This window comes from Triticum aestivum, chromosome 6A, assembly GCF_018294505.1.
Source record: "Triticum aestivum cultivar Chinese Spring chromosome 6A, IWGSC CS RefSeq v2.1, whole genome shotgun sequence".
NCBI classification, from domain to species: domain Eukaryota; kingdom Viridiplantae; phylum Streptophyta; class Magnoliopsida; order Poales; family Poaceae; genus Triticum; species Triticum aestivum.
In genome coordinates, this window is record NC_057809.1 from 200,484,063 (window position 1) to 200,556,151 (window position 72,089).

The window sequence follows — 72,089 nt, forward strand, 5'->3', positions numbered from 1 at the left end:
ACTCAAAACAAGAGTTGCGGAATAAGCGGAGACTGGCGAAGAACGAGGTGACGATGCGCGTCGGGAATGGTTCCAAGGTCGATGTGATCGCCGTCGGCACACTACCTCTACATTTACCTACGGGATTAGTTTTAAACCTCAATAATTGTTATTTAGTGTCAGCTTTGAGCATGAACATTGTATCTGGATCTCGTTTAATACGAGATGGCTACTCATTTAAATCCGAGAATAATGGTTGTTCTATTTATATGAGAGATATGTTTTATGGTCATGCCCCGCTGGTCAATGGTTTATTCTTAATTAATCTCGAACATAATGTTACACATAATCATAGTGTGAATACCGAAAGATGTAAGATTGATAATGATAGTCCCACATATCTGTGGCACTGCCGCCTTGGTCAGATCGGTGTCAAACGCATGAAGAAGCTCCATACAGATGGACTTTTGGAGTCTCTTGATTTCGAATCATTTGACACATGCGAACCATGCCTCATGGGTAAAATGACCAAGACTCTGTTCTCCAGAACAATGGATCGAGCAACCAACTTATTGGAAATTATACATACTGATGTGTGCGGTCCAATGATCGTTGAGGCTCGTGGTGGCTATCATTATGTTCTCACTCTACTGATGACTTAAGTAGATATGGGTATGTCTATTTGATGAAACACAAGTCTGAGACCTTTGAAAAGTTCAAGGAATTTCAGAATGAGGTAGAGAATCAACGTGACCGAAAGATAAAATTCTTATGATCAGATCGTGGGGGAGAATATTTAAGTCACAAATTTGGTACGCACTTAAGGAAATGTGGAATCGTTTCACAACTCACGCCGCCTGGAACACCTCAGCGTAACGGTGTGTCCGAACGTCATAATCGCACTCTATTGGATATGGTGCGATCTATGATGTCACTCACTGATTTACCGCTATCATTTTGGGGATACGCTCTAGAGACAGCTACATTCACTTTAAATAGGGCACCGTATAAATCCGTTGAGACGACACCGTATGAATTATGGTTTGGGAAGAAACCTAAGCTGTCGTCTCTAAAAGTTTGGGGATGCGATGCTTATGTCAAGAAACTTCAACCTGAAAAGCTCGAACCCAAGTCGGAAAAATGCGTCTTCATAGGATACCCTAAGGAAACCATTGGGTATACCTTCTACCTCAGATCCGAAGGCAAGATCTTTGTTGCCAAGAACGGGTCCTTTCTGGAGAAAGAGTTTCTCTCGAGAGAAGAAAGTGGGAAGAAAGTAGAACTCGATGAAGTACTGCCTCTTGAACTGGAAAGTAGCGCAGCTCAGGAAGATGTTCCTGTGGTGCCTGCACCGACTAGAGAGGAAGTTAATGATGATGATCAAGGTACTTCGGATCAAGTTGCTACTGAACTTCGAAGGTCCACAAGGACACGTTCCACACCAGAATGGTATGGCAAACCTGTCCTAGAAATCATGTTGTTAGACAACGCTGAACCTTCGAGCTATGAAGAAGCAATGGCGGGCCCAGATTCCAACAAATGGCTTGAAGCCATGCAATCTGAGATAGGATCCATGTATGAAAACAAAGTATGGACTTTGACAGACTTGCCCGATGATTGGCGAGCGATAGAGAATAAATGGATCTTTAAGAAGAAGACGGACGTGGATGGTAATGTTACCATCTATAAGGCTCGACTTGTCGCTAAGGGTTATCGACAAGTTCAAGGGGTTGACTATGATGAGACCTTCTCACCCGTAGCGAAGCTGAAGTCCGTCCGAATCATGTTAGCAATTGCCGCATACTATGATTAGGAGATATGGCAAACGGACGTCAAAACGGCATTCCTTAACGGCTTTCTTAAGGAAGAATTGTATATGATGCAGCCGGAAGGTTTTGTCGATCCTAAGAATGCTAACAAGGTATGCAAGCTCCAGCGCTCCATCTATGGGCTGGTGCAAGCATCTCGGAGTTGGAACATTCGCTTTAATGAAATGATCAAAGCGTTTGGGTTTATGCAGACTTATGGAGAAGCATGCGTTTACAAGAAAGTGAGTGGGAGCTCTGTAGCATTTCTCATATTATATGTGGATGACATACTTTTGATGGGAAATGATATAGAACTTTTGGACAGTATTAAGGCCTACTAGAATAAGTGTTTTTCAATGAAGGACCTTGGAGAAGCTGCTTACATATTAGGCATCAAGATCTATAGAGATAGATCGAGACGCCTCATAGGTCTTTCACAAAGCACATACCTTGATAAGATATTGAAGAAGTTCAATATGGATCAGTCCAAGAAGGGGTTCTTGCCTGTGTTGCAAGGTGTGAAATTGAGCTTAGCTCAATGTCCGACCACGGCAGAAGATAGAGAAAAGATGAGTGTCATCCCCTATGCCTCAGCCATAGGGTCTATCATGTATGCCATGATGTGTACCAGACCTAATGTAAACCTTGCCGTAAGTTTGGTAGGAAGGTACCGAAGTAATCCCGGCATGGAACACTGGACAACGGTCAAGAACATCCTGAAGTACCTGAAAAGGACTAAGGATATGTTTCTCGTATATGGAGGTGATGAGGAGCTCGTCGTAAAGGGTTACGTCGATGCTAGCTTCGACACAGATCTGGATGACTCTAAGTCACAAACTGGATACGTGTATATTTTGAATGGTGGGGCAGTAAGCTGGTGCAGTTGCAAGCAAAGCGTCGTGGCGGGATCTACATGTGAAGCGGAGTACATGGCAGCCTCGGAGGCAGCGCATGAAGCAATCTGGATGAAGGAGTTCATCACCGACCTAGGAGTCATACCCAATGTGTCGGAGCCGATCACTCTCTTATGTGACAACACTGGAGCTATTGCCCTTGCCAAGGAGCCCAGGTTTCACAAGAAGACCAGGCACATCAAGCGTCGCTTCAACTCCATTCGTGAAAATGTTCAAGATGGAGACATAGATATTTGCAAAGTACATACGGATCTGAATGTCGCAGATCCGTTACTAAACCTCTTCCGCGAGCAAAACATGATCAACACTAGAACTCTATGGGTGTTCGATTCATCACAATGTAACAAGATTATTGACTCTAGTGCAAGTGGGAGACTGTTGGAAATATGCCCTAGAGGCAATAATAAAATGATTATTATTATATTTCCTTGTTCATGATAATTGTCTATTATTCATGCTATAATTGTGTTATCCGGAAATCATAATACATGTGTGAATACATAGACCATAACATGTCCCTAGTGAGCCTCTAGTTAACTAGCTCGTTGATCAATAGATAGTCATGGTTTCCTGACTATGGACATTGGATGTCATTGATAACGGGATCACATCATTAGGAGAATGATGTGATGGACAAGACCCAATCCTAAGCATAGCACAAGATCGTGTAGTTCGTTTGCTAGAGCTTTTCCAATGTCAAGTATCATTTCCTTAGACCATGAGATCGTGTAACTCCCGAATGCCGTAGGAGAGCTTTGGGTGTACCAAACGTCACAACGTAACTGGGTGACTATAAAGGTATACTACAGGTATCCCCAAAAGTATCTGTTGGGTTGACACGGATCGAGACTGGGATTTGTCACTCCGTGTGACAAAGAGGTATCTCTGGGCCCACTCGGTAATGCATCATCATAATGAGCTCAATGTGACCAAGTGTTTGGTCACGGGATCATGCATTACGGTACGAGTAAAGTGACTTGCCGGTAATGAGATTGAACGAGGTATTGGGATACCGACGATCGAATCTCGGGCAAGTAACGTACCGATTGACAAAGGGAATTGAATACGAGATTGATTGAATCCTCGACATCGTGGTTCATCCGATGAGATCATCGTGGAACATGTGGGAGCCAACATGGGTATCCAGATCCCGCTGTTGGTTATTGACCAGAGAGTCGTCTCGGTCATGTTTGCGTGTCTCCCAAACCCGTAGGGTCTACACACTTAAGGTTCGGTGACGCTAGGGTTGTAGAGATATTAGTATGCGGTAACCCGGAAGTAGTTCGGAGTCCCAGATGAGATCCCGGACACCACGAGGAGTTCCGGAATGGTCCGTAGGTGAAGATTTATATATAGGAAGTCCAGTTTCTGTCATCGGGAAAGTTTTGGGGGTAATCGGTATTGTACTGGGACCACCGGAAGGGTCCCAGGGGTCCACCGGGTGGGGCCACCTATCTCGGAGGGCCCCATGGGCTGAAGTGGGAGGGGAACCAGCCCCTGGTGGGCTGGTGCGCCCCCCATGGGCCTCCCCCTGCGCCTAGGGTTGAAAACCCTAGGGGTGGGGGCGCCCCACCTGACTTGGGGGGCAAGTCCCCCCCCCCTTGGCTGCCCCCCCCCCCTTGGAGATTGGATCTCCTAGGGCCGGAGCCCCCCCTAGGGGCCCTATATATAGTGGGGGGAAGGGAGGTCAGCCGCACCCAAGTCCCTGGTGCCTCCCTCTCCCCTCGTAACACCTCTCCCTCTCGTTGGAGCTTGGCGAAACCCTGCCGAGATCACCGCTGCTTCCACCACCACACCGTCGTGCTGCTGGATCTCCATCAACCTCTCCTTCCCCTTGCTGGATCAAGAAGGAGGAGACGTCTTCCCCAACCGTACGTGTGCTGAACGCGGAGGTGTCGTCCGTTCGGCGCTCGGTCATCAGTGATTTGGATCACGACGAGTACGACTCCATCAACCCCGTTCTCTTGAACGCTTCCGCTCGCGTTCTACAAGGGTATGTAGATGCACTCCCCTGTCCCTCGTTGCTAGATGACTCCATAGATTGATCTTGGTGATGCATAGAAAATTTTAAAATTCTGCTACGTTCCCCAACAAGGGGGCACCCCAATACACACAACTTGATTGTTCCAAGCCGTGTGCGGTGCCCCCCTCCACCATAATCCACCTCGATCATATCGTAGCGGTGCTTAGGTGAAGCCCTGGATCAGTAGCAACATCATCACCGCAATCACGTCGTCGTGCTGGCGGAACTCACCCGTGAAGCTCTGCTGGATCGGAGTTCGTGGGACGTCATCGAGCTGAACGTGTGCTGAACTCGGAGGTGCCATACGTTCGGTACTTGGATCAGTCGGATCGTGAAGACACACGACTACATCAACCGCTTTCTCATAACGCTTCCACTTACGGTCTACGAGGGTACATGGACGATACTCTTCCCTCTCGTTGCTATGCATCACCATGATCTTGCGTGTGCGTAGGAATTTTTTTGAAATTACTACGTTCTCCAACATTTATATCCATGAAAGTATTTGAGTTTCTTTGATCTCTTTTATGCATGATCTCTTATAGCCTCGTATTTCTTCTCCGATATCTCAGTTTTTTCTGGCCAACTCAATCTATTTATCTTGCAATGGGAAGAGGTGCCTGGTAGTGGGTTCGGTCTTATGGTTCTTGATCCAGTGGCAGAAAGGGAACCGACACATATATATCGTTTCTATTAAGGATAAAAAAGATGAGACCTATATCTACCGCCATATAGATAACGGATCTTGTCTACATCATGTCATCGTTCTTATTGCATTACTCCGTTTTCCATGAACTTAATACACTAGATGCATGCTGGATAGCGGTCAATGTGTGGAGTAATAGTAGTAGATGCTGGCGGGAGTCGGTCTACTAATCTTGGACGTGATGCCTATGTAATGATCATTGCCTGGATATCATCATAATTATTTGAAGTTCTATCAATTGCCCAACAGTAATTTGTTTACCCACCGTTTGCTATTTTTCTCGAGAGAAGCCACTAGTGAAACCTATGCCCCCTATGTCTTATTTCTCACATATTTGCCTTTGCGATCTAATTTTTCCTTGCTTTTATTTTCATATCTATTAAACCAAAAATACAAAAATAATACTTTGCTCCACTTTATTTTATTTGCGATCTATTTATCCAATCTATTACAACCTTTTGACCGTCACGCACCAATTTCTGGTGCCGTTACCCAAAAGGGATTGACAACCCCTTTAACACGTCGGGTTGCGAGGTGTTGTTATTTGTGTGCAGGGGGTGTTTACGTTATGTTGCTTGGTTATCCTACTGGTTCGATACCTTGGTTTCATAACTAAGGAAAATACTCTACCGTCGCTGTGCTACTGAAGGAAATATGCCCTAGAGGCAATAATAAAGTTGTTATTTATATTTCCTTATATCATGATAAATGTTTATTATTCATGCTAGAATTGTATTAACCGGAAACTTAGTACATGTGTGAATACATACACAAACAGAGTGTCCCTAGTATGCCTCTACTTGACTAGCTCGTTAATCAAAGATGGTTAAGTTTCCTAGCCATGGACACGTGTTGTCATTTGATGAACGGGATCACATCATTAGAGAATGATGTGATGGACAAGACCCATCCGTTAGCTTAGCATAATGATCATTCAGTTTTATTGCTACTGCTTTCTTCATGACTTATACATGTTCCTCTGACTATGAGATTATGCAACTCCCGAATACCGGAGGAACACCTTGTGTGCTATCAAACATCACAACGTAACTGGGTGACTATAAAGATGCTCTGCAGGTGTCTCCAATGGTGTTTGTTGAGTTGGCATAGATCGAGATTAGGATTTGTCACTCCGTCTATCGGAGAAGTATCTCTCGGCCCTCTCGGTAATGCACATCACTATAAGCCTTGCAAGCAATGTGACTAATGAGTTAGTCGCGGCATGATGCATTACCGAATGAGTAGAGAAACTTGCCTGTACCTAGATTGAAATAGGTATTGAGATACCGACGATCGAATCTTAGGCAAGTAACATACCGATGACAAAGGGAACAATGTATGTTGTTATGCGGTTTGACCGATAAAGATCTTCGTAGAATATGTAGGAACCAATATGAGCATCTAGGTTCCGCTATTGGTTATTGACCGGAGATAAGTCTCGGTCATGTCTACATAGTTCTCGAACCCGTAGGGTCCGCACGCTTAACATTCTGTGACAATTTGTATTATGAGTTATGTGATTTTATGACCGAAGTTTGTTCGGAGTCCCAGATGAGATCGGGGACATGACGAGGAGTCTCGAAATGGTCGAGACGTAAAGATCGATATATTGGAAAGCTATATTCGGACATCGGAAAGGTTCCGAGTGATTCGGGTATTTTCCGGAGTACCGGAGAGTTACGGGAATTCGTATTGGGCCTTAATGGGTCATACGGGAAAGGAGAAAAAGGCCTCAAGGGTGGCCGCGCCCCTTTCCCATGGACTGGTCTGAATTGTACTAGGGAAAGGGGGCGCCCCCTTCCTTCCTTCTCCCTCTCCCTTCCCTTTTTCCTATTCCATGTGGGAGGTGGAATCCTACTAGGACTAGGGAGTCCTAGTAGGACTCCACACTTCGGGCGCGCCCTATGAGGGTCAGCCTCCTCCTCCCTCCATCCTTTATATACGTGGCCAGGGGGCATGATACGTCTCCATCGTATCTACTTTTCCAAACACTTTTGCCCTTGTTTTGGACTCTAACTTGCATGATTTGAATGGAACTAACCCAGACTGACACTGTTTTCAGCAGAATTGTCATGGTGTTATTTTTGTGTAGAAATAGAAGTTCTCGGAATGACCTGAAAATCAACGGAGAATTATTTTGGAGTATATAAAAAATACTGGAAGAAGAAATCACGTCAGGAGGGCCTCCACCTGTCCACGAGGGTGGGGGCGCGCCTGCCCCCTGGGCGCGCCCCTGCCTCGTGGGCCCCCTGACGCTCCATCGACCTCAACCTTGACTCCATATATTCACTTTCGGAGAGAAAAAAAATCAGAGAGAAGGATTCATCATGTTTTACGATACGGAGCCGCCGCCAAGCCCTAAACTCTCTCGGGAGGGCTGATCTAGAGTCCGTTCGGGGCTTCGGAGAGGGGAATCCGCCGCCATCGTCATCATCAACCTTCCTCCATCACCAATTTGATGATGCTCACCATCGTGCGTGAGTAATTCCATCGTAGGCTTGCTGGACGGTGATGGGTTGGATGGGATTTATCATGTAATCGAGTTAGTTTTGTTAGGGTTTGATCCCTAGTATCCACTATGTTCTGAGATTGATGTTGCTATGACTTTGCTATGCTTAATGCTTGTCACTAGGGCCCGAGTGCCATGATTTCAGATCTGAACCTATTATGTTTTCATCAATATATGAGAGTTCTTGATCCTATCTTGCAAGTCTATAGTCACCTACTATGTGTTATGATCCGGCAACCCCGAAGTGACAATAGTCGGGACCACTCCCGGTGATGACCGTAGTTTGAGGAGTTCATGTATTCACTATGTGTTAATGATTTGGTCTGGTACTCTACTAAAAGAAGGCCTTAATATCCCTTAGTTTCCAATAGGACCCTGCTGCCACGGGAGGGTAGGACAAAAGATGGCATGCAAGTTCTTTTCCATAAGCACGTATGACTATATTCGGAACACATGCCTACATTACATTGATGAACTGGAGCTAGTTCTGTGTCACCCTAGGTTATGACTGTTACATGATCGACCGTATCCGGCATAATTCTCTATCACCAATCCATTGCCTACGAGCTTTCCATATATGGTTCTTCACTTATTTACTTTTCTGTTGCTATTTTTTTCATGACTATAAAACACCAAAAATATTACTTCTGCTACCGTTACCACTATTATCATATTATTTTGCTACTAAATACTTTGTTGCGGATATTAAGTTATCCAGGTGTGGTTGAGTTAACAACTCAACTGCTAATACTTTAGAATATTCTTTGGCTCCCCTTGTGTCAAATCAATAAATTTGGGTTGAATACTCTACCCTCGAAAACTGTTGCGATCCCCTATACTTGTGGGTTATCAAGACTATTTTCTGGCACCGTTGCCGGGGAAGCATAGCTCTATTCTTTGAATCACTTGGGATTTATATCTGCTTATCTATGAAGAACTTGAAAGATCCAAGAACCAAGATTTATCCCTCAACTACGAGGGGAGGTAAGGAACTGCCATCTAGCTCTGCACTTGATTCACCTTCTATTTTGAGTAAGCTTGCAACACCTAGACCTGCTTCTGCTATTAATTCTGATATGTCGCATGTTATTGATGATGCCACTTCTGCTATGCATGATACTTATGATGAAACTACTTCTATGCTTGATACTACTGTGCCACTTGGTGAATTTCTTGATGAACAACTTGCTAGGGTTAGAGAGAATGAAATTATTAAAACTGATAATATTGATGAAAGTGATGATGAAGATTCTCTCCTAGATATGAATTGCTTGTTGTTCCTGAGGGTTATGTTATGGATGAAGAAACTGCTAGAGACTTTCTTGCTTGCAATGATAGAAGTGATCTTAAGAAGCTTTTATCTAGGATGAAACAAAAAACTTTGGATGCTAGAATGAAATATGATCCTGCTTATGCTACTTCACCTATCTTTGTTACTGATAAGGATTATGATTTCTCTGTTGATCCTAAGATAATTACTTTAGTTGAATCCGATCCTATCTATGGCTATGAATCTGAAACTGTTGTGGCACATCTTACTAAATTAAATGATATAGCTACCCTGTTCACTAATGATGAGAAAACCCGCTATTATTATATCCTTAAATTATTTCCGTTCTCATTAAAGGGTGATGCTAGGATATGGTTTAATTCTCTTGATCCTGGTTATGTGCGTAGTCCCCAGGATATGATTTATTACTTCTTTGCTAAATATTTCCCCGCTCATAAGAAACAAGCTGCTTTAAGGGAAATATATAATTTTGTGCAAATTGAAGAAGAGAGTCTCCCACAAGCTTGGGGGAGGCTTCTCCAATTACTTAATGCTTTGCCCGATCATCCTCTCAAGAAAAATGAGATACTTGATATCTTTTATAATGGACTAACCGATGCTTCCACAGACCACCTGGATAGTTGTGCTAGTTGTGTTTTCAGGGAAAGAAAGGTTGATGAAGCTGAAATTCTATTGAATAATATGTTGATTGATGAAAATAATTGGACACTTCCTGATCCAATCCCTGATCCAATTCCTGAACCAACTCCTGAGCCAACTCCGAAGAAAAGGGGTATTCTATTTCTCAGTCTTGAAGATATGCAAGAGGCAAAGAAATCTATGAAAGAAAAAGGTATTAAAGCTGAAGATGTTAAGAATTTACCTCCTATTGAAGAAATACATGGACTTAATTTACCGCCTATTGAAGAACTACATGGCCTTTATAACCCGACACAGGTAGTAAAGGTAAATTCTCTCTATAGATATGATAAAGCTGAAATCCCTCCTACTAAGTTTGCTAGCCAATGCTTAGATGAGTTTGATAACTTTATGGTTAAGCAAGAAGATTTTTATGCTTATGTTGGTAGACAATTGAAACATAATGCTTATATGATTGAACACTTGAGTGATTATATGGCTAATTTTAAAGGTGAACTTAAACTTATTGGTAAACATGCTTCTATGGTTTACACTCAAGTAGAACAAGTACTTAAAGCTCAGAATGATTTGCTCAATGAATTGAATAATAAAAATAATAATGATGTTAGAGTTGTTACTAGAGGTGGTAAAATGACTCAGGAACCTTTGTATCCTGAAGGCATCCTAAGAGAATTGAGCAAGATTCTCAGAGAACTACTATAGATTTACCTAGTCCTTCTAAAAGGAAGAAAAAGAAAAATGATAGGACTTTGCATGCTTCTAGTGAACCTGTTATTGACACACCTGAGAATCCCAATGATATCTCTATTTCTGATGCTGAAACACAATCTGGTAATGAGCATGAACCTAGTGATAATGTTAATAATGATGTTCATGTTGATGGTCAACCTAGTAATGACAATGAAGTAGAGATTGAACCTGCTGTTGATCTTGATAACCCACAATCAAAGAATCAACGTTATGATAAGAGAGACTTTGTTTCTAGGAAGCACGGTAAAGAAAGAGAACCATGGGTTCAGAAACCCATGCCTTTTCCTCCTAAACCATCCAAGAAAAAGGATGATGAGGATTTTGAGCGCTTTGCTGAAATGATTAGACCTATCTTCTTGCGTATGCGTTTGAGTGATATGCTTAAAATAAATCCTTATGCTAAATATATGAAAGAAATAGTTACTAATAAAAGAAAGATACCAGAAGCTGGAATTTCCACCATGCTTGCTAATTATAGTTTTAAGGGTGGAATACCTAAGAAACTAGGAGATCCAGGAGTACCAACTATACCATGCTCCATTAAAATAAACTATGTTAAAACTGCTTTATGTGATCTTGGAGCCGGTGTTAGTGTTATGCCTCTCTCTTTATATCGTAGACTTGATTTGAATAAGTTGACACCTACTGAAATATCTTTGCAAATGGCTGATAAATCAACTACTATACCCGTCGGTATTTGTGAGGATGTGCCTATTGTGGTTGCAAACGATACTATTTTAACGGACTTTGTTATTCTTGATATTCCCGAGGACGATAGTATGTCTATTATTCTTGGAAGACCCCTTTTGAATACTGCAGGGGCTGTTATTGATTGCACCAAAGGCAATGTCACTTTTCATGTTAATGGTAATGAGCATACGGTACACTTTCCGAGGAAACAACCTCAAGTCCACAATATCAATTCTATTGGAAAAATTTCAACTATTACTATTGGAGGTTTTGAATTTCCTCTTCCTACTGTCAAGAAGAAATATGATATTCTTATTGTTGGGGGCATGCATATCCCCGTTGAGGTAACCTAGTGTTTTTTGAAAATTCTTCTGTTCCATGTTATTCGGAATGAGTTTGTTAACAAGACCTTATCAACCTTGTTAGTGGATTCCTTTTGATGAGCATGAGATGGATGAATTAAGAAAACACAAATCTCTGTACCCTCTTTTTACCTTCTGTTATTTATATTAAATAAAGCAAAAATAGCATTTTTCTGTCTGTTTTGTAAATTATCCATGCAATAAAAAATGCCCCGAAAATAAAAGTTCTCCAAATGCCCTGAAAAATAAATATGATTTTTTCTGGAATATTTGAGAATATCTGGCACTGAGAACACAGCAGGGGGAGCAAGCACCTGGCCATGAGGGTGGAGGGCGCGCCCTACCCCTAGGCGCGCCCCCTTGCCTCGTGGGCCCACGGTGGCTCGCCTCCACTTATTCCATCTACCACACACTCCTTATTCCTCCAATAAATATCACTAGCCAGCTCAAACCCGAGTCCAAGCTCATCTTGCTGCCATTTTCGATCTCCTTGCTCAAAGCTCCATTCACAAAAGTGCTTTGGAGGATTGTTCTTTGGTATGTGACTCCTCCAATGGTCCAATTAGTTTTTGTTCTAGTGCATTATTCATTGCAAATTTTTGCTGCTTAGGTGACCCTGTTCTTGAGCTGGCATGTCAAATTTATATGGTCAAAAGTAGTTTTTGCATGATATATCCTCTAGGAACTTGTGGGAGTAGTTGCTATAAATTTTGTTGAGTTTGGTTTACTTTTATTTTGAAGTTACTAAAAATTTCAGAAATTTTTCAGAGGAAGAAATATGTTTAGGAAAATGTACCATGGTGGTGCTTCAAGGAATCAAGGACCCAGGCTCGCAATACGCGATGCCGATGATGAACCACCGAAGGAAGCTCAGGTGCGGGCTTGTGAATGGCCGTCAGAGGACTTTATGGATCGAGCAGGAATCAAGGAAGAATTTAACGCGTATGTTCATAATGCCGATCTTGAGAGCTTCGAGGCAGATAAGTGCCGCCAATACCACTATCTCACTGATTCCTTTGTGAGAAGGTTTGAATTCTCATCATCACGCAATTCTCAAACTGTCCTATTTGATCTTTATGAAAATTCGTATACTATGGACTTAGAGGATTTTAATACTGCTTGCAAACTTCCACAATGGGGCAGCACTAGTGAGCCTCGCAAATCTGAGTTTAGAGATTTTCTTGCTAATATAACTATGGGGGAATCTAAAGATATAACACAAGCTACCATAGGGAGCATTCATTTTCCCACTATACATTATTTTGCTCTCTTCATAGGTAGTTGCATAAATGGTAAGGATGAAGCATGTCACATGTGTGTCCCTAACCTCAGTGTTCTCAGGAGTGCTGTATTAGGAGATAAACATTATAATTTGGGAGCCATTGTTGCACGTAGGTTGCATAATAATAGATTTAATGGAGATTTCTTTGGTGGAATTTATGCAACCTGTCTAGCTAATTTTCTTGATATACCCATACGTGGGTACGATATTGAGTTAACTCCTGTTTATTTAGATTATGAGACTATGGTTCGTCATCAGTTTGTTCAGGGGAACGATCGGTTTCTCCAGTACCGACTAATCTTTGACAGACGACGCACCTATCACGTCGCTCTTCCTACTCCTACTTTCTTTGACTTTCAGGCAAAAGAGAGATATGTCATAACCAGGGAAGAGGCGAACGAGTATGAGAGGAGGACTGAGACAGCTCGCCTCCACGCTGCAGCCCACGATGCAATAGCCGCTGCATCTTAGTACGACCCCAACTACAACTTTGGATATCCGCAAGGCCAGCCGTGGCCATAGACCAACTTAGGCCAAAAGCCTAAGATTGGGGGAGTACGTATTTCTCACCGACATTACATTCATGTTCACACACTCATTGCTAGTTGTCGGTGCTCATACGTTTTCATTGTATTATCCATGCTAGTTTATTTTCCTTTTTATGCTTTCTTCTTGTTTGTTTAATAAACCTTAAGAAAAACAAAAAAATAGTTGTAGCTTTTAGCTAGTTTACTTTCCATACCTGTAGTAGTAATTAAAAAGAAAACCCAAAAATATTTCTTGTTCTTCTTTTGCTTGTTGGGAGCTTTCCCATGTAAATAGTTTTATTTCTTTTCTTGTTATTTGGGGGTCGAGAGGAGAAGACCATAATGAAAATGTTGAGTGGCTCTTATATGCATTATTGTTGATCTAACAAAGAGCCCACAGTACCTCGTCCTCTCTCTTGAATTGAATGCTTGCAGATTCCAGCTTAGTCCAATGCATGTGCACTATTATTATTATCCACACTATTCGGTCATGCAAGTGAAAGGCAATAATGATGATATATGATGAACTTATTGAGATGAGAAAAGCTGGTATGAACTCGACCTCTCTTCTTTTGTAAATATGATTAGTTCATCGTTCCTGATTCAGCCTATTATGAAAAAAAACATATTAGCAATGACAATTAGAGATTATAGTTGCTTATGCCATGCTTAATTAGCTAGGAGCTTATAATGGTTTACCTTGCGTGCCAACATGCTATTAAAATGGTTGTGATGTGGTATGATAGGGTGGTATCCTCTTTTGAACGATTCAAGTGGCTTGACTTGGCACATGTTCACGCATGTAGTTGAAACAAAATCAACATAGCCTCTATGATATTTATGTTCATGGTGCATTATATCCTACTCATGCTTGCATTCGGTGTTGATTAATTTTAATGCATGTTCATGACTGTTGTCGCTCTCTACCTTGTCGCTTCCCAGTCTTTTCTAGCCTTCACCTGTACTAAGCGGGAATACTGCATGTGCATCCAATTCCGTAAACCCCAAAATTATTCCATATGAGTCCACCATACCTACCAATATACGGTATCTACCTGCCGTTCCAAGTAAATTTGTATGTGCCAAACTCTAAACCTTCAAATAAACATTCTGTTTTGTATGCTCAAATAGCTCATGTATCAACTAGGGTTTTCTGTATCTTCCATGCTAGGTGGGTTATTCTCAAGAGTGGACTCCGTTCCTCACTCATGAGAAAGTGGCTGGTCACCGGGATGCCCAGTCCCATGCTTTATGCAAATCAAATCAAAATAACTGCAAACAAAACTCCCCCGGGACTCTTGTTAGTTGGAGGCACTCGTTGTTTCGAGCAAGCCATGGATTGATGCTTGTTGGTGGAGGGGGGTATAAACTTTACCATTCTGTTTGGGAACCGCCTATAATGTGTGTAGCATGGAACATATCAAGATCTCTCAGTTGTTATGTTGACAATGTAAGTATACCGCTCAAAATATTATTCATATCTATTTCAAAACCGAACTCTGGCACCTCTACAAATCCCTGCTTCCCTCTGCGAAGGGCTTATCCATTTACTTTTATGTTGAGTCATCATCCTCTTATTAAAAAGCACCAGTTGAAGAGCATCGCTGTCATTTGCATCCATTACTGTTAGTTTACATTGAGTATGACTTGACTGGATCTCTTTTACCATGAATTACAATGTCTAGTACGTCCTTGATCTTTAAAGGTGCTCTGCATTTATGTTTTGCGGTCCGAGAAAGGGCTAGCGAGATACCATCTTGTTATATCATATCATGATTGTTTTGAGAAAGTGTTGTCATCCGAGATTTATTATTATTGCTCGCTAGTTGATTATGCCATTGATATGAGCAAACATGAGACCTAAATGTTATTGTGAATATGGTTAGTTCATAATCTTTGCTGAAAACTTGAATGCTGGATTTACATATTTACAACAACAAGAGCAAACAGAGTTTGTAAAAGTTTTTCTTTATCACTTTCAGTTTATCAACTGAATTGCTTGAGGACAAGCAAAGGTTTAAGCTTGGGGGAGTTGATACGTCTCCGTCGTATCTACTTTTCCAAACACTTTTGCCCTTGTTTTGGACTCTAACTTGCATGATTTGAATGGAAGTAACCCGGACTGACGATGTTTTCAGCAGAATTGCCATGGTGTTATTTTTGTACAGGAATAAAAGTTCTTGGAATGACCTGAAAATCAATGGAGAATTATTTTGGAATATATAAAAAATACTAGAAGAAGAATCCACATCAGGAGGGCCTCCACCTGTCCATGAGGGTGGGGGCGCGCCTGCCACCCCGGGCGCGCCCCCCTGCCTCATGGGCCCCCTGACGCTCCACCGACCTCAACCTTGACTCCATATATTCAAAGAAAAAAATCAGAGAGAAGGATTCATCATGTTTTACGATACGAAGCCGCCGCCAAGCCCTAATCTCTCTCAGGAGGGCTGATCTGGAGTCCGTTCGGGGCTCCGGAGAGGGGAATCCGTCGCCATCGTCATCATCAACCTTCCTCCATCACCAATTTCATGATGCTCACTTCCGTGCATGAGTAATTCCATCGTAGGCTTGTTGGACGGTGATGGTTTGGATGAGATTTATCATGTAATCGAGTTAGTTTTGTTAGGGTTTGATCCCTAGTATCCACTATGTTCTAAGATTGATATTGCTATGACTTTGCTATGCTTAATGCTTGTCACTAGGGCCCGAGTGCCATGATTTCAGATCTGAACCTATTATGTTTTGATCAATATATGAGAGTTATTGATCCTATGTTGCAAGTCTATAGTCACCTACTATGTGTTATGATGCGGCAACCCCGAAGTGACAATAGTCGGGATACTTACCGGTGATGGATCGGTCGATTGTGAAGACATACGACTACATCAACCACGTTGTCATAACGCTTCCGCTTACGGTCTACGAGGGTACGTAGACAACACTCTTCCCTTCTCGTTGCTATGCATCACCATGATTTTGCGTGTGCATAGGATTTTTTTTAAATTACTACCTTCTCCAACAGTGGAATTCGAGCCAGGTCTGTGCGTAGATGTAATATGCACAAGTAGAACACAAAGGAGTTGTGGGCGTGAGTATATACATATTGATTGCCGTTACTAGTTGATTCTTCATTCAGCGGTATTGTTGGATGAAGCGGCCCAGACCGACATTACGCGTACGCTTACGTGAGACTGGTTCTACCATCATGCTTCGCACACAGGTGGCTAGTGGGTGTCTGTTTCTCCAACTTTAGTTGAATCGGTTTCAATGAACATGGTTCTTTCTGAAGATCAAAAAGCAATCACCATACTACGTTGTGGTTTTTGATGCGTAGGTAAGAACGGTTCTTGCTCAGCCCGTAGCAGCCATGTAAAACTTGCAACAACAAAGTAGAGGATGTCTAACTTGTTTTTGCAAGGCTTGTTGTGATGTGATATGGTCAAGACGTGATGAGATATAAGTTGTTGTATGAGATGATCATGTTTTGTTGGAAGTTATCGGCAACTGGCAGAAGCCTTATTGTTGTCTTTGTATTGCATAAGATGCAAGCGCCAAATAATTGCTTTACTTTCTCGCTATGCGATAGCAATAGTTGAAAGAGCAATAGTTGGCGAGACCACCATTTGACGACACATTGATAGAGATCAAGATGATGGAGATCATGGTGTCATACCGGTGACGATAGAGATCATGGCGGTACTTTGGATATGGAGATCAAAGGCGCAAGATGATCATGGCCATATCATGTCACATATTTTAATTGCATGTGATGTTTATCCTTTATGCATCTTATTTTGCTTAGTTCGGCGGTAGCATTATAAGATGATCTCTCACTAAATTTCAAGGTATAAGTGTTCTCCCTGAGTATGCACCGTTGCGACAGTTCGTCGTGCCGAGACACCACGTGATGATCGGGTGTGATAAGCTCTACATTCACATACAACAGGTGCAAGCCATTTTTGCACACGTGGAATACTCGGGTTAAACTTGACGAGCCTAGCATATGAAGATATGGCCTCAGAACATTAGAGACCAAAACGTCGAGCGTGAATCATATAGTAGATATGATCAACATACTGATGTTCACCATTAAAAACTACTCCATCTCACGTGATGATCTGACATGGTTTAGTTGATATGGATCACGTGATCACTTGGATGATTAGAGGGATGTCTATCTAAGTGGGAGTTCTTAAGTAATATGATTAATTGAACTTTAATTTATCATGAACTTAGTCCTGATAGTATTTGCATAACTATGTTGTAGATCAATAGCTCACAATGTAGCTCCCCGTTTATTTTTGATATGTTAGTAGAGAAAAACTATGTTGAAAGATGATAGTAGCAATGATGCGGACTGGGTCTGTGATCCGAGGATTATCCTCATTGCTGCATAGAAGAATTATGTCCTTGATGCACCACAAAGTGACGGACCTATTGCAGGAGCAGATGCGGACATTATGAACCTTTGGCAAGTTTGGTATGATAACTACTTGATAGTTTAGTGCACCATGCTTTACGGCTTAGAACCGGGACTTCAAAAACGCTTTGAACGCCACAGAGCATATAAGATGTTCTAAGAGCTGAAATTGGTATTTAAGACTCATGCCCGAGTCGAGAGGTATGAGACCTCTGACAAGTACTTTGCCTACAAGATGGAGGAGAATAGCTCAACTAGTGAGCATGTACTCGGATTGTCTGAGTACTACAATCAGTTGAATCAATTGGGAGTTAATCTTCCAGATAAAATAGTGATTGACAGGGTTCTCTAGTCACTCTCACCAAGTTACTGGAACTTCGTGATGAACTATAATATGCAAGGGATGACGAAAACGATTCCCGAGCTCTTCGTGATGCTGAAATCGACGAATGTAGAAATCAATAAAAGCATCAAATGTTGATGGTTGACAAGACCACTAGTTTCAAGTAAAAGGGCAAGGGAAAGAAAGGGAACTTCAAGAAGAATGGCAAGAAAGTTGCCACTCCCATGAAGAAGCCCAAAGCTAGACCCAAGCCTGGAACTGAGTGCTTCTACTGTAAAGGAAATGGTCACTCGAAGTGGAACTGCCCTAGATACTTGGCGGATAAGAAGGATGGCAAAGTGAACAAAAGTATATTTGATATATATGTTATTGATGTGTTCTTTACTAGTGTTTATAGCAATCCCTTGGTATTTGATATTGGTTCAGTTGCTAAGAGTAGTAACTCGAAACGGGAGTTGCAAAATAAAGAGAAACTAGTTAAGGGCGAGGTGATGATGAGAGTTGGAAGTGATTCCAAGGTTGATAAGATCACCATCACACACTCCCTTTACCTTCGGGATTAGTGTTGAACCTAAAATGAATGTTATTTGGTGTTTGTGTTGAGCATAAATATGATTGGATCATGTTTATTGCAATATGGTTATTCATCTAAGTCAAAGAATAATTGTTGTTCTATTTACATGAATAAAACCTTCTATGGTCATACACTCAATATGAATGGTTTATTGAATCTCGATCGTAGTAATACACATATTCATAATATGAAGCCAAAAGATTCAAAGTTAATAATGATAGTGCAACTTATATGTGGCACTGTCGTTTAGGTCATATTGGTGTAAAGCGCATGAAGAAACTCCATGCTGATGGACTTTTGGAATCACTTGATTATGAATAACTTGATGCTTGCAAACCATGCCTCATGGGAAAGATGACAAAGACTCCGTTCTCCACAACAATGGAGCGAGGAACAGAGTTATTGGAAATCATACATACTGATGTATGTGGTCCAATGAACATTGAGGCTCGCGGCGGATATCATTATTTTCTCACCTTCACAGATGATTTGAGCAGATATGGGTATATCTACTTAATGAAACATAAGTCTGAAACATTTGAAAAGTTCAAAGAATTTCAGAGTGAAGTGGAAAATCATCATAACAAGAAAATCAAGTTTCTGCGATCTGATCGTGGAGGTGAATATTTGAGTTATGAGTTTGGTCTTCATTTGAAACAATGTGGAATAGTTTCGTAACTCATGCCACCTAGAACACCACAACATAATGGTGCGTCTAAACGTTGTAATCGTACTTTATTGGATATGGTGCGATCTATGATGTCTCTTACCGATTTACCACTATCGTTTTGGGGTTATGCGTTAGAGACAGCTGCATTCATGTTAAATAGGGCACCATCTAAATCCATTGAGATGACACCATATGAACTATGGTTTGGCAAGAAACCAAAGATGTCGTTTCTTAAAGTTTGGGGTTGCGATGCTTATGTGAAAAAGTTTCAAACTGATAAGATCGAACCCAAATCGGAGTAGTGCGTCTTCATAGGATACCCAAAAGAAATTGTTGGGTACACCTTCTATCACAGATCCGAAGGCAAGATATTTTGTTACTAAGAATGGATCCTTTCTAGAGAAGGAGTTTCTCTCGAAAGAAGTGAGTGGGGGAAAAGTAGAACTTGATGAGGTAATTGTAACTTCTCCCAAATTGGAAAGTAGTTCATCACAGAAATCAGTTCCAGTGATTCCTACACCAATTAGTGAGGAAGCTAATGATGATGATCATGAAACTTCAGATCAAGTTACTACCGAACCTCGTAGGTCAACCAGAGTACGGTCCGCACCAGAGTGGTACGGTAATCCTGTTCTGGAAGTCATGTTACTAGACCATGATGAACCTACGAACTATGAGGAAGCGATGATGAGCCCAGATTCCGCAAAATGGCTTGAGGCCATGAAATCTGAGATGGGATCCATGTACGAGAAAGAAGTATGGACTTTGATTGACTTGCCCGATGATCGGTGAGTCATTGAGAATAAATGGATCTTCAAGAGGAAGACGGACGCTGATAGTAGTGTTACTATCTACAAAGCTCGAATTGTGCAAAAATGTTTTCGACGAGTTCAAGGTGTTGACTACGATGAGATTTTCTCATTCGTATAGATGCTTAAAAGTCTGTCCGAATCATGTTAGCAGTTGCCGCATTTTATGATGTCAAAACTACATTCCTTAATGGATTTCTTAAAGAAGAGTTGTATATGATGCAACCAGAAGGTTTTGTCAATCCCAAAGGTGCTAACAAAGTGAGCAAGCTCTAGCAATCCATCTATGGACTGGTGCAAGCATCTCGGAGTTGGAATATATGCTTTGATAAAGTGATCAAAACATATGGCTTTATACAGACTTGCGGTTAAGCCTGTATTTACAAGAAAGTGAGTGGGAGAAATACAACATTTCTGATAAGTATATGTGAATGACATATTGTTGATCGGAAATAATGTAGAATTTTCTGCAAAGCATAAAGGAAAGTTTGAAAGGATTTTTTCAAAGAAAGACCTCAGTGAAGCTACTTACATATTGAGCATCAAGATCTATAGAGATAGATCAAGACGCTTAATATATTTTCAATGAGTACATACCTTGACAAGATTTTGAAGTAGTTCAAAATGGAACAGCCAAAGAAGGATTTCTTGCCTGTGTTGCAAGGTGTGAGGTTGAGTAAAGACTCAAAACCCGACCATGGCAGAAAATAGAAAGAGAATGAAAAGTCAGTCCCTATGCCTTAGTCATAGGTTCGACAAAGTATGCTATGCTGTGTACCAGACCTATTGTGTACCTCACCATAAGTTTGGCAAGAGAGTACAATGGTGATCCAGGAGTGGATCACCGGACAGCGGTCAAAAATATCCTTAGTGGAATAAGGAAATGTTTCTCGGTTATGGAGGTGACAAAGAGTTCATCGTAAAGAGCTACGTCGATGCAAGCTTTGAAACCGATCTGGATGACTCTAAGTCTCGATCTAGATACATATTGAAAGTGGGAGAAATTAGCTAGAGTAGCTCCGTTCAAAGCATTGTTGACATAGAAAATTTGCAAAATACATACGGCTCTGGATGTGGCAGACCCATTGACTAAATTTCTCTCACAAGCAAAACATGATCACTCTTTGGGTGTTAATCACATAGAGATGTGAACTAGATTATTGACTCTACTAAACCCTTTGGGTGTTAGTCACATGGAGATGTGAACTAATCACATAAAGATGTGAACTATTGGTGTTAAATCACATGACGATGTCAACTAGATTATTGACTCTAGTGCAAGTGGGAGACTAAAGGAAATATGCCCTAGAGGTAATAATAAAGTTGTTATTTATATTTCCTTATATCATGATAAATGTTTATTATTTATTCATTCTAGAATTGTATTAACCGGAAACTTAGTACATATGTGAATACATAGACAAACAGAGTGTCCCTAGTATGCCTCTACTTGACTAGCTCGTTAATCAAAGATGGTTAAGTTTCCTAGCCATGGACATGTGTTGTCATTTGATGAACGGGATCACATCATTAGAGAATGATGTGATGGACAAGACCCATCCATTAGCTTAGCATAATGGTCGTTTAGTTTTATTGCTACTGCTTTCTTCATGACTTATACATGTTCCTCTGACTATGAGATTATGCAACTCCCGAATACCGGAGGAACACCTTGTGTGCTATCAAACGTCACAACGTAACTGGGTGATTATAAAGATGCTCTGCAGGTGTCTCCAATGGTGCTTGTTGAGTTGGCATAGATCGAGATTAGGATTTGTCACTCCATCTATCGGAGAAGTATGTCTCGGCCCTCTCGGTAATGCACATCACTATAAGCCTTGCAAGCAATGTGACTAATGAGTTAGTCGCATGATGATGCATTACCGAATGAGTAAAGAAACTTGCCTGTACCTAGATTGAAATAGGTATTGAGATACCGACGATCGAATCTTGGGCACGTAACATACCGATGACAAAGGTAACAACGTATGTTGTTATTCGGTTTGACTGATAAAGATCTTCGTAGAATATGTAGGAACCAATATGAGCATCTAGGTTCCACTATTGGTTATTGACCGGAGATGAGTCTCGATCATGTCTACATAGTTCTCGAATCCGTAGGGTCCGAACTCTTAACGTTCTATGACAATTTGTATTATGAGTTATGTGATTTGATGACCGAAGTTTGTTCGGAGTCCCGGATGAGATCGGGGACATGACGAGGAGTCTCAAAATGGTAGAGACGTAAAGATCGATATATTGGAAGGCTATATTAAGACATCGGAAAGGCTGAGTGATTTGGGTATTTTTCGAAGTACCAGAGAGTTAGAGGAATTCGTATTGGGCCTTAATGGGCCATACGGGAAAGGAGAGAAAGGCCTTAAGGGTGGCCGTGCCCCTTCCCCATGGACTGGTCCGAATTGGACTAGAGAAAGGGGACGCCCCCTTCCTTCCTTCTCCTTCTTCCTTCCCTTTTTCCTATTTCATGTGGGAGGTGGAATCCTACTAGGACTAGGGAGTCCTAATAGGACTCCACACTTAGGGCGCGCCCTATGAGGGTCGGTCTCCTCCTCCCTCCATCCTTTATATACGTGGCCAGGGGGCACCTCATAGACACAAGTTGATCATTGATCCCTTAGCCGTGTGCGGTGCCCCCCTCCACCATAATCCACCTTGGTCATATCATTGTAGTGCTTACGCGAAGCCCTGCAACGGTAGCATCATCATCACCGTCATCACGCCATCGTGCTGATGAAGCTCTCCCTCGACACTCTGCTGGATCGTGAGTTCGTGGGACGTCACTAAGCCGAACAGATCACGGAGGTGTCGTACTTTCGGTACTAGGATCAGTCGATTGTGAAGACGTACGACTACATCAACCGCATTGTCATAACGCTTCCGCTTACGGTCTGCGAGGGTACGTGGACAACACTCTTCCCTTCTAGTTGCTATGCATCACCATGATCTTGTGTGTGGGTAGGAATTTTTTTGAAATTACTATGTTCCCCAACAGCTACATCATCCCTCCCTCTCCGGGGAAATACTGACATAGTTCCAGCTGCCATCAAGGAGAATTTTTGGTGCCGTTGCCGGGGAGGATCTTCAACATAACCAGGTTCCTAATCACAAATCTCATCCCCTTGCAATTTACATTATTCGCCATTTGCCTCTCCTTCTCCTCTCCCCCAGTTCACAAAAATTTGTCGTTTCATTCGCCTCTCTTTTTCTGTTCGTCGTTTTCTTGCTGGATCTGTTTTCGAGTGCAATCTTGTTGTGTGGTCATCATGACTCAAGAGAACACCAAGTTATGTGATTTCCCAAATACCAACAACAATGATTTTATTGGCACTCCGCTTGCTCCTCCCGCCACTAGTGCGGAGACTTGTGATATTAATACTGCTTTGTTGAATCTTGTTATGAAAGACCAATTTTCCGGTACTCCTAATGAGGATGCCACGTCCCATCTTAATACCTTCGTGGAATTATGCGTTATGCAAAAGAAAAAAGATGTGGACAATGATGTGGTCAAGATGAAATTATTTTGCGTTACTCTTGCGTGATTCTGCAAAAATTTGTTTATCTTCTTTGCCTCGTAATAGTATCGATTCTTGAAATAAGTGCAAAGATGCTTTTATCACTAAGTATTTTCCTCCTGCAAAAATTATTTCCCTTAGAACCCAGATCATGAATTTCAAGCAACTTGAACATGAGCATGTTGCACAATCTTTGGAAAGGATGAAAATGATGCTAAGGAATTGCCCAACTCATGGGTTAAATCTTTGGATGATCATACAAAAATTTTATGCGGGATTGAATTTTGCTTCTCGTAATCTTTTAGATTCCGCCGCGGGTGGTACTTTTATGGAAATTACTTTTGGTGAAGCTACCAAATTGCTTGATAATATCATGGCAAATTATTCTCAATGGCATACCGAAAGAGCTCCTACTAGTAAAAAAGTTAATTCGATTGAAGAAATTTCTTCTTTGAGTGAAAAAGTTGATGCGCGTGTTAAATTGGTTGCTAGTAGAAGTGCTCCTATTGATTTTAATGATATGCATTTGTCTACTTTGATTGAGCAAAATAGTGATGCCATTGATGTGAATTTTATCTCTAGAAATAATTTCAACAACAATACTTATAGAGGTAATTTTAATCCTAGGCCTTTTCCTAGTAATTCCTCTAATAATTATGGTAATTCCTATGGAAATCAATCTTATAATAATAGGAACATCTCTGATCTTGAGAATAATATTAATGAATTTATCAACACACAAAAACTTTTCAACAATTTCATAGAAGAAAAGTTGAACAAAATCGATGATTTGTCTAGAAGTGTTGATATAATTGCTCATGATGTGGAAAATCTCAAGATGAAAATTTTTGTGCCTAAAGTAGATGAATCAATTAAATCTCTTTATGTTTCTATGGATGAAAGTAAGAAAAGAACTGCTATGCTTAGAGCTAAAAGAGAATTTTTGGAAAAAGCTTCTTCTAGTGATTATTCTTGCAAAAGTGATGAAGATATTAAAACGATTGGTGTTTCTTCTATTGATTCATTGTTTAATAAAGTTAAGAATGATGTAAAAGGAACTAGAGAAGATTCAACTTTAGGTAGAAGGCGTCCCAATATTTCAGAGGGTGAAAATCTTGTCGAGAAAATTGATGAAAGTGGGTTTGGAGAGGTCAAAACTTTAGCTAGTGATGCACCCACTATTTTGGATTACAAAGACTTTAATTATGATAATTTCTCTTTGATTGATTGTATTTCTTTGTTGCAATCCATGATAAATTCACCCCATGCTTATGAGCAAAATAAAGCTTTTACTAAACATATTGTTGATGCTATGATGAAAGCTCTTGAAGAAAAATTGGAATTAGAAGTTTCAATTCCTAAAAAATTGTATGATGAATGAGAACCTACTATCAAAGTCAAGATTAAAAATTATGAGTGTTTTGCTTTGTGTGACTTGGGTTGTAGTGTTTCCATAATTCCGAAATCTTTATGTGATGTGCTTGGTCTTACCAATCTTGATGAATGTTCCTTGAATTTACACTTGGCGGATTCCACTATTAAAAAGCCTATGGGAAGGATTAATTATGTTCTTATTCTTGCAAATAGGAATTATGTGACCATAGATTTTATTGTTCTTGATATTGATTGCAATCCGTCTTGTCCAATTATTCTTGGTAGACCGTTTTTATGCATTATCGGTGTCGTGATTGATATGAAAGAAGACAATATTAAGTTCCAATTTCCTTTGAGGAAGGGTATGAAACACTTTCCTAGAACTAGAATTAAGCCACCTTATGAATCAATCATGAGGGCATCTTATGGATCAAGAACCAAAGATGACAAAACTTTCCATGCTTTATGCCTAGCTAAGGGCGTAAAACTATAGCGCTTGTTGGGAGGAAACCCAATGAATAAAATTTATTTTTGCTTTTTGCTTCCTATTCTTGTGTGTTTACACAATTATGCTACTGTTATGATTGTATTTTTTATGTTTTAATTAGTTTTTGTGCCAAGTAAAGCCTTTAGGATCTTCTCGGGCAATAGTTGTTTGATCTTGCTGGAAAAAATAGAAAGTTTGCGCTCATGAAATTAATTTTAGTTTTTTACCAGAGAGCGATAAAATACCCGTTCAAATTGCAGTATATTAATATACAAATTTCTCAGGTCATCCTAATTTTTTAGAGTTTTTGGAATTACATAAGTATTCTAAATAATCAGATTGCTACAGACTGTTCTGTTTTGACAGATTCTGTTTTCTTTGTGTTGTGTTCTTATTTTGATGGCTCTATGGTTTTCTTTGATGAGTTTTTGCCATAGAAAAGTTGGAATACAGTAGATATAATACAAGAACAAAATATGAATTAGTTTGATACAGCACTTATAGTAGTGGTTTATTATTCTTATACTAACGGATCTCACGAAGGATTTGTTGAGTTTTGTGTGATTGATGTTTTCAAGTTTTGGGTTATCTTACGATGGATGAAGGAAGGATGTAAGAGCCTAAGCTTGGGGATGCCCTGGAATCCCAAGCTATTATCCAAGAATGAGCAACCAACTAAGCTTGGGGATGCCCCCGAGTGGCATCCCCGCTTTCTTCCAACAACTATCGGTATTTTACTCGAGACTATATTTTTATTCGTATGTGTTTTGCTTGGAGCGTCTTGTATGATATGTGTCTTTGCTTGTTTTATTTTTTGTTTTAAGTTATAAATCCTTGCTGGACACACCTATTTGAGAGAGCCAAAATTATGTCATGACTTGTTAGAATTGCTCTCTATGCTTCACTTAAATCTTTTATGAGTTAGGACTTGCTCTAGTGCTTCACTTATATCTTTTTTAGCACAGTGTGCTTTCTTATTCTTGAAGAAATACTCTCTTGCTTCACTTAGATTTGTTTGAGAGTTAGTAAAATTTTGAAGAAATTCTCTCTTGTTTCACTTAAATTATTTTGAGAGAAAGAAAAATTGTTATGCTCATGATCTTCACTTATATTTGGTTGAGCTTATGAAAAGCAACTCATGAAAATTAGTGCCAAAATGATAGATATCCAAGAAGGATAAAGTAAAGAAAATGTCATGAAGATCATTGGACAAAATAAACTTGATTCTTAGTAATAGTTTTGAGATATGATGATGTGATATGTGAGTTATGTTGATGAGTAATTGTGCTCTAGTAAGAATGTGGGTGTTAAGGTTTGTGATTCCCTATGCATGCACGAAAGTCAATAATCATGCAATGAAAATTATATCCTACTTGTGGTGCATTATTCGGTGTTAAGTATGCTTAATGCTTGCTTATGAGATTACTTGTTTCTTGGTTGGTCGCTTCCCTATCTTTTGCTAGCCTTCATTTTGCACTAAGTATGACTTCTACTTGTGCATCCAAAATCCTTTAGACTAGTTTTGCCGCAATAGTCCACTATACCTACCTATATGCGTTATTCTTTTGCCATTCTAAGCAAATTTGCATGTGCCATCTCTAATTTTCAAAATAAACTTCTCTTTTGTGTGTTTGTTTCGCTCGCGGAACGATAACGGGTGGCTAATATTTTCCATGCTAGATGTGTTATTCTCAAGATGAGTGTTTATTCACTTGTCATTGCACGAGAGTAAGGCAAAGGTATTAGGGATGCCCAGTCCCGAAATGCGAAAACAAAAAATAACTTTACTTTATGTTGTCAAATAATAAATTCCTTGGAAAGTGTTGGTATGGAGGGCACCCGTGGATACGGCTAGCCATGGAAAGTGAAAGTTATGGTGGAAAAAGGAATCAACTTTATTTTTTGTTTGGGAATCACCTATGGCATATCTAGCATGGAAAGTGTTCGGAACTAAGTCGTTTTCGTTGGTGGGATGGATACACCACCCAAAATGTTTTTATCTCGAATTTTTCGCTTTGAGCTCTGGCACCTCTACAAATCCCTACTTCCCTCTATGTCGAGGATATACCCTGCGGTGTAACCCGGCAGATGTTTTGACCCAGCTGGAACTTGGCGACTCACCAGAGACCCGGCTGGAGCTTGGCGACTCACCAGAGACCCGGCTGGAGCATGGTGACTCACTGGCGATCCGCCCGGACATGGCAGTTAACAGGCAACCCGCCTGGACCTTGTGACTCACCGGTGACCCGGCGGGCGAGTCAGATGGATGACAAGGCCCAAGGCCCGGAAGACTGGCGCGTATTATGGTGTGCAGGCTTAAGAGGAAAGGTATAAGGAATATTCTCCTACAAAGGAAGCAAGACTAGGACTCCACTTGTAATAGATTAATCCTAATCCTATTAGGACTCCACATGTAACCCGCCCCTCCAACTTATATAAGGAGGGACAGGGCACCGCAAGAAGGACAAGTTGCACAAGTTAGACAGATTAGGGTTAGACAAACAAGTCTATAGCTCTCGAGATAGAGCACCCTTGTAATCGTGATCATCATCATCAATAACAATGAAGCAGGATGTAGGCTTTTGTTGGGTTTCGTAGTAATTTCAAAAAAATTCCTACGCACACGCAAGATCATGTGATGCATAGCAATGAGAGGGGAGAGTGTTGTCTACGTACTCACGCAGACCGACTGCGGAAGCGTTGACGCAACGTAGAGGAAGTAGTCGTACGTCTTCCCGATCCGACCGATCAAGCACCGAAACTACAGCACCTCCGAGTTCGAGCACACGTTCAGCTCGATGACGATTCCCGGACTCCGATCCAGCAAAGTGTCGGGGAAGAGTTCCGTCAGCACGACGGCGTGGTGACAATCTTGATGTACTACAGCAGCAGGGCTTCGCCTAAACTCCGCTACAGTATTATCGAGGATTATGGTGGCTGGGGGCACCGCACACGGCTAAGGAATAGATCACGTGGATCAACTTGTTGTCTCTTTGGTGCTAGCCCTGCCCCTCTATTTATATGTTGAGCCCCGGGGTCGAAACTTGGAGCAAAAGCCTCCTCAAAGTCGGTTTTGCCCGAAAGGCAAGAGTCCCACTCGGACTCCAGGACCAAACGCCACAAACCTTGGCGTCTGGCCCAGACGCCATGGGCCTCGGCGTCTGGCCCAGGGCTAGACGCTAGGGTCTCCAGCGTTTGGCCCCCTGGCCTCCGCAAAACTCCTTTTGCACCAACCTAAAGCCTCATGGGCTTGACCCCTTGGCCTAACCATATCATCCAATATATGAATCTTTACATCTCGACCATTTCGAGACTCCTCGTCATGTCCCCGATCTCATCCGGGACTCCAAACTCCTTTGGTACATCAAAACATGTAAACTCATAATATAACTATCATCGTAACCTTAAGCGTGCGGACCCTACGGGTTCGAGAACAATGTAGACATGACTGAGACACATCTCCGGTAAATAACCAATAGCCGGACCTGGATGCCCATATTGGCTCCTACATATTCTACGAAGATCTTTATCGGTCAGACCGCATAACAACATACGTTGTTCCCTTTGTCATCGGTATGTTACTTGCCCGAGATTCGATCGTCGGTATTCCTATACCTAGTTCAATCTCGTTACCGGCAAGTCTCTTTACTCGTTCTGTAATACATCATCCCGCAGCTAACTCATTTAGTTGCAATGCTTGCAAGGCTTAAGTGATGTGCATTACCGAGAGGGCCCAGAGATACCTCTCCGACAATCGGAGTGACAAATCCTAATATCGAAATACGACAACCCAACATCTCCCTTTGGAGACACCTGTAATGCTCCTTTATAATCACCCAGTTACGTTGTGACGTTTGGTGGCACCCAAAGTGTTCCTTCGGCAAACGGGAGTTGCATAATCTCATAGTCATAGGAACATGTATAAGTCATGAAGAAAGCAATAGCAACATACTAAACGGTCGGGTGCTAAGCTAATGGAATGGGTCATGTCAATCAGATCATTCAACTAATGATGTGACCTCATTAATCAAATAACAACACTTTGTTCATGGTTAGGAAACATAACCATCTTTGATTAACGAGCTAGTCAAGTAGAGGCATACTAGTGACACTCTGGTTGTCTGCCGGGGTACTGATCCACGGGCACCTATGGGACCGGCGGACCGGGTCCCTTTCGGTTCGGCGGGGGCAGAGGTCGTGCAAAGAGCGGATCGAGGCGATACACGCGAGCGATTTACCCAGGTTCGGGCTGCACGGATGCGTAAAACCCTACTCCTGCTTTGTGGTTTGTATTGATTTCTTGCTCGGGAGCGCGGAGTGCTACTATACACACCAACAGCTAACGAGACCGAGCGTGAGTGTTCGAACCCCCCTCTACGTTGCACACGGGCCTCCTTTTATATGCTCAAGGGGTCACCGACAGGTGGCAACGGAGGTAAAGGGTAAAAATGGAAAGGTGCTATGGTAGGTGCAGCTACCTGCTATAGTGTATCATACCTAACCCTGACGGCAGGGGACAAGGGCATTAAATGCCCGTCTGTGTCACCTAAACAGTGCGAAAAGGGACCGCCAGGGACACCACCGTTCGCCACGATGGCGATCTTGTCAGCGCCGCTTGCCACCGCACCCCGCAAGCTGCACAGCCTCCCGCCACGTACACCTGGAGGGGCCCCAAGAGCGACACGTTGGTGGATGTGCTGGAGCGCGGGCATAGTGGTGTCTTGCCGCGGCAAGAGCCTTGCCGCTGTCATTGTCTTGACGCATCCGGGAGCTTGTCGCTCACCGGGCCTTGCCGGGACGCGTGGTGTGCCGCGGCAAGTTCCTTGAAATGCCATGGGTGGCCTTCCCGGCAATCTCCTCTTGCCGGGGTCTTGGGATGCTTTTGTTAGCCTTCCCAGAAAGCTCCTCTTGCCGGGGCCTTGTCTTCTTGGCTTGGACACTTTGTTCTTGAATGGCTCCAAAGGAACCACGAAGGACTTTGGCGGTCACCCGGCAAGCCTTGCCGCGGGATGCTGCGACTGCCCGTGCACGAGTTCGGGATACTAGGGTACCCCTACTCTAGTACACCGACAGGAGCCCCCGGGCCTGGGCCATACACAGTGCCGAGCGCTGTTGGGCCAGGCCCAAAACAGGGCACGGGCACGCGCGGCCTAGGTTACGCCGTATCTCACTCCGTATCCACCGCGCCCTCCCCGAACGACACGCGTCAAATGCGGCGTCGTGGGAGAGATCGTGGGGGTTTCTTTATTCGGAAATGCGGAACGTCAGCCCCCTTCTCCCTTATAAGCAGGGGAAAAAGGGGCAGTTCGCCCATTCGCCCATTGCTGTTTCCAATCTCAGAAATCTCCGCCGCTCCCTCGCCTTCCCAGAGCTGAGAGAGAGAGAGAGCAGCGCTCCGCCCCCCATCGCCACCAGCACCACCAGCGCCGTCAACCTCCTCCACTGCTTCCGCCATGGCTCCAAAAGCCAACAAGGGGAAGGCCGTGAAGTTGACCGAGGCGCAGCGGCTCGCGGCGCTGCGGAAGGAGCGGTCCGTCTTCCCCCCCCCCCAAGCTTGGCGCGAAGGAGCTGAGGGAGAACTATTACCTGTTCTGGTCGGCGGAGACGCGCGCGCATCCGCGCACAAAGGTACTCCCCGCCGCCACTTGGAAGGAGGCTCCGAATGGATACCCCTTTTTTGTTCTGTTCTTCTACTGCGGGCTCTGTCCGCCTTTCTCTGATTTCTTCTGCAACATCATGAATACCTATGGATTCCACCTCCTTGACTTCACCCCCAATGCCGTTCTGACCATGGCGGTTTTCGCACATCTCTGCGAAAACTTTGTCGGAGTCCTTCCCAACATAGCCCTCTTCCGCCACTTCTTCATCCCCCGAGTAGAGAGAGGAGAGCCCCTATCCGGCGGAATTGCCTGGGTCTCAAGGGCCGGCAAGAAGGAAACGTATCTGGAGGGAGAATTCCGCGGCAAGTGGGAGGAGTGGAGAGCTGATTGGTGCTGGATTGACGAGGAGAGCCCGCAGCCATTCACCACCCGGCGCCGAACCCCAGTAGCCCGCGGCAGCGATTGGAGTGATGTGGCCCTGGAGGACGACAGGCTGAAAATTGCTGTCACCAGGATCCTGCGCCTAAGGCTTGCCGGGCTTACTGTTGGCGCTGTTGGCGCAGACTTCCTTCGCCGCCGCATTGCCCCCCTGCAGGAACGGGGGAGGCCCACTTGGGAGTTCAAGAACGCGGCAGACATCATGAGGCTGCGGCTGGGCCTCAACTACAACTTCACAGTCCTGGAGCTCAACGCGATGCTGCAGGAGCTGTTCAAGTATGACCCCAACATCCTGAGGTGTTCAGGTTGCCAGGGGGCGTCGTCCCATTGTGCAACAACTCCGCGCTCGACCGCATCTGTGCAATGATGCCGGAGTGCGACTCGCACGGGATTGTGCCAACTTGGCAGGAGCTTGCAGACGAGGTCATGCAGCAGTTCTTCGACGACTTGGTGGAGGTGCCAATCCGCCCCGACGAGAAGGACGGCCTCACCCGCGACACCACCGATGCGGAGATGACGCTCATCGCCACCAGGCTGGAGGAGGCAGCGGCGGCCGCAGCCGCGGGCGAGTTTGGGTTCACTATGGCGGAGGCAGATGCAGCAGAAGCGGCAAGCCGTGCCGAACGAGGGGAGCCCGCCGGCAAGAAGGAGCTCGCCGGGCGTGACGCCGAGCCGAGCGAGCCCGCCAAGGACACGAGCGTCTCGTTGGAGATCAACTCCTCTTCCTCCTCATCTTCGAGCAGCTTGCCGCAAGCAGAGCCTCCATCTCCACCAAGAAGGCGTCTCCGCAAGGTCGGTGACGTAGCGGAGAAGCAAGCAGGCCAACAGTCGCCACGCCGCGTGACACGCTCCACCGCGGCAAACACCGTTGCCGCGGGAGCGCCTCGTGCTATGACGACAACTGGAGCGGAGTCTAGCCGGACCACCGCTTCAGTTCCTGCCGCTGCTCACGCCGCGCCGACAACCGGAGCGGGGTCGTCTCAGACCGCCGCCACTGCTCCCGCCAAGCGGCCAAGGGAAGGTTCTCCTCCACCTCCTCCCGCCGGGCGCGCGCCGAGCTTTGACTTCTCCGCGTTAAGCTCCAACGAGGAAGAAGAAGAAGAGTAAGCTTCTCTTGCTGTTCTCGTAGTTCTTCAGTTCTTGTTGTTTGTCTTGTTTCTCACTTGCTTTTCCCTAAACTTGTTCCTCTTTAGGACTCTGGCCCAGAGAGCGGCAAAGAGAGCCAAGGTCCCGGTGATCGTCATCGAGGACGAGCCTACTGCGACAGCAGGTGGCGCGCCCGAGACAACCTTGCCGGACCCGGCGACTTTCCTCCAGAGCAGCCCCCAGCGTAAGTGTATGATTTGCTTTCCGCTGCGAGGCGTGCTTGGGTATTTGTCTTTGCTGATATCTGCTTGTCGACTTGTGTAGGAGCCGAGCAGCCCCACCAGGAGCCAAGGGAGAATCCCCCGACAAGGGAGAACTCTCCGGCAAGGGGTGGCTTCCCGGTAAAGGAGAAGTCTCCGGCAAGGGAGGGTTCCCCGGCGAGGGACAGCACCAGCGGCCCCCCGACAGCGGAGACCACGACTGCAGAGCCTGGTGCAGGTACTCCTCTTGCCTCAAAACTTCTCTCGGGTTCTTCTTCTTTTGATCTTCTTGAGTTTTTGCTGGATTTTGCTTGACTTTTTCGCCTTTTCTGGCTGTCAGATCCATCCGCTGCGGAGCAGATGGAGACTGAGGTCGCCGCTGATGAGGCAACCGGTGCTGGAGATGCCGCCGGCGCAGAGGCCGCCAAGGCTGACGCCGCAGAAACTGGCGAGGGGTCCGGCGATCGAACTAACGGCCCAGAGGCCGCAGGAGCGCCAGGCTCTACGCCGACCGCCGACCCATCCACCGAAGCCGCAGTGCCAAGCTCCGAGGAGCCCCAGCCGGGCGTTTATTTGAAGGCCGGCGACGACGTATTCATCAATCTTCCCTAGGCATCAAGGTCCAGAGCGCCGGTCGAGGGGGAGATCTTTGACGGAGAAGTGCTTGCCTCTGCGGGACTGACGCTGGTCGACACGCCAAGCAGCAGCAGCAACGAGCCCGAAGAAGAGCGGCTGCTGCGGAAGTTGATGTCGCTCTACCGCACGCGGCAAGCCAAGCTGGAGTCCCGCGAGGCACTTGTCGCGAAGGCGGGGGCCGACATCGAAAAGCGCGCAGAAGAGCTCGGGGGTTTCCATCGGGAAGCCCTCCGATCCCTGGCGGAGGAGCGGGAGCAGCTCGGCGAAGCGCGGAAGGCCTTTTTCCTCGAGAAGGCCGAAGCCGAAGAGCGGCAACGACTTGCCGCTGTGAAGCTAGCCGCGGAAGAGGGCGAGCTGGCGCAGCGGAAGGTCAATCTTGACGCCCATGAGGAGGAGCTTGCCGCGCACGAGGGAAAACTCGGCGAAGCCCTCAAACAAGCAGAGGACGCCGCCGCCGCCGCTGAAGCCGCCAAGGAGGAGTTGAAGACGAAGGTGGCGCAGCTAGAAGCCGATCTCGCCGAGAAGGGCAGAGAGCTCAGCGCCGCCAAGGTCTCCAACATGGATCTTGAGTTGAAGCTAACCACTTTGACCAAGACTCTGGACAGCGCCAAGAAGCGGGAGGCGGCCTTGAAGGAGGAGATCAAGGCCGACAAGGTGCTGTTGCAGAGCGCTGCCGCCGCCCAGAACGCCTTCAGGGAGACTGTGACGCACTGGACGGAGAGTCTGGTGAACGCCGCCACAGATATCGACAAGGAGCTGGCGCAGCTGGGAATGGAGGATCTTGGGTATCCCTCCAACGACAACCTCCAGCCCAGCGCCAAGCTCGTCCTGTTCTTCAAGGGCGTGGCGACAGCCCTCCAGCGACTCCGGGAGAGGATCCCCAAGCAGCTGGCCGACGAATCGCGCAAGATCTGCGCAGGAGCCCTCGAGAAAGTGTTGATGAAGGTGGCCTTCCGCAATCCGGGCCTCCGCCTCACCAACATCCTTAGGACCTTGCCACCGGAGGCCGATCTGGAGGAGCTCAAGGCCCTTGTCGCACCCATAGTGGACAAGGTGAGCGGAATCAAGAGGGTTGAAGGCGATCGCGTAGATTAGGCCGCCCATTTCCTCTTTCCTTGTCTCTGTTTATCATGTCATGAAAACAGTCTGTTAGAGCCGCAACAAGCTATTTTTGTAATATAACTCTATTATGGGCAATGATCGCAACGTTATTCCCTTTACTTGATTCCTCCCTTTGTATGTTTTTGCCCTACGCTTTTAGGGAACTTGCCGGTGCAGGCACCTGAGCCGCGAGCGCTGAGTGCGGAACGTCAGCAGCCTGCTGGCGGTGCCGCTACCGGCAAGAAACCTTGTCGCAACTAGTTGCAGCTCACTTAAGTTGTCGAGCGGACTCGAAACAAAGTAAGGGCGCTAGCAGCTCACTTAATTTGTTGAGCGGACTCGAAACAAAGTAAGGGCGCTAGCAGCTCACTTAAGTTGTTGAGCGAACTCGAAAGTAAGGGCGCAACTAGCTACGAGTTGGTTCCTCCGCGCACAGGTTTTCCATACAAAGTGCGGTCGTTCAAGGGAAATAACTTAAAATTTAAAAAATTTGATTGCTCAAACTTTGGCAACTTAGCTTTTCTGTTGTTTGCTTCCCGGCAAGGCGAAACTTCCTTGAACGACGCCTGGTCCACACCATTATCTTCTCTTTTCCCCCTGGCAAACTTGTGGGCGAGGGAACCTTCTTTTCCTTGTGAAAAAAGAAAGAAGAGAAAATAAAGGTATGGAGCCTTGCGGCTCGTTATTGCTTACCGGGGAGTAGGTGCTGCACAAAGTGTCAGATCACACATGCAAAAAATAGAAAGCATGAAGTTGACAAAATGTGCGGAGCACACGAGCTTTACTTATGCACGGGGTCTGCGCCCGGCTTTGTACAAAGGATTACATGCAACAACGGCAAGACTTGTACAAAAGGTGGTTGCCGGAACAGGTTCCGGCAACCGCGCCTTACGGGTAAAACTTACGAAGATGCTCTATGTTCCAGGAGTTGCTCACCGGAAGGCCATCTTCGGTCTCAAGGCGGACAGCGCCAGGCCTAGTGACTCGTTTCACCCGGTAAGGGCCTTCCCACTTCGGCGTCAACTTGTTGGAATTCTTGGCGGACTGAACACACCGAAGAACAAGGTCGCCTTCCTCGAGACTTCTGGCGTTAACTTTGCGGCTATGGTAGTGGCGCAAAGCTTGCTGGTAGCGAGCAGCTCGCACAGCAGCCTGAAGACGGTCTTCCTCAAGGAGCAGCGCGTCATCTTGTCGCAGCTGCTCTTGCTCAAGCTCATCATAAGCGAGCACTCGAGGTGACCCGTATACGAGTTCCGTGGGGATAACTGCCTCTGCTCCATAGACTAGAGTGAAAGGTGTCTGGCCAGTGGCTCGATTTGGCGTCGTTCTGATCGACCAAAGAACCACCGGCAGCTCCTCGATCCAGTTTCTTCCACACTTGTGCAGCCTGTCGAAAGTTCTGGTCTTGAGCCCGCACAACACTTCAGTGTTTGCCCTCTCCGCTTGACCGTTGCTTCTTGGGTGAGCAATAGAAGCGAAGCAGACCTTGGCGCCAAGATCTTGGACGTACTGCATGAAGGTGCGGCTCGTAAATTGTGTACCGTTGTTGGTGATTATCCTGTTAGGGATCCCGAAGCGGCAAACAATCGACCTGAAGAACTTGACTGCTGACTGTGCTGTCACCTTCCTCACTGGTTCCACTTCCAGCCACTTTGTGAACTTGTCGATTGCAATGTACAAGTACTCAAAGCCCCCGACAGCTCGGGGAATGGGGCTGAGGATGTCGAGCCCCCAGACCGAAAATGGCCAGGATAAAGGGATCCTCTGGAGAGCTTGAGCTGGTTGCTGTATCTGCTTAGAATGGAACTGGCACGCTTCACACTTGGTTACTTGTGCAGTTGCATCCTGGAGGGCTGTTGGCCAGAAGAAACCTTGCCGGAATGCTTTGCCGACAAGTGCTCTTGCGCCAATGTGGTGGCCACATATGCCTCCATGTATCTCTGCCAACAGCTTTTGTCCGTCTTCCCGGTGAATACACTTCAATTTCACACCATTGAGTCTTCTTCTGTATAGTGTCTTGTCGACAAACTGGTACATACTTGACTACCGGGCTACTCTTTCCGCTTCTTCTTGCTCTTCGGGAAGTTCTCCTGTCTAAAGGAAATGGACAATCTGCTGTGCCCATGCTGGAGCTTGTGGCTCGACAACAAGGACTAAAGGCAAATCTGCCGCTGCGGGAACATCTGCTTCTACGGCGAGAACCTGCGGTTCTGCCGGAGCTTGACGTTCCCCGGCAAGCTTGCCGGAGCAAAACTTGCCGGGAGCTCCTGCTTCAACGGAACAAACCCTGGGGTTTGCCGGAGCAGACTGCTCCTCAGCGCTCTTGGCGTTGATCTTGGGGACTGCTGCGGGAACATCCGCTTCTACGGCGAGAACCTGCGGCTCTGCCGGAGCGTGACGTTCCCCGACAAGCTTGCCGGAGCAAAACTTGTCGGGAGCTTCTGCTTCAATGGGACAAACCCTAGGGTTTACCGGAGTAGACTGCTCCTTAGCGCTCTTGGCATTGATCTTGGGGACCTTCTTGGCGGCGCCTTCGGGAAGCTCTGCCGGCAAATAGTCACCAGGAACCAACTTCCTCTTCTTGTTCTGTCCAGTTGATGGTGTTACGGACGGCTGAGTCAGCTTGAGCACAAAGATCCCTGGTTCCATGGGTAACTTAAGTGCGGCGCACTTTGACAGGCCATCTGCAATGGCGTTCTGAGCTCTTGGAACATGCTCCATCTGCAGGCCGTCAAAGTGCTCTTCTAGCTTTCTCACTTCATCGACGTAAGCTTCCATCAACGGACTCTGATAATTCTTGTTTACTTGACGGACGACAAGTTGTGAGTCACCCCTGACAATGAGCTTCTTGATCCCAAGGTCTGCCGCGATCCTAATATCGGCAAGCAAGCCTTCATACTCTGCAGTATTGTTTGTTGCTTGCTCCTTGGGAAAGTGCATTTGGACTACGTACTTGAGGTGCTCCCCGGTGGGTGCGACAAGCAGCACGCCAGCGCCGGCGCCTTGCAGCGAAAAGGCACCATCAAAGTACATCAGCCACTCTTTGCTTACTTCCTTGTCGGGGATGCTCGTTTCTGGAATTTTGTCATCTGGAGTTGGCGTCCATTATGCTATGAATTCCGCCAATGCTTTGCTTTGGATAGTTGAAGTGCTCTCAAATTTGAGGCCAAAGCTTGACAGTTCCAGTGCCCACTCAACAATCCTGCCTGTCGCTTCTGGATTCTGTAATATCCTCTTCAGCGGAAAGCGAGTGACAACTGTGATCTCATGTGCTTGGAAGTAATGGCGCAACTTTCTCGAGGCCATGAGAAGGCCGAAAAGCAACTTCTGCACGCCAGAGTACCTTGACCTAGCCCCCTGCAGAAGGGAGCTGACAAAGTAAACTGGGCGCTGCACCATTTTCTTCTGTATCTCCTCTTGAATCTGCGCAGACTCATCCTTGTCGGGACCAGAGCTTGTCGGGGAAGCCCCCTGCTTGTCGCTGGATGTGCTTGCCGTGGTTGCTGGCTCGTCATCTGCCTCCCTCTCCGCTACTAACGCAGCACTAACCACTTGATTGGTTGCCGCTATGTAGAGCAGCAACTTCTCTTGTGGCTTAGGTGCGACAAGTATTGGAGGGGAGGACAGGTATCTCTTCAAGTCTTGCAGCGCAGCCTCCGCTTCCGGAGTCCATCTCATTGGACCTGCCTTTTTCAATAATTTGAAAAACAACAGGGCGCGCTCAGCAGACCGAGAGATAAACCTGCTGAGAGCAGCCACGCAACCGGCAAGTCTTTGTACATCCTTGACACGCTTGGGTGCTTCAATCTGCTCAATGGCCTTGATCTTGTCGGGATTGGCTTCAATTCCCCGTTGAGACACAAAGAACCCGAGAAGCTTGCCGGAGGGAACTCCAAACACACACTTCTCTGGGTTGAGCTTGAGGCTGATCTTGCGCAGATTTGCAAAGGTCTCGTCTAAATCTTGGATCAGAGTTGCCCTGTCCTTGCTCTTGACCACTATATCATCCATATAGGCTTCCACATTCCTGTGTATTTGCGGCTCAAGGGCGACATGGACTACTCTTGCAAATGTTGAACCAGCATTTTTTAATCCGAAAGGCATTCGTACGAAACAGTACGTGCCACATGGAGTAATAAATGCGGTCTTCTCCTCGTCCTCGTCTGCCATGAAGATCTGATGATATCCTAAGTATGCGTCAAGAAATGAAAACAAATCACATCCGGCTGTGGAGTCAACAATCTGGTCAATGCGCGGCAAAGGAAATGGGTCTTTGGGACAAGCTTTGTTAACATCGGTAAAATCGATACAAAGTCTCCATTTCCCGTTTGCCTTGCGCACGACTACAGGATTGGCCAACCACGTAGGATGGAGCACTCCTCTGACAAGGCATGCTGCTTCCAGCTTCTTGATCTCTTCTGCAATGAACTCTTGGCGCTCCACTGCCTGCTTCCGGACCTTCTGCTTGACGGGCCGCGCATGAGGACAAAAGGCAAGGTGGTGCTCAATCACTTTCCTGGGAACACCGGGGATGTCAGACGGTTGCCATGCAAACACGTCTACATTCGCCTGCAGGAAAGCAACGAGCGCGCTTTCCTATTTATGGCCGAGGGTGGCGCTGATGGTGAAGGTACCACCAGTGACGTCCTCCTTGGCGGACACCTTCTTCGTCTCTGGCGGAGCTGCCATCGTCTTCTTACACTTGCCGGTGGAGCTCGATGGTGCGTCCTCGACGGCAGCGCAGCACTCCGAAGAGGTGCGCTTGCCGGAGTGGGAATTAGAACTCTTGCCGGACTTGGTCTTCTTCCCCCCGGGAGCTTCAGCGGCAAGTGACTCGCGTTCTGCGGCAGCTGCTGCTTCCCGGTAAATCTTGTCGGCAAAGATAAGTGCATCCTTCTTGTCGCCGGGGACAGAGATGACGCTTATCGGGCCTGGCATCTTCAGTATGTTGTATGCGTAATGAGAGGCTGCCATGAACTTGGCGAGTGCTGGACGGCCAAGTATCCCATTGTAAGGCAACGGAATATCAGCAACGTCAAACGTGACCCTCTCAGTCCTGTAGTTCAGTTCGCTGCCAAATGTTACGGGTAGCGTGACTTTCCCCTTTGGCTTGCTCCTTCCCGGGTTGATTCCTTGGAATGTGCCGGTCTCTTCGAGCTCGCTGTCAGGGATCTGGAGTTTTTGGAGTACAGCGAAGGAGATCAGGTTCAAGCCGGCCCCGCCGTCAACTAGCATCTTGGTGACCTTGAGGTTGCGGATAGTTGGTGAAACCAACATCGGCAAACACCTGACCGCAGTTGTGCAATCAGGGTGGTCCTCAATGTCAAAGATGATAGGCGTGCTGGACCATTTCAGAAGTTTGCGCGATTCGACAGGTGGTTCCGCTGCATTGACCTCCCGCACCCACTGTTTGAGTTGGCGGTGCGAAGTATGCAGAGAAGCACCACCGTCAATGCACAAGACCTCTGTGGCTTTCTGAAACTCCTGCTCACTGGTCTCGACATCATCCATGTCTTCGTCGTTGTCGTCATCTTCATCGTTGTCGCGGCCGCGGGGAGGTCTATCTCCTTGCCGCTGCTTGGCCTTGCCGCGGTGTCCTCCCCGGCCGCCGCGCTTCTTGCCGGATTCTCCAGCATTTCCTTGGGCTCTCTCCTTGTCTCGCTGCTCGTACTCAGCCTTTTGCTGCTGGACAAGCTGCTCGACCTTCTTGCAGCTCTGGAGGTCATGGCCCTTGGTGCGGTGAATCTTGCAGTACTGCTTGCCAGTGCCGTCCTGCTTGTCGGCGACTGCCACAGTCTGGCAGTTGGTGCATGCGGCAACCTCCTTGCCGGAGCTACCAACTTTGGCCTGCTTGGCGCCACCTTCATTGCCGGACTGCTCAACAACTAGCACCTCTTTGCCTTTCTTCTTCCTGTTCCGCCGCCGGTTCTTCTTTGCCGGGGTAGCATCCTCACTGTCAGATCCTTCTGCTCCTGTCTTCTCTCCGGGGAGTCTCCTCCCTTCCTCAGCACGTGCACACTTGTCGGCCAGGGCATACAGCTCACTGACGTCTCTGATCCTGCACATCGCCATCTCCTCCCGCATCCTGCGGTTACGCACATTCTGATGGAACGCGCTGATAACCGTGGCGGGGTGGACGTCTGGGATGTTATACTGTACACGGTTGAACCTCTGGATGTACTTGCGCAGGGGCTCTCCTTCCTTCTGGTCGAGCAGATGAAGGTCACTCTCTTGGCCATGAGGTTTGTGGCCGCCTGTAAAGGCGCCGACAAACTGATGGCATAGGTCAGCCCAGGAGGATATGGAGTTGTCCGGCAAGTGCATGAGCCAGGACCTGACGTTGGGCTTGAGCACCAGCGAGAAGTAGTTGGCAAGGATCTTGTCGTCTCGCCCCCCGGCAGCCTGCACCGCGATGGTGTAGATGCTGAGGAACTCCGACGGATGCGTCTTGCCATCGTACTTCTCCGGTACATCTGGTTTGAAATTCTTCGTGCTGGGCCACTGGACTTGCCGTAGCTCACGAGTGAACGCAGGGCAACCTCCCGCGTACGGCAAGTCGCCTGGTTCCCCTGGCGCATGCATGTCAACAGACGGCCCAGCGTGCTGGTCTGATTGACGTCGCGCTTCTCTTTGGCGCTCGATGCGAGTACGAGCGTCTTCTTGCTGTCGTTCTTGAAGAACTTGGCGCTGATCGCGACGAGCTCGTAGATCTGACGACGCGGTGGAGTCGTTGTCGAGGTGGATCCGGCGAGTCGGCGATCTTGGCCTTCGGGGCGGGGAGTGCACAGTAGTTGCACCCCCACCAGTCTTGTCGTCTCCGGCTCGTGCCTGGCTGGCTTGCCGCGGCTGCGACGTGCTCGGTTGCCGTGGAGTGTCGCCGTTGGCAAAGCCGATGAGACTCTGGATGGTGGCCCTCCAATCGTCGATCTTGTCCGCCATTGGAGGGTAGTCTAGGAGCAGCTGAGCTCGCGCCAAAGCTTCTGCTACAGTGGCGGGTGGTGGTGGCAAACGGTGCGAGGAGCGGGATATGCTCGGACTTCTAACCACGTTAGAAGGAGCAATATCCTATCCAAGCGACCGTGCCTCGCTCGTACCAGCATGTTGACGTGCATGGTGGCCTTGAGCGCTCCGAGATCCACCAGCTTGATCTTGATCTAGCAAACGCATGGTACCGTGAGTACCATGACGCTGCCGGTCCCGCGCCTCCTGAGACGGGCGTGGTGCATGTACGGACGCCGAGGTCTTGGAGTGCGCCTGGCCGTTGTGGGAACCGGCTACGCCGCCGACGGGCAGCGCAGCCTCGCCCTTGGACCTGGCAGCACCGTGAGCTCCCTCGTCTACGCCCGTTCTTCCGCCAGTGCCCGCCCCACCAGCCGTTTGCTCCGGCGGTGGTTGGCTCAGCGCGGACGGAGCAGCTGCCTCCGAAACCTTCTTCTTCGGCGGCATGTTGATGAAGATGATGAAGATCTAGCTCGCGAGAACGTTGGATCTGGTTCACACAACTTCGACGCCCCCTACCTGGCGTGCCAAAGATGCCGGGGTACTGATCCACGGACACCTATGGGACCAGCGGACCGGGTCCCTTTCGGTTCGGCGGGGGTGGAGATCGTGCAAAGAGCGGATCGAGGCGAAGCACGCGAAAGATGCCGGGGTACTGATCCACGGGCACCTATGGGACCGGCGGACCGGGTCCCTTTCGGTTCGGCGGGGGCGCCAAAGATGCCGGGGTACTGATCCACGGGCACCTATGGGACTGGCGGACCGGGTCCCTTTTGGTTCAGCGGGGGCGGAGGTCGTGCAAAGAGCGGATCGAGGCGATACACGCGAGCGATTTACCCAGGTTCGGGCCGCACGGATGCGTAAAACCCTACTCCTGCTTTGTGGTTTGTATTGATTTCTTGCTCGGGAGCGCGGAGTGCTACTGTACACACCAGCAGCTAACGAGACCGAGCGTGAGTGTTCGAACCCCCCTCTACGTTGCACACGGGCCTCCTTTTATATGCTCAAGGGGTCACCGACAGGTGGCAACGGAGGTAAAGGGTAAAAATGGAAAGGTGCTATGGTAGGTGCAGCTACCTGCTATAGTGTATCATACCTAACCCTGACGGCAGGGGACAAGGGCATTAAATGCCCGTCTATATCGCCTAAACAGTGCGAAAAGGGACCGCCAGGGACGCCACCGTTCGCCACGATGGCGATCTTGTCAGCGCCGCTTGCCACCGCACACCGCAAGCTGCACAGCCTCCCGCCACGTACGCCTGGAGGGGCCCCAAGAGCGACACGTTGGTGGATGTGCTGGAGCGCGGGCACCATGGTGTCTTGCCGCGGCAAGCGCCTTGCCGCTGTCGTTGTCTTGACGCGTCCGGGAGCTTGTCGCTCACCGGGCCTTGCCGGGACGCGTGGTGTGCCGCGGCAAGTTCCTTGAAATGCCTTGGGTGGCCTTCCTAGCAAGCTCCTCTTGCCGGGGCTTGGGATGCTTTTGTTAGCCTTCCCGGCAAGCTCCTCTTGCCGGGGCCTTGTCTTCTTGGCTTGGACACTTTGTTCTTGAATGGCTCCAAAGGAACCACGGAGGACTTTGGCGGTCACCCGGCAAGCCTTGCCGCGGGATGCTGCGACTGCCCGTGCACGAGTTCGGGATACTAGGGTACCCCTACTCTAGTACACCGACATTGTCTATGTATTCACACATGTATTATGTTTCCGGTTAATACAATTCTAGCATGAATAATAAACATTTATCATGAAATAAGGAAATAAATAATAACTTTATTATTGCCTCTAGGGCATATTTCCTTCAGCTTTTACCTCCACCGTGAGGGGCCGAACCTAGGTGAAACCTCGCGTCTCTCGTCCGACTCAACCCCTCTCAAGCTACCACATAGATGTGTTGGCCTCACGACTAAGTCCTTTCAACAAGGACATCTCCCATGACAAAATCCATGACACTCTGCGAACGGACTTTTTTTACTTTATCCAATTTTTATTTTGAAATTTGAGTCTCCATCTTCTCTCATAAAAAGCACCAACTAGGAGGCAATATGACCATGCTCAAGTATTGGGTGTAGTTAATATTCGAGTGTGTTTCATGAATGGATCAATGTTTGAGCATGATGGGCTAGGGATAACTTATTTTAGCATTGATATTTTGAAAGACATGGTTGCTTGTTGATATGCTTGAGTATCTAAATTATTATGTCAAAACTAGACTATTGCTTTGAATGACATAAAAGTCCAAATGTCTGTGCTATAAAGAAAAGAATATGATATGACTTGATGAAGAGCACTCCACATCAAAAATTCTGTTTTTATCACTTACCTACTCGAGGACGAGTAGCAGTTAAGCTTGGGGATGCTGATACGTCTCCAATGTATCTATATATTTTTATTGTTCCATGCTATTTTATTATCAATGAGGGAGTCCTGGATTAGGGGGTCTCCAGACAGCCGTCCTATATCCTTTGGTCGGACTGTTGGACTATGAGGATACGAGATTGAAGACTTCGTCCCATGTCCGGATGGGACTCTACTTGGCGTGGAAGGCAAGCTAGGCAATACGGATATGCATATCTCCTCCTTTGTAACCGACCTTGTGTAACCCTAACCTCCTCCGGTGTCTATATAAACCGGAGGTTTTTAGTCCGTAGGACACCCATAGTTCACATCGTCATGTGACCAACACCCAAAGGGTTTACTAAATTCGGTAATCTAGTTCACATTGCTATGTGATTAACACCCAAAGAGTACTAAGGTGTGATCATGTTTTGCTTGTGAGAGAATCTTAGTCAACGGGCCTGCCAAATTCAGATCTGTATGTATTTTGCAAAATTCTATGTCTACAATGCTCTGCACGGAGCTACTCTAGCTAATTGCTCCCACTTTCAATATGTATCCAGATTGAGACTTAGAATCATATGGATCAGTGTCAAAAACTTGCATCGACGTAACCGTTTACGACGAACCCTTTTGTCACGTCCATAATCGAGAAACATATCCTTATTTTACTAAGGATAATTCTGACCGCTGTCGAGTGATGTACTCCTAGATCACTATTGTACTCCCTTGCCAAATCAGTGCAGGGTATACAATAGATCTGGTATACAGCATGACATACTTTATAGAACCTATGGCCAAGGCATAGGGAATGACTTTCATTCTCTTTCTATCTTCTGCCGTGGTCGGGCTTTGAGTCTTACTCAACTTCACACCTTGTAATACAGGCAAGAACTCTTTCTTTGACCGCTCCATTTTGAACTACTTCAAAATCTTGTCAAGGTATGTACTCATTGTAAAAACTTATCAAACGTCTTGATCTATCTCTATAGATCTTGAAGCTCAATATGTAAGCAGCTTCACTGAAGTCTTTCTTTGAAAAATTCCTTTCAAACACTACTTTATGCTTTACAGAATAATTCTACATTATTTCCGATCAACAATATGTCAATCACATATACTTATCAGAAATGTTGTAGTGCTCCCACTCACTTTTCTTGTAAATACAGGCTTCACCGCAAGTCTGTATAAAACTATATGCTTTGATCAACTCATCAAAGCGTATATTCCAACTCCGAGATGCTTGCACCAGTCCATAGATGGATCGCTGGAGCTTGCACATTTTGTTAGCACCTTTCGGATTTGACAAAGCCTTCTAGTTGCATCGTATACAACTCTTCTTTATTAAATCCATTAGGGAATTCAGTTTGTTTTATCCATTTGCCAGATTTCATAAAATGCGGCAATTGCTAACATGATTCGGACAGACTTTAAGCATAGATACGAGTGAGAATCTATCATCGTAGTCAACACCTTGAACTTGTCGAAAACCTTTTTGCGACAATTCTAGCTTTGTAGATAGTAACACTACTATCAGCATCTGTCTTCCTCTTGAAGATCCATTTATTTTCTATGGCTTGCTGATCATCGGGCAAATCCATCAAAGTTCATACTTTGTTCTCATACATGGATCATATCTCAGATTTCATGGCCTCAAACCATTTTGCGGAATCTGGGCTCATCATCGCTTCCTCATAGTTCGCAAGTTCGTCATGGTCTAGTAACATGACTTCCAGAACAGGTTACCGTACCACTCTGGTGCAGATCTCACTCTGGTTTACCTACGAGATTCGGTAGTAACTTGATCTGAAGTTTCATGATCATCATCATTAGCTTCCTCACTAATTGGTGTAGGAGTCACAGGAAGAAATTTCTGTGATGAACTACTTTCCAATAAAGGAGAAGGTACAATTACCTTATCAATTTTTCTACTTTCCTCCCACTCACTTCTTTCAAGAGAAACTCCTTCCCCAGAAAGTTTCCAAATTTAGCAAAAAATCTTGCCTTCGGATCTGTGATAGGAGGTGTACCCAACAGTAACTTTTGGGTATCCTATGAAGACACATTTCTCCGATTTGGGTTCGAGCTTATCAGGTTGAAGCTTTTTCACATAAGCATCGCAGCCCCAAACTTTCAGAAACGACAACTTTGGTTTCTTGCCAAACCACAGTTCATAAGGCGTCGTCTCAACGGATTTTGATGGTGCCCTATTTAACGTGAATGCAGTTGTCTCTAATGCATAACCCCAAAATGATAGTGGTAGATCGGTAAGATACATCATAGATTGCACTATATCCAATAAAGTACGGTTATGACGTTCGGACACACCATTACATTGTGGTGTTCCAGGTGGCATGAGTAGTGAAACTATTTCACATTGTTTTTAACTGAAGGCCAAACTCGTAACTCAAATATTCTTCTCTACGATCAGATCGTAGAAACTTTATTTTCTTGTTACGATGATTTTTCACTTCACTCTGAAATTCTTTGAACTTTTCAAATGTTTCAGACTTATGTTTCATCAAGTAGATATACTCATATCTGCTCAAATCATCTGCGAAGATCAGAAAATAATGATACTTGTCACGAGCCTCAATATTCATCGGACCACATACATTAGTATGTATGATATCCAACAAATCTTGTTGCTCGCTCCATTGTTCCGAAGAACAGAGTCTTAGTCATCTTGCCCATGAGGCATGGTTCGCAAGCATCAACTAATTCATAATCAAGTGATTCCAAAAGCCCATCAGCATGGAGTTTCTTCATGCGCTTTACACCAATATGACCTAAATGGCAGTGCTACAAATAAGTTGCACCATCATTATTAACTTTGCATCTTTTGGTTTCAATATTATGATTATGTGTATCACTACGATCGAGATCCAACGAACTATTTTCATTGGGTGTGTAACCATATAAGGTTTTATTCATATAAACAGAACAACAATTTATTCTCTTTAAATGAATAACCATATTACAATAAACATGATCAAATCATATTCATGCTCAACGCAAACACCAAATAACACTTATTTAGGTTCAACACTAATCTCGAAATTATAGGGAGTGTGCGATGATGATCATATCAATCTTGGAACCACTTCCAACACACAACGTCACTTCACCCTTAACTAGTCTCTGTTTATTCTGCAACTCCCGTTTCAAGTTACTAATCTTAGCAACTAAACTAGTATCAAATACTGAGGGTTTGCTATAAACACTAGTAAAGTACACATCAATAACATGTATATCAAATATACTTATGTTCACTTTGCCATCCTTCTTATCCGCCAATCACTTGGGGTAGTTCCGCTTCCAGTGACCAGTCCCTTTGCAGTAGAAGCACTTAGTCTCAGGCCTAGGACCAGACTTGGGCTTCTTCACTTGAGCAGCAACTTGCTTGCCGTTCTTCTTGAAGTTCCCCTTCTTCCCTATGCCCTTTTCTTGAAACTAGTGATCTTGTCAACCATCAACACTTGATGTTTTCCTTGATTTCTACCTTCGTTGATTTCAGCATCACGAAGAGCTTGGGAGTTGTTTCCGTTATCCCTTGCATATTATAGTTCATCACGAAGTTCTACTAACTTGGTGATGGTGACTAGAGAATTCTGTCAATCACTATCTTATCTGGAAGATTAACTCCCACTTGATTCAAGCAATTGTAGTACCCAGACAATCTGGGCACATGCTCACTAGTTGAGCGATTCTCCTCCATCTTTTAGCTATAGAACTTGTTAGAGACTTCATATCTCTCAACTCGGGTATTTGCTTGAAATATTAACTTCAACTCCTAGAACATCTCATATGCTCCATGACGTTCAAAACGTCTTTGAAGTCCCGATTCTAAGCCATTAAGCATGGTGCACTAAACTATCAAGTAGTCATCATATTGAGCTAGCCAAACGTTCATAACGTCTGCATCTGCTCCTGCAATAGGTCTGTCACCTAGCGGTGCATCAAGGACATAATTCTTCTGTGCAACAATGAGGATAAACCTCAGATCACGGATCCAATCCGCATCATTGCTACTAACATCTTTCAACACAATTTTCTCTAGGAACATATCAAAATAAACATACGAAAGCAACAACGCGAGTTATTGATCTACAACATAGATATGCTAATACTACCAGGACTAAGTTCATGATAAATTTAAGTTCAATTAATCATATTACTTAAGAACTCCCACTTAGATAGACATCCCTCTAATCTTCTAAGTGATCACGTGATCCAAATCAACTAAACCATGTCCGATCATCACGTGAGATGGAGTAGTTTCATTGGTGAACATCATTATGTTGATCATATCTACTATATGATTCACGCTCGACCTTTCGGTCTCCATGTTCCGAGGCCATATCTGTATATGCTTGGCTTGTCAAGTATAACCTGAGTATTCTGCGTGTGCAACTGTTTTGCACCCGTTGTATTTGAACGTAGAACCTATCACACCCAATCATCACGTGGTGTCTCAACACGAAGAACTTTCGCAACGGTGCATACTCAGGGAGAACACTTCTTGATAATTTAGTGAGAGATCATCTTATAATGCTACCGTCAATCAAAGCAAGATAAGATGCATAAAAGGATAAACATCACATGCAATCAATATAAGTGATATGATATGGCCATCATCATCTTGTGCTTGTGATCTCCATCTCTGAAGCACCGTCGTGATCACCATCGTCACCGGCGTGACACCTTGATCTCCATCGTAGCATCGTTGTCGTCTCGCCAAGTTTATGCTTCTACGACTATCGCTACCGCTTAGTGATAAAAGTAAAGCATTACATCGCGATTGCATTGCATACAATAAAACGACAACCATATGGCTCTTGCCAGTTGCCGATAACTCGGTTACAAAACATGATCATCTCATACAATAAAATTCAGCATCATGCCTTGACCATATCACATCACAACATGCCCTGCAAAAACAAGTTAGACGTCCTCTACTTTGTTGTTGCAAGTTTTACGTGGCTGCTACGGGCTTAAGCAAGAACCAATCTCACCTATGCATCAAAACCACAACGATAGTTTGTCAAATAGACTCCGTTTTAACCTTCGCAAGGACCGGGCGTAGCCACACTTGGCTCAACTGAAGTTGGAGAGACTGTCGCCCGCAAGCCACCTATGTGCAAAGCACATCGGGGGAACCGGTCTTGCGTAAGCGTACGCGTAATGTTGGTCCGGGTCGTCTCGTCCAACAATGCCGCCGAACCAAAGTATGACATGCTGGTAGGCAGTATGACTTATATCGCCCACAACTCATTTGTGTTCTACTCGTGCATATAACATCAACATAAATAACCTAGGCTCGGATGCCACTGTTGGGTTTCGTAGTAATTTCAAAAGAATTCCTACGCACATGCAAGATCATGTGATGCATAGCAACGAGAGGGGAGAGTGTTGTCTACGTACCCACGCAGACCGACTGCGGAAGCGTTGACGCAACATAGAGGAAGTAGTCGTACGTCTTCCCGATCCAACCGATCAAGCACCGAAACTATGGCACCTCCGAGTTCGAGCAGACGTTCAGCTCGATGACGATCCCCGGACTCCGATCCAGCAAAGTGTCGAGGAAGATTTCCGTCAGCACGACGGCGTGGTGACGATCTTGATGTACTACAGCAGCAGGGCTTCGCCTAAACTCCACTACAGTATTATCGAGGATTATGGTAGCTGGGGGCACCGCACACGGCTAAGGAATAGATCATGTGGATCAACTTGTTGTCTCTTTGGTGCTAGCCCTGCCCCTCTATTTATATGTTGAGCCCCGGGGTCAAAACTTGGAGCAAAAGCCTCCTCAAAGTCGGTTTTGCCCGAAAGGCAAGAGTCCCACTCGGACTCCAGGACCAAACGCCACAAACCGTGGCGTCTGGCCCAGATGCCATGGGCCTCGGCGTCTGGCCCAGGGCCAGATGCCAGGGTCTCCGGCGTTTGGCCCCCTGGCCTCCGCAAAACTCCTTTTGCACCGACCTAAAGCCTCATGGGCTTGACCCCTTGGCCTAACCATATCATCCAATATATGAATCTTTACGTCTCGACCATTTCGAGACTCCTCGTCATGTCCCCGATCTCATCCGAGACTCCGAACTCCTTCGGTACATCAAAACATGTAAACTCATAATATAACTGTCATCGTAACCTTAAGCGTGCGGACCCTACGGGTTCGAGAACAATGTAGACATGACCGAGACACGTCTCCGGTTAATAACCAATAGCGGGACCTGGATGCCCATATTGGCTCCTGCATATTCTACGAAGATCTTTATCGGTCAGACCGCATAACAACATACGTTGTTCCCTTTGTCATCGGTATGTTACTTGCCCGAGATTCAATCGTCGGTATTCCTATACCTAGTTCAATCTCGTTACCGGCAAGTCTCTTTACTTGTTCTGTAATACATCATCCTGCTGCTAACTCATTTAGTTGCAATGCTTGCAAGGCTTAAGTGATGTGCATTACCGAGAGGGCCCAGAGATACCTCTCCGACAATCGGAGTGACAAATCCTAATCTCGAAATACGCCAACCCAACATCTCCCTTTGGAGACACCTGTAATGCTCCTTTATAATCACCCAGTTACATTGTGACGTTTGGTGGCACCCAAAGTGTTCCTCCGGCAAACGGGAGTTGCATAATCTCATAGTCATAGGAACATGTATAAGTCATGAAGAAAGCAATAGCAACATACTAAACGATCGGGTGCTAAGCTAATGGAATGGGTCATGTCAATCAGATCATTCAACTAATGATGTGACCTCGTTAATCAAATAACAACACTTTGATTAACGAGCTAGTCAAGTAGAGGCATACTAGTGACACTCTGGTTGTCTATGTATTCACACATGTATTATGTTTCCGGTTAATACAATTCTAGCATGAATAATAAACATTTATCATGAAATAAGGAAATAAATAATAACTTTATTATTGCCTCTAGGGCATATTTCCTTCAGCTTTTACCTCCACCGTGAGGGGCCGAACCTGGGTGAAACCTCGCGTCTCTCGTCCCACTCAACCCCTCTCAAGCTACCACATAGATGTGTTGGCCTCACGACTAAGTCCTTTCAACAAGGACATCTCCCATGACAAAATCCATGACACTCTGCGAAGGGACTTTCTTTTACTTTATCCAATTTTTATTTTGAAATTTGAGTCTCCATCTTCTCTCATAAAAAGCACCAACTAGGAGGCAATATGACCATGCTCAAGTATTGGGTGTAGTTAATATTCGAGTGTGTTTCATGAATGGATCAATGTTTGAGCATGATGGGCTAGGGATAACTTATTTTAGCATTGATATTTTGAAAGACATGGTTGCTTGTTGATATGCTTGAGTATCTAAATTATTATTTCAAAACTAGACTATTGCTTTGAATGACATAAAAGTCCAAATGTCCGTGCTATAAAGAAAAGAATATGATATGACTTGATGAAGAGCACTCCACATCAAAAATTCTGTTTTTATCACTTACCTACTCGAGGACGAGTTAAGCTTGGGGATGCTGATACGTCTCCAACGTATCTATATATTTTTATTGTTCCATGCTATTTTATTATCAATGAGGGAGTCCTGGATTAGGGGGTCTCCAGACAGCCGTCCTACATCCTTTGGTCGGACTGTTGGACTATGAGGATACGAGATAGAAGACTTCGTCCCGTGTCCAGATGGGACTCTACTTGGCGTGGAAGGCAAGCTAGGCAATACGGATATGCATATCTCCTCCTTTGTAACCGACCTTGTGTAACCCTAGCCTCCTCCGGTGTCTATATAAACCGGAGGGTTTTAGTCCGTAGGACAACATACAATCATACCATAGGCTAGCTTCTAGGGTTTAGCCTCTCTGATCTCGTGGTAGATCAACTCTTGTACTACTCATAATGTCAAGAATAATCAAGCAGGGCGTAGGGTTTTACCTCCATCAAGAGGGTCCTAACCTGGGTAAAATATCGTGTCCCCTGCCTCCTGTTACCATCCGCCTTAGACGCACAGTTCGGGACCCCCTACCCGAGATCCGCCGATTTTGACACCGACATTGGTGCTTTCATTGAGAGTTCCTCTGTGTCGTTGTCATTAGGCTTGATGGCTCCTTCGATCATCGATAGCGATGCAGTCCAGGGTGAGACTTCTCTCCCCAGACAGATCTTTGTATTCGGCGGCTCCGCACTGCGGGCCAACTCGCTTGGCCATCTCGAGCAGATCGGGAGCTACGCCCCTGACTATCAGGTCAGATTTGGAAACTTGAAGTACACAGCCGCCATCCACAGAGACTTGATCTTCGACGGATTCGAGCCCTTGCCGAGTGCGCCGCACGGTCACGATGAGCACGACTTAGCTCTACCATCGGACAGTGTTCAGGAGATCGCACCGGTGACCGCTCCGACCCTCAAATCGGAGCCAATTGCGCCATCTAGTGACGGGTGGATAGACCCCGCCACGGAGGCCGCATCCTCAGCGGCGATCGAGCCGAGTATCGACCTTACCCTTCACAAGAGCCATGACACCAAATTGCCGGATTCTTCCCTGGCCACGGACTCCAAACCGCCTGTGCCCATGCCTATCGAATCCGACTGGGCGCCGATCATGGAGTTCACCTCCACGGATATATTTCAGCACTCAACCTTCGGCGACATACTGAACTCATTAAGGTCTCTCTCCTTGTCAGGAGAGCCCTAGCCGAACCATGTCCGACAGAATTGGGATGCGGATGACGAAGAAATTCGCCGCCCACCCACCACCCACTTAGTAGCCAATGTCGACGATTTAACCGACATGCTCGACTTCGACTCCGAAGGCATCGACGGTATAGACAACGATGCAGGAGACGAACAGGAACCACTGCCCATAGGGCACTGGACGCCCACTTCATCATATGATGTATACATGGTGGACACACCCAAAGAAAACGACGACGAAGAACGGAAGGACGCAGCGAAGGGCTGTTCCCTCGAGAAGCAGTCAAAGCGGCGGCGTAAGCACCACTCCAAATCCCGCCTCGGCAGAAGCAACGATCATATAAACCCAACGATAGAGCAAGGCGAACCATCATCCGACCACGGCAACACGGAGAATCAAACCGAACAACCCGACTCCGTCGAAGATAACAGTCCAGATAACATCACAGCGGACAGGCACCCGGAGCAACAAAATACCCATAAAAGGCTTGTTGCCACTGCGAGGAGTCTAAAAAAGCAGAAGCAAAGGCTTAGGGCTGCACAAGACACACTCAGAATTAGATGGAGTGAAGTACTCAACACTGAAGCGAAGTACGGCGGTAATCGCCACACCAAGAGCTACCCGCAATCAAAAAACAAAACGGCGATCCAGTCAGATAGACGACCTCGTGGCCAACATAGAGCAGCAAATGACGCCGCACATAAGCCAGTACGCGATCCGCGTGAGGGCTCGCATCAAAAGGACAGCGCAACCAGATCCATCTACGGGACACGCAAGCGCGCTCCAGCATGCAATGCAACACAACAAACATCCCAACACCACGGTACACCCAAATACAGGGGTGCCACACACCCCCTATGTTTCATCGATGAGGTGCTGGACCACGAATTTCCAGAGGGATTCAAACCAGTAAACATAGAGGCATACGATGGAACGACAGACCCTGGGGTCTGGATTGAGGACTACATCCTCCATATCCATATGGCTCGAGGAGACGATCTCCACGCCATCAAGTACTTACCCCTCAAGCTCAAATGGCCAGCTCAGCACTGGCTTAAAAGCCTCCCCGGAAACTCCATTGGAAGCTGGGAATAGCTCGAAGACGCTTTTCAGGCAAATTTTCAAGGGACCTATGTATGACCACCGGATGCAGACGATTTGAGTCATATAACTCAACAGCCCGGAGAGTCAGCCCGAAAGCTTTGGAACAGGTTCCTCACTAAAAAGAACCAAATAATCGACTGCCCGGACGCCGAAGCCTTAGCAGCTTTTAAGCACAGCGTTCGAGACGAATGGCTTGCCAGACACCTCGGCCAAGAAAAGTCGAGAACAATGGCAGCATTAACAAGCCTCATGACCCGCTTTTGCGCGGGCGAGGATAGCTGGTTAGCCCGATGCAGCACCAGCGACCCAAGTGCATCCGAAGTCAGGGACGAAAATGGGAAACCACGACGCAGCAAAAACAAGTGCCGGAATAAAGAAGACAGCCCAAAGAGCAGGGCGGTAAACGCCAGATTTAGAAGCTCTCGGCCAAGTCAACAAAAGCTGCCCTCCAAAGGCAACAGAGACGAACTGTCCAGCCTAAACAAGATTCTGGATAAAATATGTCAGATCCACAGCACCCCTGATAAGCCTGCAAATCATACCCATAGAGAATGTTGGGTTTTCAAGCAGTCCGGCAAGCTCAACGCCGAACATAAGGAGCAGGATACACCAAGCAAAGACGAGGACGAGCCTCGTAAGCAAAGCACTGGGGAACAGAAGAAATTCCCACCAGAAGTCAAAACGGTAAACATGTTACACGTAACAAAGGGGAGAAACAAAGCGTCACTCCTAGAGACACATGCCCCAGGGCCTATCACCATGGAGTTCTGCCACCGGTCGTCCCAACCGATCACCTTTAACCATCAGGATTACTCGGCAAGTATCCGGCGTGCAGGATGGGCTGCCTTGGTATTAGACCCAATAATTGACGGATACCACTTCACACAAGTCATGATGGACGGCGACGGCAGTTTAAACCTGATATATCAGGACACAGTCTGCAAAATGGGGATAGACCCAACAAAAATTAGCCGTAGCAATACTACCTTTAAAGGAGTAACGCCAGGCCCAGAGTCCCATTGCACGGGCTCCCTGCTACTAGTGGTTATATTCGGCTTTCCCGATAACTTCCGCATCGAAAATTTAACGTTCCACATCACTCCGTTCCAAAGTGGTTATCAAGCACTACTCGGACGCGAAGCTTTCGCTCGCTTTAACGCAATACCGCATTACGCTTCTCTCATGCTTAAGATGCCCGGTCCACGTGGTATCATTATAGTAAATGGAAATATTGAGCACTCCTTGCACGCGGAAGACCGTGCAGCTGCCTTGGCAGCCGCACACTAAACGGCCTCACCAACTAAAGCACCTGACAGGTCCTTAAGACCACGGACATGGTTGGACGAGTCCGACGCAGCTATATGTAATTGATACAGGTTTGATGGCTATACCCCTATTACAATACAAGGGGCTCAACGCGCGCAAGCAAGTGGCAATTAGGCTCAACTTGACTCATTTTGAACTGTACATGGTCTATTTAGTATAACCTACCTTTTGCACGACAACTTTTCAATTAAGTTCCTTTCTTTTTCAGATGACCATCGAGCTACACCCCTCCAGAATACGGCACAACGGAGACACGGGCGCAGACGTGCAGCAGGGAACCGTTCCAAGGATTCTTTTTAGATTAAGACCCTGCGTAAACCTTTTTTACTGTCTCTTGTTGATACACATCCCTCGGATTCTCAGTACAATTGAGAAGGATGCTGACGTATTGGCATGTGGCCATGTCAGAATATTGCACGTACCTGGACACCAGGGGCTTATTACAAAGGGCACTGTTTAGGCCTGGTTTACATCATAAAGACCGAATACCTTAGGGAGTGTTCAGCATCGCGAGTTTGGCCTTATATGCATCAGCTCCGAATCATGTCTTTGGTCAAATGTTGGGTTTGCCTGGCTCCTGTGTTTTGCTGCCTTACATTCCGCTCTATCAGCTAAGGCGGCACCAGGAGAACTACTGCGATTGTGCCCTGGTTCATCCGGACGAGGACCTCAGTAGAGAAAGCCGAAAACTGACTGTCATGATATAGCATGAGACTGGTCAACCACTCGATGACCTAGCGGAATCTTCGGGATTCCTCCGCCTTAACGAAGGGTCGTTTCCCGGCCAGGCATGTACGCGCCCCGAATCTGGATAAGAGCGGAGCCACCAGGGGCTATATAGTAGCCCCACTGTCAAACTCCTCTGGCTAAGTGAAAGTGTTAACGCATTATAGTCTGATTGCCTAGTTCGCTATGCTATCACCTCCTTAATGGACCAAGACGTTGGATCAAGTGTGAACATGCGCCTTCTGCGAACACCCCCACATTATATGCGTGGGGGCTGAAGCCGACGACTGCCATCTTTCAGGTTATATACATATATACATAAACGGCCGCACAGGAGGCATCATAGTACTTTCGGGCAAAAGTATAAATACAGCCTTGATAAATTCAATAAAACATTGTTCTTACAATAGGAATACATGTCACTTAAACATAACATTCTTCGAGCACCGAGCCTCTATCAAACAAGCGCCTTCAAGAACTTCTTCAAAGTAGTGCTCGGCGGCCACTCGGCCTATGGCCGAACCCTGTGCTGCAACAGTGGTGGCATCCATCTCCGCCCAGTATGTTTTGACACGGGCAAGGGCCATCCGCGAGCCCTCTATGCATGTCAACCTCTTTACAGCGTTGATGCGTGGCACAACTTCAAGGAATTGTTGCACTAAGCTAAAGTAGCTACTCGGCCTTGGCCCTCCCGGCCACAAGTGATCCACAACGGACCTCATGGCAAGTCCGGACAACCTATGGAGCTCGGCCCAACCGGTCAATTGCTCATTCAGCAGCAGCGGACGGACTGGAGCGTGAAACTGTGACCAGAACAGCTTTTCCACTTTGGGACCTTTCTGATCCTTGAAGTACTCGGCTGCATCAGCAGCACTTGCAGCCAAATCCATGTACGCGTCCGCAGAACTCCATAGCCGGTCCAGCGGAGCATACTTCGGATCTCCGAACTTAGTCCGCAACAAGAAGGGCTTCCCAGACACGATATCTGCAGCTTGATTCAGCTCCTCCTTCGTCGCTCTAATTTTGGAGCGGGCTTCCTTGGCAGCCACTTGGGCCTTCTCCAGGTCCGTCACCTTCGCCCAGTTTTCCTCTTCAAGAAGCCGGTAGTGGTCAGCAACATCTCTTAACTCCACGGCCATCTTGGCAAATTTTTCTTTGCTCTCGCAATGTGCGGCCTGTTCGACCCTTAACTCTTCGGCCGCCTGTAAAGCGGCCGCATTGCTACTCCTTGCTTGCTCCTTGGCTCGGGCAAGTTCCGCCCGAAGGGTCTCCATGGTGGCCGCTCCATCTGCAGTCACAACATATTAAAGATACTGACATCATGCTGCTCTTATTATGTGACGATCACCAGAAAAATCACTCACCATGTGCCTCGTCAAGCCGCTTGTTGACAAGCAAGATGTCGGCATCTGCCGCATCTAGTTGCTACTTTAGTTTGGCAAACCCATCAGTCCGGCTAGCCACCGGAGCTTCAACCACCTGCACATAAAGGCGGTCTGGTTATTACCTGGGACTATGATCCTCTGTTTGCCGCCGTTCTCGACGACAACCAGAGTCTCAAGGGCTACTATCTGCATGGGCATACCTAACGTATGCGGTACTATTAAAGGCATACATTATTTTACGTACCTCGAAGCCTTTCAGCAGACTCATAAAAGCTTCATGCAAACCGCTTTCGGCGGATGAAATCCTTTCAATTACCGTACTCATTAGCGTACGATGCGCTTCCAAGACGACAGCTTTCCCCAGAAGATCCTTCAGCGCGTCCGACCGCACACAGTACGGACCCTTGTCGTTGCTATCCTCAGGAGCCGGATACTGGGGATGCCGGGCAGCCAAAGGGTTACCCTCTAGCAATATTGGATCCGAAGATACCCTTCGCGACGACACTTTAAGGTCGCCCGCTTCTTGAGCTGGGGAGTCCGGGGGAGGCCTTTCGCTCTCCATCATCTCCCGAAGAAGATCCCCCGAAGATGAACTCTGTCGAGAAGGGCTGCGATCCGGACTACAGTTTACAAGCATCAGTTATTGTCTCCGGAAGTAAGGTAGGATATCTTCACTATTAAGTACTTTTTGATTACTTACAGCTCGGTAGAGGGCTGATCCCCGCACGGACATTGTGCGGCAAGAATACCCTCCGATGCAGGACCCTCTGGCGGAGATTTCTTCTCCCGTTCGGAAACCTTAGTTTCTGGATCTTCAAAGGTAGTCCTCTTCCTTCCCCGTGGAGAGAGAATGTCAGATTCTTCCCCTTGGTTATCCTCCCTCACGGAGGCGCTCATTCCCTCAATTGGAATAGGTAGCGATGGAGGCCTGCTTTCGCCCTCTTTATTCCCCCTTCATCTTTCTTTGAGGGCACTAGACAAGGTGTTGGCTCGAGCATCTTTTCCAGCACCAGATTGTCCAAGCCTTCAGGAAGGGGGGGGGGGAAACACCGGATCATCTTCGCCTTTGTTATCCAGTCCTGGTCAAAGAGTGATTCTTCAGAATGATGTCATGATAAATAAAAGGACAGTGTGTTCGGCCATGGGATTACTTACTTGGGCAGCGGGGCGGTTGCAGCTCAGGCCCACGTCCTTGGTAGTGTCCGGACACTCTATTTGGGGTCCGAAAAACGATTTGTACATCTCCTCGTGCGTCATGCCGAGGAAATTCTGAATAGTGTGCGGTCCTTCCGGGTTGAATTCCCACATGCGGAGGGGCCGGCGTTTGCAAGGCTGGACTCGACGAACCAGCATAACTTGCATTACCATAACCAGACTGAAATCTCCCTCGAAGAGATCTCGGATACGGCTCTGCAGTATTGGCACGTCCTTGGTTGGACCCTAGCTCAGCCCCCTGCTGATCCATGACATCAGTTGTGGTGGAGGGCCCGAGCGAAAGGTGGGGGCAGCTACCCACTTGGCACTTCGGGAAGCTGTGACGTAAAACCACTCCTGTTACCACAATCCGGACACCTCTGGAAAGGAACCCTTTGGCCATGGAGCATCAGCAATTTTGCTTATTAGAGCATCTCCGCACGCTGCGTACTGCCCCTCGACCATCTTCGGCTTCACATCAAAGGTCTTGAGCCACAGGCCGAAGTGTGGGGTAATGCGCAGGAAGGCCTCACAAACGACAATGAATGACGAGATGTGAAGAAGGGAATCCGGGGCCAGATCGTGAAAATCCAGCCCGTAACAGAACATAAGACCCCTAACAAAGGGATCCAGAGCGAGGCCTAGTCCCGGAGGAAGTGGGAGACGAACACAACGCTCTTGTTGGGTTCGGGAGTAGGGACGACCTGCCCTCGGGCGGGCAGCCTATGCAAAATTTCGGCGGTTAGATATCTGGCCGCCCTCAACTTCTTGATGTCCTCCTCCGTGACGGAGGAAGGCATCCACCGGCCTTGAAGGCTGGATCCAGACATGATTGAAGGTCTGAAGCACCTGACCTGGGCTTTGGGTGTTAGAACTCGAGGCGGGGGAAGGATTCGATTGAGCACGGGAGGGAAAAAAGAAAAATCCATGTCCCTTTATAAAGGGGATGAATATCAAGCGTCCTCCTCGTGGTCATTCAAGACTTACCTAAGATCTAGGAGCCGTACCAACAGGCACAGTTGGGTTACCCACGTTTGTATTGATGAGAATCCCGTGATAAGGGGAACACGATCTCTTCTTTGACAAGACGTGTCAAGAAACCACCTCGCGTTATTTGTGGGGCTGGTTAAAGAAAAATGGTTCAAATAATTACCGGGCCGTGGCGTCATGTCGTGCTGCCAAAACGTGTCAGTAGATTGGATTTGTGGAAATATTATTCTCTCTACGGTGGTATGTGGAACTTATTTTGCAGGGTCGGACACTATCCTTGTATTCAAACTCTTCCGTGGTGTATTCGGAGGAGGAACCCGCCTTGCAATGCCGAAGACAACACTGCGCGCTGGACTCATCGTCATTGAAGCCTGGTTTAGGGGCTACTTAGGGAGTCCTAGATTAGGGGTCTCCGGACAGCCGGACTATATCCTTTGGCCGGACTATTGGACTATGAAGATACGAGATTGAAGACTTCGTCCCGTGTCCAGATGGGACTCTACTTGGCATGGAAGGCAAGCTAGGCAATACGGATATGCATATCTCCTCCTTTGTAATCGACCTTGTGTAACCCTAGCCTCCTCCGGTGTCTATATAAATTGGAGGGTTTTAGTCCGTAGGACAACATACAATCATACCATAGGCTAGCTTCTAGGGTTTAGCCTCTCTGATCTCGTGGTAGATCAACTCTTGTACTACTCATATTATCAAGAATAATCAAGCAGGACGTAGGGTTTTACCTCCATCAAGAGGGCCCGAACCTGGGTAAAACATCGTGTCCCCTGCCTCCTATTGCCATCCGCCTTAGACGCACAGTTCGGGACCCCCTACCCGAGATCCGCCGATTTTGACACCGACAATCAATCTTGGATGTTTTATAATCATTTTATAGTCATTTTATATTATTTTTTGGTACTAACCTATTAACATAGTGCCCAGTGCCAGTTCCTGTTTTTCCATGCTTTTTACATCCCAGGAAATCAATATCAAACAAAGTCCAAATGGTACGAAACTTTACGATGATTTATTATGGGCTAAAAGGAAGCAGATGGGCCCTGGTTGCACCTGGGGGTGTCCCAAGGGGGGCATAACCCACCAGGGCACGCCAGGAGGCCCTGGCGCGCCCTGGCAGGTTGCACACACCTCGGCTACCCCCGGACCGCCTCTTTGCTCTATAAATACCCCAAAAATCCCATAACCCTAGGGGAGTCGACAAAATATTCATCCAGCCGCTGCAGAGTCCAAAATCACCAGATCCAATCTAGACACCATCACAGAGGGGTTCACCACTTCCATTGGTGCCTCTCCGATGATGCGTGAGTAGTTCTTTGTAGACCTCCGGGTCCGTAGTTAATAGCTAGATGGCTTCATCTCTCTCTCTCTCTCTTGATCCTCAATACAATGGTCTCTTGGAGATCCATATGATGTAACTCTTTTGCAGTGTGTTTGTTGGGATCGATGAACTTCGAGTTTATGATCAGATCTATGTTTTTATATCCATGAAAGTATTTGAGTTTCTTTGATATCTTTTATGCATGGTCTCTTATAGCCTCGTATTTCTTCTCCAATATTTGGGTTTTTTCTGGCCAACTCGATCTATTTATCTTGCAAAGGGAAGAGGTGCCCGGTAGTGGGTTCGATCTTACGGTGCTTGATCCCAGTGACAGAAAGGGAACCGACACATATGTATCATTGCTACTAAGGATAAAAAGACGAGATCCATATCTACCGCCATATAGATAAACGGATCTTGTCTACATCATGTCATCGTTCTTATTGCATTACTCCGTTTTTCCACGAACTTAATACACTAGATGCATACTGGATAGCGGTCGATATGTGGAGTAATAGTAGTAGATGCAGACAGGAGTCGGTCTACTAATCTTGGACGTGATGCCTATGTAATGATCATTGCCTGGATATCATCATAATTATTTGAAGTTCTATCAATTGCCCAACACTAATTTGTTTACCCACCATTTGCTATTTTTCTCGAGAGAAGCCACTAGTGAAACCTACGGCCCCCGGGTCCTATTTCTCATATATTTGCCTTTGCGATCTACTTTTTACTTGCTTTTATTTTCAGATCTATTAAACCAAAAATACAAAAAAAATACTTTGATGCACTTTATTTTATTTGCGATCTATTTATCCAATCTATTACAACCTTTTTTCCGTCATGCACCAATTTCTGGCGCCGTTACCCAAAAGGCATTGACAACCCCTTTAACACGTCGGATTGTGAGGTGTTGTTATTTGTGTGCAGGGGCTGTTTACGTTGTGTTGCTTGGTTCTCCTACTGGTTCGATACCTTGGTTTCATAACTGAGGGAAATACTCTACCGTCGTTGTGCTACATCATCCCCCCCTCTTCGGGGAAATACCGATGGAGTTCCAGCTGCCATCATGTACAGACGATGATGTACACCATAATAACAAGTGGTCCCATAATGTAATTCTTCATCGCCAGGGGGGCAAATCCCAGTCCTGAACTATTGTGTACCATGGAATACTTTTTTGGTGCACCCAAAATTATCTTTATAATTAAGAAGTTATATGGAGTAACATCTGGCAACCCTAAAAGTAACCATCCGATATCCCGGTGTACGATAGTCTCATGGTCTAAGCATGCAATTAAATGCTAAAAAATCATATGAGAATAGCTACAACATATTAACGACATGATACGATAGTATTTCATATGTTAGATCTATCCAACACCATTGTTACTCTAACAATGTGTTCTCATGATGGTCGTCATCCTCATTACATTAATTATGCCCATAATTAGGAAAACAAAGCCATCAATAATTCATGATCTAGTCCAGAGGCATGACTATGGATTTATTTGGTTTTTATCCTTCTACACGTGCAATTAGGGCTTAATATAAATCTCACATTCAAGAACCAGTGCAATTATAACATAGAAATATAAACTTAATTATGAACATGGAAATAGAATAATAACAACTTTATTATTGCCTCTAGGCATATTTCAAACACATGGGTGGTGGCTACCCGGAGGGGAGTGCCGACACCGCCGACCTCCACAGAGGTCTCTACACGCGGACTTCATCACATGGGAGGACCCCTTACGGCGACATTTGTCCCCGATCTCCGGCATGGTGAGCTCCCAGGTGTTACTGGCCTTCGCACCAATGGAGTACTGGAAGGTTAGCCTATGTTCTTATGGATTTTTGGAGGGTTAGAGTTGTATGTTTGTAAATTATTGGAGGGTTAGTGTTCTATGCTTATGGATTTTTGGACGGTTAGTGTTGCATGCTTTATAGTTTTCTTGAGGGTTAGCGTTATGTGCATATGGATGTTTGTAGGGTTAGTGTTGTATGACTATAGATTTATTGAATATTAAGAATGTATGCTTAAGGATTTTTGTAGGTATTTAGTTGTTGCTTATAAAATACGATTAGGCTTTAGGTTTTAGATTTTAGTCAAATTGTATGCTTACCGGAGGTTTGTGCCTTTATATCTTTTCTTGTAGATCACATACCTAATTTGATGTATTAAAGTCAAAAAAAGTATTGGCATGCAGGTGCTTCATTATTTTGATGACTCTATACAGAATGATAGATTAGCAGTTTTGCCCCACCACCTTTTCTGCCCTGAAAAGGCTTGAATTATTTAGGTGATTATTATATTTATTAATTTTAATATCATATTACCAACTTGTAAGTTCCAACATAAACACGTTTTTCCTTGTTGCCAACAGTCATATTGAAGGGGACATGTACTGAGTCTCGCCGTTGTGACATTTTGGTTGACCGTAGAGAGTGAGTGTTTTCCATGGTGTCACTGAAATGTCAAGGCCGTGATGACATTAAGTTTTGCTTGCAATTCCCAAAAAAAAATCTAGTGGAAAAAGGAAGTCCGGAGCAATCTGTTGCTACTCCACACGGTGAATCTTCTCTTCAAGAGAAATAAGTTTGCTTTCAAAACTTATAGGTTTACCTATCAGACAATACTGCTGCCTTTTGGATTCATTTAATCAACTTCTTATTAGGAGGCATGGATATGCCCTATAAGAAGGTATAACCATTGTAAATAAACTTTATTTAGTTCAATCATACTCATATTGTTATTCTAAATTATAACTTGTTTGTTAATTTGTCTTGGAACATACTACATTTTAGTGGTACTGCACAAAAGGACAAAGTCTCAATTCCCTCACCATGCACCTCTTCTAATTTTCTTATTTTGTGCACATCACAAAAGATTTATAAGAGATATAATGGACATAATATCAAGAGGCGAGACAATACACTACTCAGGGCGACGAAATAGTATCAGCACATCACAACAGACTTATCTTTGTAGGTTTTACAAATATATTTCGTATGTTGGTTGTGAAGTGTGTAAATATGATGTTTAATTTGAACCACCAACTATATGCTTATGTGTTATGAAAAAAGGAGGTGATCGCGTTTGGTGGGCATCAAGACCCGGTGTCGTCTGGCAGGTGTGTCAGCAACCGGGTCCAAGACCAGCCAGACGCCGATGACTTTCAGCTTGGGCGTGCTATGAGGGCCACCAAGCTTAGGGATGTCGAGACCCAGACAGGTATGTCAATTAATAAGAAGTGTTCTATTATGCATTTTTCTGAGCATGAGATCATTAGTAAGGCACATGACATAGGAATCTCACTTGGGTCTAACGGGAAAGAAATTTCTAGATCAGTTAATGCTATTTTAGACTTAGAGGCTGAGAGAGCTTCCGAGTTGATCCGCGTGTTAGCGGCGGTAAAACCTATGTCAGAGGATGATATTAATAATTTGGGCATCTCTACGCTAGAGAAACTTTGTGACAGAATGTTGCCTACTTAGGATGCGAAGGAGAGGCAGGGGGTGGAGTCTGAGGGACCAGGTGACTCTCCGTCTCTGGTGACGGAGGTACAACACACCCCAAATCGTGTAGACGAGGAGTCGGTACTGGATAAACCTAAACGTTCCTGGAAGAGGAAGATTTATCCAACGTCGGTGGTCCTTAGAAGTGCAAGAGTGAAACTCAAGAAAAAATTCCATGATGAAGTATGAAAGGAATCTTTTGAAATAGCAGAGGTCTAGCAGACTTGGCTAAGAAAAGGTTCCTGGCTGAAACATCCATAGAATATAAACTAGATTTCATCGCACTTCTTGAAACTGGCAGAGATAACTTCACTTCACAATTCCTCGGTTCTCTAACTGGTGGAATTGATTTTGACTGGCACTGCCTACCGCCTAGAGGACGATCCAGTGGGATTCTTTTGGGGGTGAAGTGGGAATCACTTGAGGTCCTAAGCATAGTAAGAGGAGAATATGTTGTTAAGTTCCAGGTAAGGTCTAAATTGGATGGATTCCGATGGGCCTTAGTGGCGGTGTATGGTGCAGCCCAACCCGAATTTAAACCCGATTTCCTGGCTGGTCTGCTTAGGATTTGTGGGGATGAGAGGTTGCCAATCATTAGGAAGAAAGAAGAAAAGAATAATGATCATTTTGACGGACGGTGGTCCTTTATGTTCAGTATGATCATTGAAAGTCTTAATCTCAGGGAGATAGAACTCATGGGTAGACAGTTTACTTGGGCAAACACTCTTCCTATTCCTACATATGATAAGCTAGACAGGGTGCTTGCAAGTGTGGAATGGGAATAGAAATACCCACTGGTATCGGTGCACACGATGCAGAGGGCAATTTCCGACCACACGTGCTTGTTAGTTGACTCGGGAGAAGCAACACATATTGGCAATAAAAATATTTTCTCATTCGAACTAAGTTGGTTCGAAAAAGAAGATTCTTTAGAGATGGTGGCGAGAGAATGGGCTAGGCCAGTTGCGGATAAATCCAGTATGGAGCGCTGGCAGAATAAGATTCGACACCTGAGACAATTCTTGAGGGGTTGGGCCAGAAATGAGAGTGGGATTTATAAACAAGAGAAAGAACGGCTTATCCAGTTGATTCAGGCATTAGATTTGAGAGCGGAAACGAATCTGTTGGATGAGATAGAACAATCCATTAAGTCCGAGGCCGAGTTGAAACTGTGTGCTTTGCTTAGAGAAGAGGAAATGAAATGGGCCTTACGCGCTAAGGTTCTTAAGGTCGTCCAAGGGGACAACAACACTCAATTCTTTCATATGATTGCAAATGGGAAACATAGGAGAAATAAAATTATCTAGCTTGAGCAAGATGAGGGAACACTTGTGGGTCACAAGAATCTCAAGTTTTATATATATATATATCCAACTATTACAAGCAACTTTTTGGGCCTCCGGTGGACAACACGGTGTCCCTAGATGAGCATGTAGTTGAGGATATACCTCAGTTGAGGTCAGATGAGAATGAGATTTTATCTGCACCTTTTACTGAGGAGGTTTTTTAGGCGATCGCTCAAATGAAACCGAATAAAGCTCCGGGACCAGATGGGTTTCCGGTAGAATTCTATAAGAAATGTTGGCATATTGTGAAAGATGATCTTATGCCTATGTTTCATGACTTCTTTAATGGGCATCTGCAACTCTTCCATCTAAATTTTGGCACGGTAACGTTGCTACCAAAGAAAGAGGAAGCAATTCGCATTGAGCAATTCAGGTCCATCTGTCTTTTGAATGTGAGTTTCAAGATCTTTACGAAAGTGGCCACCAATAGATTGACACGGATTACCCATTCGGTAGTGCAACCAAGTTAGATTTCCTTTATGCCTGGAAGACACATCCTAGAAGGGGTTTTTGTCTTACACAAACTTTACATGAAATTCATTTGAAGATACTCGATGGGGTGATCTTCAAAGTAGATTTTAAGAAGGCATATGACAAGGTTAAATAGCCATTTTTACAGAAAATCATGCACATGAAGGGCTTTAATGGGGCATGGAGGAATCAGGTGGATTCTTTTGTCCAAAAAGGTAGTGTTGGGATAAAGGTGAATGATGACATTGGTCATTATTTTGAAATGCATAAAGGGTTGAGACAAGGAGATCCGATGTCTTCGATTCTGTTCAACATTTTGGCAGACATGTTGACAGTTCTCATAGGTCGGGCCAAGGAGAAAGGCTTGACAGGTGGTCTTGTTCCCCATTTGGTGGATGGGGCGTCTCTATCCTACAATATGCGGATGACACTATTATCTTCATGGAGCATGACCTTGCAAAGGCGAGGAATATGAAACTAGTGTTGTGCCTATTTGAAGAACTGTCTGGTCTAAAGATCAACTTCCACAAGAGTGAATTGTTCTGCTTTGGTAGGGCCAAAGATGACCAACACAGCTATAGGCAATTGTTCGGTTGTGAACTGGGGTCATTACCGTTCACATATCTAGGCATTCCAATACATCATAGGAAATTAACTAATAAGGAGTGGAAATGTATCGAGGATCGATTCGAGAAGAAACTAAGCTACTGGAAGGGTAAGCTTATGTCATATGGAGGACGGCTAGTACTGATAAATTCGGTACTCATGAGTATGCCAATGTTCCTTCTATCTTTCTTTGAGGTGCCTAAAGGGGTACGAAGGAGACTTGACTTCTATCGATCTCGTTTTTTTGGCAGTCAGATGAGGTTAAGACAAAGTATCGCTTGGCAAGATGGCATATTATTTGTTGACCAAAAGACCAAGGGGTCTGGGGATCGAGAACCTCGAGATTAAAAATAAATGCATGTTGAGCAAATGGCTATATAGGCTATCACAGGAATCGGAGGGTATGTGGGCACAAATCCTGAGAAATAAATACTTGCACTCCAAAACTCTCGCTCACGTAACCGTAAGACCTAATGATTCACCATTTTGGAAGGGACTCATGAGAGTGAAAGAGACCTTCTTCCATAGGGTAAAATTTATTGTTGGGGACGGAACAACAACAAGGTTTTGGGAGGATACATGGTTAGGCGACACACCGCTAGCTCTCCAGTATCCTTCCCTGTATCATATTGCTCAACGTAAGGAGGATTACGTAGCAACAGTTTTGCAGACGGTACCTTTGAACATCCAGTTCAAGAGGTCTCTAGTAGGGGAACGATGGAATTCCTGGTTACACTTAGTGAGGAGGTTGATGGACGTTCAACTCTCAGATCAGGGAGACATCTTGAACTGGAAAATAACATTTAATGGAGTGTTTATGGTCAAATCGATGTACTTAGACCTCATTAATTCTGGCCCAATCCCAGGATCGATTCACATTTGGAAAGTTAAGGTTCCCTTGCGAATTAAAGTTTTTATGTGGTTTATACACAAGCAAGTGATCCTTGCCAAAGATAACTTACTAAAGCGACTATGGGTAGGCAGTTCACGATGTTGCTTTTGTGTTCACGACAAAACAATTCAACACTTATTTCTTGATTACCCTCTCGCGGAGTTACTTTGGCAGTCCATACATATAGCTTTTAATATTTCTCCTCCAGTTAGCATTGATGCGTTGTTTGGGACGTGGCTAAATGGAGTGAATCCTGATATTGTGTCAAGTATTCGGATTGGAATATGCACACTTCTTTGGGCTATATGGAACTACAGGAACAATATGATTTTTAATAGACTCTATGTGATTAACTTCTTGCAGGTTATCTTCGGGGCTACGGCATGGATCCGTACGTGGTTGCTACTCACTCCTAGGGCTCCAGGGAGCATTTGGCTATTGGATGCAACCGGTGGGAGATGGTAGCACGAGCTATCTTCAACCGGTTTGGATGGCGGTCGCATAATAGGATAGGTCTTAATGTCCTTTCGTCCACCCGGTTGTAGCTTTGAGTTGCTTATCTTTTATTTGCTCCTTTTGTGAATTTTACTTTACAGACCAGACTATTTGTTTTGTTGAACTTGCTTTAATAAAGTGGTCACATGCATCTCTCCAATGTAGAGGACGGGGGATGACCTCCTTTTCAAAAGAATGTGTTATGAAAAAGCAAAGTGATTGTTCAAAGGAATGGTGTATTCATGCGGATTGTGTCTGTACTCCCTCCGTAAACAAATATAAGAGCATTTAGATTAGTAATTTACTTATCTAAATGCTCTTATATTTGTTTACAGAGGGAGTATGTTTTCGTCAGTTTCATTTGCAGAGCTGGTATCAGACAAAAATAATGGCCAGCCATGTAAAAGGTAATGGCGACGGTTGTATGAAAGAAACCGCCTCCGGCTTTGGAAGCAGTTGTTCCAGAATAACCATCTATGGGTAGAATCAGCAGAAGTGGTTCAAAAACCGTCTTTGCTATGGTGAATATTAGCGACAATTGTTTTTGTGGCGGATATTAGCGACAATTGTTTTTGTGGCGGAATGGGGAACCGCAATTGGTCATGTATCAAAATACAACATGTTGAGCTAGACTCCGGCAAAGGAGGGGCGATGACGGCGGCACGCTTTGGCTCGCTTCAGTGTTTCTAGTCGTTGCTAGGTGGTCTATGGATCTGGATATAATTTTTATTATTTTTTATGTCTATTGTACTGCCATGATTGAAGATGGGTAGATCAGAAGTTTTCCTGCAAAAAAAACATCTCCAAATTCTGATTATGTACTAGTGAACGGTTGATAAATCGAATGGATTTTGTACAAAATACTTATGTCTCATTGGAGTGTACGGGCAATTATCTAATGTTATAAAAGCAGAACAAATTTACTCCTCCTTCTTGTTTTGGACAAAAGAACATAATAAACATTCTATAGTATTTTTATGTAAGGGATAAACTTTCTAATATAAAATAGAATGGTGTATGAACTTATGAGAATAGTAGCATATCTTGGATAAGATCAACCATCCAGTTCCTTTTCTAAAATATAAATATAGATAACTTCAGTACCAAATCATACATATAGTATGCGTAATTTTTTCGGTTTTTTTAGGATACGCTAATAGTATACCTTAGCTTTATAGAAGGAAGAAAATATGTACAAGAAATTACATATGTGCTAGTTAGGTGTCACAAATCGACCCTAACCAAGCCTCCACACCACTCCCTAGCTCTACTCGACTACTCTAATACTAGTTGTCCTCCAAACGATCCTGCTCTGGCCCAGGTCCTCAGATCATCAAAGATCATGTCCATCGTATCCCACTCGCTCTTGATCATGCCCGTGCCGAATACCCTCGTGTTCCTTTACTTCCATAGCGTCCAACAGATTAGCATCATGAAAGTGTCAAAACCCTTCCTAAATTGATTATCAATTCGTTTTCTAGCCTCCGTCCACCACTGCACCAATCTTGAGTCGTTAGATGGGCATAGGTCCGCCATCAAACCCATTCTAGTGATGCAGCGGAACCACACCGCAGCAAAATATGGAACACACACTGCAGCAAAATATGGTCAACCGTGTCCTCCTCCTGGTCACACATATAGCATTTTGACGTTTGGTCTTGCAAACCGTGCCTAGCTCTCCTATTCGATGTCCACAGTCGGTATTGCACTGCCAGCCACATCAACAACTTGCACGCAAGAGGTGCCCAACACTTCAGATGGCCGCGAAGGAGTGGAATCTTACTCCTCCCTCACACAACATCTTGTACATAGATGATGCTGTGTAAACTCCGGACGCGTTTCAAGCTCAGACGGGGCAGTCCTCTACTTGAGCATCTAGTTGAACTTCCAAGAGGATCTCCCAAAGTCCAATAAATTGGGTGAGGCCCTCTGTGCATATGTCTCCTACTACGTCATTCATCCATGTATGCATGCACATCGCATCCCGCACAAGTCTCCTGTTTGCCACTTGCGTCCGCACCTTTGCCACAACTAATGGGGCAATATCTTTGATAGCTGCACCGTGTATCCATCGGCCTTTCCAGAACAGGGTCTTGCCTCCTGAGCCAACTTTTCATTTAACCAGGCTCCGAAAAGCTTGGTCCACCTTTTTTTCCACACTCAAGTTGAGTCTTTGCCAGGGCCAAGATACATCCGTGCATCTGAGCTATTCTCATCTTAGTCTTAATGCGATGCCATGCTTGTACAGGTCAATGACTCCCATCCCTTCCATGTGCTTAGGCCTGCACAGCCTAGTCCAGGAGACAACACATTAGCCCCCATTCACCGCCTTTGTTCCAGCCCAGAAAAAAAAACACGACAGCCTTTGTCCACTTTATCCCTATGAGCATCTCCGAGGGATCGAACGTCTCCTATCACTATGCGCACATCGACAAAAACCTGGAACAAATTTAGAAGAATGCAAGCATCAAGCCTGTGACTTGAACTCCGGTGGACACGGGATACCGTTTTTTTCTTAACCATCCAATCATAGATAATATGTTCGCATCGTTTTATTGAACTATAATATACGTAATCTGTTTGCACGTCTTCTGACGTGCCACCTGCATGCATTACAAAAATATAGCAAGCTGTTGTCCGGTTCGTGACGCATACTGATACCGAAGTCCAAACGCAGCAACAAGTCGAGCTTTTTCTATTTCTCGATCGATCATTGAAAATTTCGTCAGTATTTGATCGCGACATGCATGCACGGGCCAAACGGATGGCGGATGCGTACGTAGGTACGCGTTGTCCTGTGGAGCCCGAAGCTATATCAGAAAGCGCAAAGTAATTAAGGTTGGTAAGTGCAAGGCAGACATGCATACATATCAGGGGTAGTGGTTGGTTTCGTGAGCTTCTTGGACTTGTTCTGTCGTTTGGTCGACTACAAAATGACAAACTAAAGCCCACGATCGATCAGTTGTTGAAGGTGGATAAGATGTTACTCGCTGGAAGTTCTGCGTGTCAGAAAATGTATATATATGTATATCAAATTTGAACTAAAATCAGAACAAATATGAAACGGAGGGAATGGCTTGGTAGTAAGCAGTTTTTGCCTGCCTCAGAAAAAGGTAAAAAAGAAAAAAAGTATATTCTCCATTCCAAAATACTCCCTCCGTCTCAAAATATAAGAACGTTTTTAACACTACACTAGTGTTAAAAACATTCTTATATTTTGGGACGGAGGGAGTAGATGACTTAACTTTATACTAACTTTAAAATTAGTATAAAGTTAAGTCATCTATTTTGAAACGGAGGGAGTAGTAAACAGTTTCCATGATCCAACAGCATAGTTGGTAGCGAAGTCTTAATGATAGATTGTGTCAAGCACCTTCAGACACGAATGAATATATATGTGTGCACAGTACTACGTAACTCGTGATTGGTATGAATATGGGCCGAATTTGATGATTGAGCCGATTTCGTTTCTTCCCTGCTTTGTCCTGTTCCATGCCGCCCGTCGTATGCACCTGCCGGCGGGGCCACGTACAGCCCACGGACCGGACACGCCCAATCCGTTCCGGCACGCATATGCCCGGCCGCCATCTCCCCCGGTCTCTATCCTGTCGGCTCGCCTGTCCCGCCCGCGCCATGCGCTATACCTACGTCCGGTAGATGGTCAGCCTCTCAGGTCTCGGCGCTCGCGGCCATGCACGAGATGCTCAGTCGACGGCTCGCCACGCGTGCTGCAGAGACGCCACATACATGTACATGCGGCCGGTGCACCTACGGCGTTACCAGCTTGCTAGACGTGCCTCTACACGTAATGTACGTGTTGGCCGATAGCCATATGCTTGTGCCTTGCCGGGTGCAATTGAGGCCATTTT